Genomic DNA, 72,089 nt, shown 5'->3' with positions numbered 1-72,089 from the left:
AAATCACAGAACGCTCCTTTTCCTCTTCGCAGTTTTACATTAAAGAGGCTTATTTGACCAAAAGCTGTTTGGGACACTCTGACTATTAAATAATAGATAACAGAGTGCATGCCTAACAAGAAGAGGTTTCTTCAGAAGAAGAGATTATAATGTTCTCTCTCATAGTAATTTGAGTTTTTGACACAGTTTCAGATCATCACAGGATAAAGATAAATATGAGAGCAAATACGCCTCAATAAAAATTACAAGAGCAAATTGCATGTCCAGAGTACGGTAATGTTAAGTCACCTAAAAGGAGAGAAGTTTGCATTAAAATCTCAGAGAAAGTTATCAGCTAACAACTAATAAAACATGGAGTAATGGAATAATAAAATAGCAGGAAAATGAGAGTGTAAATAATCAGCTAATAGAATGGGGGGAAATCATGGTTGGTATTACCTTATCAGCAGAACCAGTAACTACTAATTCACCTTCCGCAGCAAATTTGACACTTGTAACCTAGAGAAAAAACAAAGAAAGTTATTCATCATCATCAATCGTCAAAGAGTTCAAACTAAGTAAAACAGGGGGAGATAGAAAATGGAACATTCAGGACAAAACAATATTTAAGGCAGACCTTCTTTGAATGACCACTGAGAGTAGATACTACTTGGCCTGAAGATCTATCAAAAACTACAGCATTCGAGTCAGCCCCAGCAGTGGCAATGAGATCCTAAGAGAAACATCCAAAAGAAGTTGCAAAATGTCTTTGTAAGAATAAAGTTTAAAAAACGAGGACAAAAGTAGATACAAAGAAAGCTAACAGCTCTAGAATAATTACCACCAATGCCATAGTACAAATTGAACAATGTTTAGCAGTTACAGATGGACAATCTATAAACTAGAACTGAATAATTTCAGATATCTATTACAGGTAAGAATTCAATTATAGTTTGATAAATTGGAGGCTTCCATACTTAATGTTCAAGCTATCATGGTAAATAAGCCAGCAGCTTGATGTTTATTATGGTAGCATCTTATATAGACAAGTGTCAGAAACTGATTAATTTTGTAAAAAGTATACAGTTCAGTAGAGCATTGCATTGTCGTGTACAATTTGATAACTTGTTCATATTCATATTAACAAAAAAGTGACAGAAAAAAACAGGACAAAAGTAGTTAAGTGTGAGAGCCAAAACTAAAATCCAGCAGCCCCATTAAGTGCAGAAGATAAATTTACGTTGGAATATCCTATTGGCTCTCTACAGTAAGTCAGTAATACAGTTAAGTTCCACTTAGTGCAACAAATAAGACAAAACATAATAATCACTCATTTGCTTTCAACTAACATCCAAAGCATACTGAAATTACAAAGAAAACAGGACATATAAATTAAAAAAACAATATGTTCCTAGAAGCTATTACACCAATGGCTCTTAATTCAGACAATAAGGCATGTCATGCATTGGAACATTCTTTTTTAGCTTAATTTTTATTTCCCCCAAGGAAAATCTGCAAAAAAAAGCAAAAGTCATCATCTTAAAATCATAAGATGGGCCAACAGCCCAACATCCACACATAATATATCTCTTTGGGGATCGTGTTGAGTATTGTCCAACAAAGAGTTTATCAATGTCAAAGAATATGAGCTTTTTTTTCCTAGAGCATATATCAGAACTTGACTTTTTTAATAGACTTGAACAAGATAGAAATGGATGAGGCATCACAATAGGATGGAAGCAAATTGTTGATAAGGAAATCCATCACAGAAAGATATAGATAAAAAGTGAACTTCCCATACCTTGGAGTACAAGATGTCCATCGACAAAATCCCAGGTTTGTTGGTTTTATGAAGAGGATTAACAGTGAGTTGAGTGTACCTCTCCACAGCATCAATAGGAGCCAATGCTGATGGTATCTGGTAGACCACACAAACACACACTCACATACATATCTATGAAAGAATATCACATAAATATCTATGGAATAACTCAAGAACATCAAAACAGAAGTTTCTGTGAAAATTTAGATTTAAGCCACTCCACATGACAAGAGTCGGAGCCGCAGAATACTAGATTAATCCAGGACTTACCTGTCGCTTTTTCCTTTGTTGTGAAAGGGCAGCATTACAATCTGTAAGCTCAGAAATGATACTATTCGAGATTCCTTGATGAACCCTTTTCCCATCAGGACCCATCTCACCATCCTCAATTGCTACAAGCATAATTGAAAAATGAACAAGACAACCCCGCACAAGCTCAAAAATAGAATGGACTTCAATCTCAAAAAACAAGAACCTCTTTTCCCATTGCTTAAAGCAGCAGCATTCACTGTATCTTGTGCAGCCACTGACATGGGTATTTGTCTTTCAGCTTGTGCCAATAACTCTCTTGCCTCATCTCTTTCTTTCTTCAGCCTTGAAATAACACGACATGCCGCATCATGCTGCAAGGATCAAAGTAAATGTTAGTAAAATTTACGTACCATGCCAACTTCATGAAGCTACAGGTTGACAAATCCACACCTGATACAACGCATGGCTCAGCTCTTGCCTGGCAGTATGTAATTGTTGCTCCAATGCAAAATTTGATAGCATCAAACCATCCCATTCCTAATGTAAATGAAATTAGAAGAAAAGAAGAAGTGTTAAAGTTCAAATTTGCATCTTAATGTCTAAGCTAATTTGTAAATAAAACTAATAGAGTATACTATCAAATAGGGAAAAAAGTGGGAATCGATTGAATAACAAGGCAACATTACATTCCAGTAGGCCAATTATTTCCTCTAACGAGCTGAAAGATATACATCAATGAATTTTTTTGAAGCAAATACTAGTACTTGCAAAGTGTCTCCGTCCAATATCAACAAATGCAACTCATGAGTAATTAAATGACAGCATTCTCATTGTAGCTTAATTAAACTTCTGTGCTTGTTTCGCTATTACTAAGTAAGAAGTTCAATGATTATAATAAGCAGCATATAAAGTATTTCATCTATGCAGGAACAATGCTGAATTTGTATAGGGAAAAGTACATTTTTCTTATATAGGATAAAGCCAGATACAGGATGTAACTAAAAACAAAACCATCAAAAGATTCAAAATGCAGTAAACACCATTTATCTCATTAACACAGATTTTTCTTCTCATGCGAGAACTTGCAACATGAGTCTCCCAAGTTCAAATTGATGAAATATATATCAAACATCCAATAGTTTTAGGGGACTATGAAAAAATGTTAAAGAAGTTCAGAAAGAGAAACACATACTATCTGAAACATTCCCAGCATCCCAGGGATACTAGCAGTTTGCATTGGCCTGGGCTTCACTATCTGGCACAAAATAATCAAGCTCAAAATATAAACATGATTGCTATAAGAAATAAACAACAACTGAAACAAAGGGAGCTAATGTCCATCCAAACTACTATTAGACATCCCACAATCATACCTTCCCAGTCTTCACGGGTACAATATCATCCATTGTCATAGGATCTCCAGTAATGGGACATTTACCAAAGTCCTGATCAAATAGAAACATAAGATAGAATTGAAAAGGACAAGAAGACATGAGTAATGGTGTCTTCCATCACTAATACATTTACTAACATACTTCACCAATAAAAAAGATTAAGACTTCAGGGGAACAAAAAATAGCAAAAGATCACCTGGATATATATAATCCTACAGCTCTTTTGGACTGACTTAGGACAATAATTCGAATCTTATCTCTTAAAAAACAAGCCTTCACTGAATGTTTCAAAAATTAGAAATATCCCCAGCAGAACCAGCACTGTGGAAGATTGAAGGAAAAGCTTATCCATGTTCAATGAAAGGATGATTCAATTCAAGTATTCCTTAAGGGGCTAAATGACTCGTATAGAACTTCACCGTCTTGTATACTAAAATGGATAACAATAATATTGTGAATTGAAGAATTGAAAGTCTAACTCAAAACAAACTTCTTAAAGTCCACTTAAAATAGTCATTCTATTACTCACTACAATGAGAGGTATCAGAAATCAAACATGCCAAAATTCCCTCCGAAAATTTCAAATATCCATCCTAGATAAGTTTTCCAGGTAACCAAGCACGCCATAATTAAACAAAATTGAAAATAGACAAAGGCCAGATGAAATCAATCAACAGCAGGTGTAAACAAGCATATTTAACATAGAAATGCTACAGAGTACTGAAAATAAAAGGAGAGGAAAACACAAACCGAGATGTGACGCTCAATTAAGCGCTTCTCGAAAAGGAGACCGGAGATTTTCGAGACAACAGGTTCCTCCGGCACCTCGCCAGAAACTGCGAAGAAAATATAGCGTGTAAAACACAAAACACAAGCAATTTAAATGTGGATGTTGGTTGCAAGAGTGTATATGGTAGATTTACTTGAACAATTCATGGTGTATGTTGATTTGGTCTATAAGCGCTAGGGTTTATGGTCCGGCGAGAGTAAAATAGTGAGAGGGAGAAGGCGAAGACACTAAAATCTCGATTCAGAGTATATAAGTTTGGAGGGGCGAAATTGATAATGCCAGAACGCTTATGCTAATGGCACGTCGAATGCGCTACCTGGCATACAAATTTAAAAATAAATAATTTCGAAATACTAGGGGTGAGAAAAAAACCGGAAACCGAATATCCGAACCGAACCAAACCGAAATTTTGAAATTCGGTTCGGTTTTTTCGGTTCGGTTCGGTTCGGTTCGGGCGAAGAAAAAACCGAAAAACCGAAAAACCGAATTATATATATATTCTATTAATTTAATATATTATATTATATATAATATATATATTCTTTTAATATATTCTACTATATAATATATATTATATGTATTATTAATTTTATATTATATATAAATATTCTATTAGTATATATAAAATAAAATAAAATACACATATATAAATATAAATTTATATTATATATTTTTTTTTCAGGTTTTTCGGTTTTTTTTTCGGGTTTTTTCGGTTTTGTTCGGGTTTATCGGTTTTTTAAGTTCGGTTTTCGGTTTTTCGGTTTCAGTTTTTCGGTTTTTCGGGTTCGGTTCGGTTTGGATTTTGAACTAAATTCGATTTTTCGGTTTTGGTTAGGTTTTGACAAAAAACCGAACCGAAACCCGAATGCACACCCCTACGAAATACTCTAAATTTCAATAGGTCTTAGTAATAAAATAGGTGGAAAAGTTTAGAATATAATTTGTCAAATAGCCAGGTATAAAAATAAAAATTTAATATAGTTCTAATAAAGTATAAGATCTATCTCAAACAAGTAAATCAACTTTCATATTATAAATAACTAGTTTTACCACCCGTGCTATGCACGGGCCATAAAACTTTCAGAGAATTTTAAGATAAATGAACAAAAAAAGAATTAGATGATAAAAATTGTATAATTATGCTTGTGACAAAGAATAAATGGCTAATAAAAAAACATTATAAAAAAGGTTTACATGATGTCTATAACTAAAGACTGAAGTTGTAAACTAACAGAAAAATGTATTAATATTGAGCATCCCTCAATACTTATAACTATTTTACATGTGCTCAATGTTCATATAATCATAAACTACTATTTCAAAGAATGTTATACATAAAATTTTTTAAAAAAATTAATACTCCCTTTGTCCACAGAAAATAGTACTATTATTTGTGGACGACACAAGTTCTAATGAGAAATTGATAAGGTAAGAGAGATGGAGAGAATAAGTAGGTAAATTATGAAGAGGGGAGAAAAAGTGAAAAAGTATGTGAGAGAAACTTTCCATTTTACGAAATGAGACTATTTTTTGTGGACATCCCAAAATAGCAAAATGAGACTATTTTTCGTGGACATATGGAGTATACGTTTCAAGTACACTACAGGAACTAAAAAGAACTGAACCTCAATCAAAGCAACTTTGGAACGATGGAACAAATCTTGTTTCTAGTGCATGCACAAGCATAAACAATACAAATAATCTGAAAAGGTAAGAAACATTTTACTGAATATAGTTTATACAATGTGGAGCCAAAAGATCTTTAAACTTCGACTATATGATTTGGATTAAATTCTATTTGGTTTAATAAAGCTTAAGATTTATATTTATGATTCAAATACACAACAAAAATTTTTTGGTAAAATATTACCAATCGTTTATAAAAGTTACAATAATTTCAACTATCAATTATTGAGTGTAGAAAACTACAATCTAATAATCAAACCAAGCAGTAATACGGAAATACATCAATCTTCATTCAAATCGATGATTCTAAAATGCTCTCATTGACAATAGATGATGTACGTTCATAAAAAACAACATTAACTATAGGACTTTGAAACGATCCACCCACATTAGCTACAAAATATAAATCAAAATTAGTAGAAAAATAATAAATAATATATAATTAAATTATTATTACTTTTCAAATTAAAAGAAATAGAAATAATTTACTAAAAAGTTAAAAATAATAATAAAAAAATTACATTAATAATTTAAAGAATATTAGTACAAAATTAAAACCTAAAAAGCCACCAAACAAATTAGCATAAAAAAAAAGTTATCATCTTTTTTGCCCCAACACAAAAATTAGTAGACACTTTAATTGGCTTATTTAAATATTCTAGTACATAAGAGCCGAAACAAATGAATGTTTTCTTTAACCGAACAGGAAACTTTAAGATGCTAGATGGTGTTTTTCTTTTCAGATTTTGAATGTGTTTGGATGATTGAAAAACAAAGGCATCAAAGTATTTATAGAAGATAGGAAGAGCATGCACTCCAAAAGTTTGGTGGAGGTTCCAAAAAGACATCATCATGAGAAAAACCTTCTAGATAACAAAAAATAAATAAACCACATATATACCACATTTTAATTACAACACTATTACTTGTAATTAATTATTTTAAAAAATAATACATCCAAATCTAAAAATTGCGTAATCTAATAATATAACTTTTAATCATTCTATATAGAAACTCAAAATAAATTAAGTCAATTATTTATTTCATGTATTTTTAAGCAGTAGAACTAACAAATAAACAACTAAACAAATACATACAAAGAATATATGAGTACTAAATTTTTAAATATAAATTTAGCGTACAATATAATAATCAAAAGCTATACAAAACTCTACAATTTCTCACGAAAGAGGGCACCGCCTTCTTCACCAAATTCACTTGTACATTCTAAACTCTTCAATTTCGGTATTTTTCTTCCAAATTTTTCGTCAAAGCTTTTCTCCTCCGTCTTTCTCTATCACGCGCTAAATTAAATTGCAAATATGATGTGCTTCTTATTTACTAATGAATTAATGTATCTCAAAATAACAATAAAATTTCCAATTAATAACATAATGTCATTGTAACTTATGTAAAATTAATTTGTAAAAATAATGCGTTTCTTAATTAATAAAGGATCAACATTTATAAAAATAACACCCAAAAAATTTGTTATATTCAATTCATTTGATATGAATGTAATTTTAAATGTAATAAGTATTAACTTTATAAAATATTTAAACTTTCTAACTATTGATTTAATAATATCCGAAAAAATATATACGCAAAGCATCACCAATATTCTGAAATTCTGCAAAATAATATACATAGACTATATTAATACAACAGGAATCTGCCCTACGGTATTTTCCATTTTCTCAAGATATGAATCTATAACACTTTCTCATAGTGGACAACTAAAACTATATAATGCCTGCAACCAAAGTAACTTAAAAAATTATATTAAACAGAAAATATAAACAAAATGATGATTCAATACTCATTGTGAATCAACAATTTTAATATCGATGAACAGAGAATTAGATTGTGAGATAACCTTGTCGAGGTCGACGACAACGCCAATTATATCTACAAAAATAAACACTGAGACAATGTTAATAAGCATATAATATTAATAACAATAGTAATAATAGAAATAATAATAATTATAATAGTAGTAATAATAATAATATTATTAAAAAATTTACCATAAAGTGCCTATCAAGCAACATTTTCGATCATACATACGTTCAATTATAACAAATAAACAAAAATCAACTCAATTATAACAAATACAACTCAAAGTCATAAAAAACATTAACTTATATAGTAAAAATAAATCAAAATCAACTCAATTATAACAAATACAAATGGTAAACATTTAAAAATATCATTAGACATACTTTATAAAAAAATGATCCCTAGTACTATTAGTTTTGATACCTAAACTTGGTTAATAGTATCTTATTTAATACAAACATTTTAGTTATGTAATTTTTTATCATGCCTTTATCAATCTTTTAATGTATCGTATAATTTTTATTATTTTATAAGTATTATTGTTTTAAAAAAATTTCAACCGTAATAAAACTTACAATAAATGCATGTCAAAAAATTATAGGTACCAATCAACAATTTTTAAAAACATTTTATCAAAACAAACAATAAGTGAAAGTAATTTAAACATATGATTAAATTAGATCATTGAAGTTTAAAACTTATTTGAGAAGCGAAGATAGAAATTTTGGATTACCAAATAGTCACATCTTAGCTCAGTACTTTATTCTTAAGAATTTATACGAACTTCATAAGTTTAGATTCATTTAAAATATCTATAATTTCATCAAATTCCATAATTTATTATATAAACTTAGTAGTATTATTTAATTAGTTGGAGCCTAATTAAAATATTAAATTGAAGACTAATTAAAATATTTTAAATATTTTAATTGAGTAAATGTAGGATGAAAATGGAAAAGATTAAATATTTGTGTTGTCGTTTACCTTATAAAGTAATTCAGAGAAAAAAGATTGCAATAATGAATAAATTTTAGTTTTAATCAAAATAGAATGACAAATTAAATTCTCTAGCATAATTCCAACTTTTATATAAATAAAAGGAAATTAATATATAAATATAATTACTTAATTATAAAAAATTATTTAAAAATTTTACTATATTAAAATTTAATAAATAGTCAAATTAAACCTAAATAATATATACTCCTATATAAAATAATACTCCCTACAAACCCTACATGATACAAAACCCGTCTCTCTCTCTCCCTCCCTGCCCCCTTCCCGCCTCACCCTGTTTTCCCCTCTCAATCGGCGGGAATCGCTTTTCGCCGCCGCCGCGCCCACCAGCCTGCTTCGCCGCCGCTACTTCCGCCCTGTCGCGTCGCTCCTCCACCGCTACTTCCTCGCCACTCCTCCGTGCTGCCTCGCCGCTCCACCACGCTTCCTCGCCGGATTTCTCTTTTCCTCTTTTTTTTTTCTTATTCTTCGACGGGTAAAGATCGGATCTGTGAATGAATCCTCCGCCGCCACACTTCTCCCTCTCCTTCCTCTTCTTCTCCGTCCGTCGGCTCACTCTCACGATGGTAGGAATACGTCCGTCGATCATCAGTGCCATGCGCCCACTGTCTGTCGTCTCCTCTCTTCACTCCACGGCGACCCGGCGCCGCCAGCCTTGGTGTCGCCGTCGTCCAGCAGACGCCTCCATCCTCTTCTTCATGCTTCATCTTTTGAAATTTCTGGTAAGTCCTCCATCTTCTCCGGTGTAGCGTCCATATTCATTGTCTTCAAGCAATGCTCTATGGAATTTTCGCTCTCGGATCTTCGGGAATTTTGGTCTGAGAATGAATAGGCTGCCGAGGGAATTGAAGGTTCAATTTTGGATTGGATTATATATAAAAATGGATTGGATTATATATAAAAATGACCTTTTGAATGAAGGTTCAATTTCTCTCCCTCATTTCCCCACTCCTGACACTTTTCTGTTTTTCTCTCCTTTTTCTTATTCTCCCACGGCTAAAGATCAAATCTTTGAATGAATCCGCCAGCCGCCGCCTTGCTGCCACTGCCCCATCTCCCTCATCCTGCCGCCCTCTTGTCTGAGCTGTCGCCGGATTCCAAGCACCATGCTATGCTGCAATCAAAATTCAGAAAATCAGTCCATAAAAATTCCAGATTCAATTAATGTTGTGTCTATATAAATGTCTTAAACTTCTCGTTGAAGCCAATTTTTTCTGCATCTCATTGGACCAATTTTTATCCAATAATATTTGCCTTTTTATTTGTCCAATAGATAGTTTTCCCGCTCAAAAGTGTGCCACATGGGCTCCCAAAAAATTGTCACTTTAGATATTGATAGATTAATTATATTGTGGTGCTGGTTACGTGTGTTATTTTTATTTTGAAGAACGAATTAATGACAATATCTAGATATGGTAAGATATTCAATTAAAATAAATAAATAAATATAATATATAAATCAAATGCCAAATTATCAATGAATTTAATAAATATTGCATTTATGATAGTATAGCCAATAATCTTTATCTACAACAAAGACTTTGTCAATGTTTGTATCTTCTTATTCTCACATTAGCCTTTAGTTTATCACAAATTTTCCTCAATTTTAGGTAGAAAATTCTCTTTTCACTAGTAAAATTACCTTGTTATTTAATCTATCTATTTATTCTATAGAGAGATATAGAGGATCCTATTAGCAATATCATTGATGAGGCTTTGTGACCCACCTCACTGGGTCATGTGGCCGATGATTTGCACACCCCGATCATATTATTCAACAGAACTCCGAATGTTGAGCAAAAAGATTGGAGATAACTTATCCAACTTCTTGAATCCCAAACTAGGAAATATACCAATTGAAGGAAATGTTGGATTTTTCTAATCATATCATGATGTAGTCCTTATTAGACATAACTTTGATTCTATAAACTATATGAATGTATTTACTTTTATATTTCTTAAAATAAAAATTTATATAAAATGTGTGGCTGACCAAAAAGTCAATATATCAACACACGCGTATTCATATCAAATATAAGGCAACTTTATCAATTGTCCTTCGTTCTTCCCTTTGATTAAGTGTAAATCTACTTCAACCTAATTGATTCGGGTTCTGTGGTATTAGGGGTGGCAAATCGTGCGTGTCGGGTCGTTATCGTGTCGACACGATAACGACACGAACACGATAACAACACACACGAACACGACCCGTTAAGAAAACCTCAAACACGAACACGAACACGACACGAAACCCTCAGACACGAACACGACACGAACCCATTAACGACACGAACCAATTCGGGTCAACATGACACGATAACAACACGTACACGAGATGACACGATAACGACTCGATAACAACACGACCTGATAATGGTTAAACCAATTAAAATATTATTTGTTAACGGATAACACGAACCCGACACGAACACGACACGGACACGTATTGTTAACGGATAACACGAACACGACACGAACACGACACGAAATTTTCGTGTCCTTAACGGGTCGACCCGATAAGGACACGAACCCAATAAGCTCTGACCCAAACCCATTATTTTCGTGCCGGTTCGTGTCGTGTTATCGTGTCGTGTTATCGTGTCGTGTCAAAAATTGCCAGCCCTATGTGGTATGCTCATTGTCGTCTTATTCTCACAATAAAGCTAACCAAATTGAAAAACAATTATCTCTCATTTTTCCATATGAAAATAAGAGTACAATGGACAAAAAAGAGAAGATGATTCTGTAGAAACTAGGTATTAGGGATAATTCTTGTATATTATTCACACTAATTTTGTACATTGGTAATATAGGCCTAGGAAGAACTATACAAGGTAAGCATAATTATGGTATAACCGTGTATAATATCTTCCTAATTGTGTGTGATTGATTTCTTCTAATCTTCTCCCTTGATTCCATATAATCTCTTCTTTGATTGTGCAGGATATTTGAAGATCTTCCAACACTCCCCCTCAAGTTAAGCGACGGGATTCCCGAAGTTTAACTTGCTCAACATTTCTTGAAAGATCTTGACTGATTCGGCTTTGGTCAGGATGTCTGCCAATTGATCCTCGGACTTCACATATGGGATTTCTACTATCTTCTCTTCAAGGTTTTCCTTTATGAAATGCCGATCAATCTCGACGTGTTTAGTTCTATCGTGTTGCACTAGATTCTCCGAAATACTGATTGCTGCCTTGTTGTCACAGAGTAATTTGCATGTTTTCTGTGATTCGAGGTTTAGCTCCCTTATTACTCTTCTGAGCCATAGAATCTCCGTGAGTCCACTCTTGATGCCTCGGAATTCAGCTTCTGCACTTGATAAAGCCACTACTTTTTGTTTCTTGCTCCTCCAAGTGACTAAATTTCCGCCCACGAATGTGAAGTATCCCCCAGTTGATCGTCTATCAACTGGGTTTCCGGCCCAGTCAGCATCTGTGTATCCATGGATGTCAAGATGTCCATTTTTTCAGAATAGTACCCCATGTCCGGCCGTTCCCTTGAGGTAGCGCACTACTCTAAGTGCTGCCTCCCAGTGCTCCTCCTGTGGATTATGCATAAACTGACTAAGTATCCCAACCGCGTATGCAATATCGGGTCGAGTATGAGATAGGTAGATGAGCTTGCCCACCAGCCTTTGGTACCTTCCTCGGTCAGTCGATGCAGCTCCTTTGATTATCTGAAGTCCATGATTCTACATAATTGGTGTATCTGTCGGTTTGCACTCTAGCATCCCCATTTCTGTCAAGAGGTCAAGGACATATTTCCGTTGACTAATGAAGATTCCTTTTCCAGATCTGAGAACCTCGATCCCAAGGAAATATTTAAGATCTCCTAGATTCTTCATTTCAAACTCTGTAGCCAAATGTCCCTTGAGATCGTTCATTTCTTCTGTATCATCCCCTGTAATAATCATATCATCCACGTAGATTATAAGGCAAGTGATCTTCTCTCCTCTCCGTTTGATGAATAAGGTGCGATCTGAGTTACTCTGCCTGTAGCCGTATCGCTTCATTACGTCCGTGAATCTCCCGAACCAGGCCCTCAGGGACTGCTTCAACCCATATAGAGTTTTTCTCAACTTGCACACTTTGTCCTGTCCAAATTCATCTGTGAAGCCAGGTGGAGCATCCATATAAATAGGATCCTTTAGTTCTCCATGAAGAAACGCATTGGTGACGTCATACTGATGGAGTGGCCAGTCTTTGTTTGCTGCGACAGACAGCAACACACGTACTGTGTTCATCTTTGCAACGGGGGAGAAAGTTTCAGAATAATCCACTCCCTGGGTCCGCGTATATCCTTTTGCTACCAACCGCGCCTTGTATCGTTCAATACTTCCATCTGGCCTTCGTTTGATCGTGAAGACCCATCTGCAGCCCACTGTATGTTTCCCATCGGGTAAAGAGCATACTTCCCAAGTGTCGTTCCGTCTCAGTGCTTTCATCTCGACTAACATAGCTTCCCTCCAGTGCTTGGTTCTGAAGGCTTCTTCAAAGGTTCTAGGAATGTCTTCTTCACACAGTGCTGCATGGAATGCCCGTGCCATTTTGGATAAGTTGGCTTTGGTGAAGTTGGCCACTGAGTATCTACTTTTCCTCTCTCTAGGCTCCGGGGAGTATCTTTTGGGCGGAACCCCTCTCGTACTTCTTGGAGGAATCACATACTGCCCGGTATCCTGATCAATAATAGTGTCTTCTTCTTCTTCTTCTTCTGTACCAAGTGAGTCAGAAATAGTATCTGAAGTTTCATGATTCGGACTAGATATTACCTCGGATTCCGTTACGGTTGGATCAGAGGAACGCGGCAGAAGCGTTGTCAGGGTCGTCTCTGCAGACGGGATCAGCTCAGGAATAGTGCCAGCTTGCCCTGTTAGGTCCGAATCGAAGTTACTTGGCACATACCACTGAAGGGAGTCATTTTCTCGGGTCTCCCCCTGTCTCACACTCTCCCCCTGAGTCCCAAGGTGGTAGTAGAATTCGGTTTCGAGGAAGTTACAGTTCATGGTGGTAATCACTCGTTTGGTTTTAGGATCATAACACCAATAGCCTTTCTGGTTAATCCCATACCCCATGAAAACACATTTAATGGCACATGGTGAAAATTTATTTCTTTCATGCTTGGAAACATGGACATATACAGAACATCCAAAAGTTTTAGGTGGTAAGGATAGGGCAGAGGGTATTTTGGTTAAGGTGGACAGGTGATCGAGAGGAGTTTTCCGGTTCAGGGTTTTTGTGGGAAGTCGGTTAAGGAGGTAGACGGAGGTGGCTACGGCTTCATGCCAAAAAGATGGGGGTACTTTCGAGTCAAATAGGATGATTCGGTTTTTCCGTTCTGCCACACCGTTTTGTTCTGGTGTGTGGGAGCAAGAGGTTTGGTGTACTATTTTCTTCAAAAAATTTTGTCATTGAAGTGTTTAAAAATTCCCCCCCATTATCTAAACGAAGGATTTTGACAGATGTCTGAAATTGAGTTTGAACCATTTTATAAAATAACACGAATTTATCGTATACTTCAGAATTGTGTTTCATGAAATAAACCCACATAGTTCTACTGCAATCATCAACAAATATCACAAAATATTTAAATCCAAAGCTCGTTCCTATAGGCGCTGGGCCACACACATCAGAATGAACTAGAGAAAAAACAGTCTCAACACGAGTATCACTAGGTTTAAATGAGTTCCGGTGGCTCTTGGCCAAAACGCAGGCTTCACAAGAAAAGTTTTTTGGAACAAAAAGTTTAGGGAATAAGGATTTTAAATAACCCGGAGAGGTATGTCCCATCCGTCGGTGCCAGAGCCAAGTATCTTGATTAGTGGTACCGTGAGCAAGCATCGCCGCACCATCTCGTCGAGCGATCTCATCCACAAAGTAGAGCCCGTGACGTTCAGTGCCACGTCCAATAATCTTCCCCGTCCGGATATCCTGTAACATACAGAAGTTTGGATGCATCAGGAGTGAACAGTTTAAATTCTTAGTCACGTGACTTATCGACATCAACTTTTGAGACAGTTTAGGCACATAGAGGCAATTGAGAATATGCACATTAGGAAAAATTTCTATAGTTCCCGCCCCTTCCACTGGTGTTACCCCTCCATTTGCAGTCTTAATGTGCGACTTAGGTGTTTTATGGATTTCCACAAAATCATTCCTATCATAGGACATAGTGTCGGTTGCCCCACAGTAAAAAATCCACCCCCGTCTCGTTACTAATTTCACCATCTCGGGCTTCAAAAGCATATGAAAGATTTTCTAGGGGTGCAAAGGAGTTTCTGCAAATAATGGGGTCACTTATGCGATTATTAACATTCTGGGGTCTAATAACAGCATAATTTCTGGAATGGGGGTATATTTTGCATTTTCCTAAATTAGGGGGCTTAATACAAAAAACAAGGTTATGAGGGTTAGGGCTTGCAAACCCTAACCCTTTACCTCCAGTTTCCCCGCCGTCGAGCCTGAATGAGACGATCATCGCCTCGGCTGTTTTCCCTCCACCACCGCCGCTCTCGCTGCGTCCGCCACCGTCGGTTAGGAGACCTCCGGTATCGGATTTCCTTTCTTGGAAGGCTGATGCCTCTCGTCCCCCTTCTGTCTGGTTTCGGCCACCGCTGCTTTTTCCGATGGCTACCTTCTCCTTTCCATCCTTCTCCTCCTCCCACCACTCTGGATACCCTACTAATTGGAAGCAAGTTTCCTTTGTGTGTTTTTGCAATCCACAGTGGGAGCACCAAAGTTTGGATTTGTCCGGTCGGTTGTTTCCCCGGCGGTTGGTGGTGCTGCGTTGCGTCGATGGTTGTCCTCTGTTCTGTGGTGGACGGTACTCGTGCGCTCCGAACCCGAATCCGACCCCCGATGATATCTCATTCCCGACGGTGATGGAGGTCGAATCGGATGCCGGCGACATGATCTTGAGTCGAGCCGCCTCCCGTTTCACCCATCCATACGCTACGTCGGCTGAGGGGTAGGGATTCTCCTTGAGAATCTCGCGTCGGATCCAGTCGTATATCTCGTTTAATCCGGTAAGAAATTTGAACAACCTTAACTCGGCCTTGATATCTCGGTACAGTGCTATCCCTTTATCGCAGCAATCTACTGTTTTGTGTGGGCATCGATCAATGTCGATCCACAATCCATGGAGTTTGCTCCAGTATGCTTCCAATGTTGATTATCCTTGCATAATTCTGTTCGCCTTGTCTCGCAGGTCGTATATGAGATACGAATCTGCCGAACTTGCATAGGTTACGGCTAGTGTATCCCATAACGCTTTCGCCGTTTGGTGATGCGCAAAATCGGCAATGATATTGGTTTCCATATTGTCGATAATCCAAGAGAAGACTATCAAGTCTATCTCCTCCCAATCGGTATACCCTTTCTCCCCCGGCTGTGGTGGAGGTGGGACACCAGATATATGGCGGTAGACTCCTTGGCCGCCTATGGATACCTTTCATTAAACGTGCCCACAGTGGGTAGTTTGGGCCGTTTAGTTTGAAGGCTACGGTAACACTCTTGCTTGATCTGATTTTCTCGGCTACTGGTTCGGTGATTTCTGGTTTGTCTTCTGCCATTTTGGCTGGTTATTCTTCTCGCCTTTTAGGTCGAGGAAGGTATAGTTTTCTGGGCTATGATGAAGGTTTCCTGAGCCCCTGCTCGGATGCCATGTAGAAACTAGGTATTAGGGATAATTCTTGTATATTATTCACACTAACTTTGTACATTGGTAATATAGGCCTAGGAAGAACTATACAAGGTAAGCATAATTATGGTATAACCATGTACAATATCTTCCTAATTGTGTGTGATTGATTTCCCCTAATCTTCTCCCTTGATTCCTTATAATCTCTTCTTTGATTGTGCAGGATATTTGAAGATCTTCCAACAGAGAAAAACTACCATCAACAATTAAAGATCACTATATGATGTACAGTTTTCAGTATTGGTGGTATAATTTATATTAGCATATGTGGCTAGATTTCTTCGTTGCTCCACATGTAATAAGGTGTGAATTATAGAATAAGTGTGTGAACTAGTATTTAGTTTAATACTAGTACATATTTTGATTCTATTATATCGAACAGAATTTTATTTGCCTTTTTTTGGTATAATTAGCTCTCAAAGTTCTAATGCATTTTTAGGACATCCTTGATGCATCCCGAAGATCCCATTTTTGAGCTGCCACGTCAGCTTTTGTAATTTCAGCCCCAACATCTGCAATGCAAGTAGCTTCATTTTCAGCCGCAACTCAATTTCACAACTATTATTAAAACTAAAATCCCAATTATTTGAAAATAGAAAATTGCATCAATTTAAATTTAAAAACTACAATTTTAAAAATAAAATCTCAATTTTTTCTCGAGTTCATCATTCATCTTGTCCAGGTGAGCGCGCTCAAACAAATAGAAAGTGTCCATAACAATTGCATCGTCTTTGCAACAGAATACAATACTTTTTAGATAATCCCAGTTTCTGAATCACGAGGATCACACCCCATTGCAGATGTATAGGCCATGAACGTTGCTTGAAGGCTTGGATCCATTTCCAACAAATTCTAAGATTTAACAAAAATTTTGGAAGTGTGAAAAAAGGGAGTGAGGTGTGAAAATGAGAAAGAAAAGTGGGTAATTAAAGAGGAAAATAGTATATACTCATTTCATTGCGCCATAGTTGAGACGTTTATTTTCACCACGAAGTTTAAGAGAAAAATGTTTGTTGTGTTAAATGGAGGGAAAGAAAAGTAAGACATGTGAAAATGTAGAGAAAATATAATATAAAGTGAATAAACTAGAAATAATAAAGAGGGAGAATGAAGTAGGAAAGGAAAAAAGTAAGTTCATTATTACCATATAGGGAAACGACTCAACTGTGAATTTTCCCAAATAGAAAATGACTCAACTATGGTGGAATGGAGGGAGTATTAAATTAACAAAAAAGGAAATTTTGCGTGGCCGCCATGGCAGCTTTAATGCATCGCGCGACCGCCGGCGAATCAGTCAGACAAGGGGCGGAAGCCTAACAATCGTATGGGGAGAAGAGCAACAAATGCAGCCGCGTGGAGCAGGCGCCCGAGGCGTGACTGCATTGTGAATGTTCTCAGCTTAAATTTTGGACATAAAGTAGTAAGCAAGAAGTTCGAGATTTGATAATGAGAAATTCTCTAGTAAACTCGTTTATTAGAAATTAGACGCTACAAACGAGATGTAGCGTAGTTGGCAGCGCGGAGCTGTGGTGACTTTCGGTAATAATCCACAAACCCGGTCGAACAGAATTAATCCGATTCCATTAAAGTTGGGCTCAGAACACCTATTGTAAAAAAAAGTGAGGCGCTGATGTTAGTTCTTAATTCTTATGCAGTAACAACGCCTTACTTCAACTAGCATTAATTGATTAATTCTTTGAACAAAATTGATATTTTTAGAGTGGAAATTTACATAAATTCGATTGGAAAAGTAAACCAATGCTGATAAAATTCTCATACCAAAATTGTTGGAAACAATATCCTTTTTTTACTTTATGAGTTTTTATTTTTCAATCATTTGCATTTATTTTGTAAGTGTACGTAGTAGTACTTCACAATTCAAACATTCAAAATAATGGTTCTAGCTTAAATAAATAACCGTTCGCATCTTGGAATTGATACTAACATTACAATTAACTTGCAATGTTTATATTAACAAAAAATGGAGTAAATTACATCATTAAAATTTAAAAAAAGTACCAAGTTGAAAAAATCATGTATATAAGGTACAAGTTATTAAAGCGCAAATTCTTTTGCATATGAAAGCCTCAGCCCAAGCAGTTGAGCAGAAATTTATTGTTTTGGTTCTGGTCGACTGAATAATTATGATATAGGAGTAATTCGCCTATCTATGTCTTCAACTTAGTAGATAAGTGTAGGCGTTAATCTCGTTTTCACCAAAAAAAATTTGGCTTCTCTGATTGCAAGTTTCGGCCAAATATGGTAGGATCCTTTGAAGTTTCTATAACATTTGTTTTCCTTTTCGGTATGATTTTTGTTTTTAAAATTCCGATTCGTGAATTTTTCTCATGTCTTGAAAGACGATGGAGGCAAAGACCGAGTCGGTTCTTGACGCGCCTGTGGTTGCGCCGCCAGGAACGGTGAGAGATATGTCTGAAGCGGAGAGCTTGAACCTAGGCGTGGAGGAGCTGTTCGTAAAAGTTGACCAGGTGCAGCTTATCAGAGCTTATTTTAGGGAAAATCGGGTTTATGGGGCACTTTACACTAAAGATTACGTAAATGTACCCATTTTGTTATCTATTCCAAAAATGGGAAAAACGCCAACCACATTGGCGTTTCTATTAGTAAAAACGCCAACCTCATTGGCGTTTATCTTCGCGTCGTATTGGAGGTGTATTTTCGCCAAATACAGCGACGGGAAAAAACGCCAATGAAGTTGGCGTGTATACCAGGTAAAACGCCAATGTAGTTGGCGTGTTTAATTAATAAAAACGCCACTGAGGTTGGCGTGTTATGCTTAAAAACGCCAATTTGAGCGGCGTGTTTCTGTTGAACCATATCCTTATCAGATCTCCCCCAACATCGCGACCCTAAACACTTTCCCTCCCCAAAACGCGAAAACCCTTCCCAAACGCATAAAAACCTTTCGCTCGGGTCGACCCGGTGGTGGATTTAAGCGTGGATATTTTGAATTTGGCTAATTCTTTCAACCATTAGTCCTTCTAATCGGTTAGTATATCAAATTTTAGACTCATTCTTCTAAACATTAGTCTTCCAATATTTGATTGATTGTTGTGATAATATATATTGTAGTGTAATTAATATAATAGTTTGACCAATTATTATGGGTACACTAATATTTTGATGGATTATTATGATAGTATATATTTTAATGGAAATATTTTGACCAATTGTTATGCTATTATATGTTATAGTATATTTTATGGATTGTTATGATAATACATATTGTAGTGTATTTAATAGAATTATTTTGTCAATTTTTTGGCTGACTCTACATAATGATGAATGTAAAAATAATACATATTTATTTGTGTTTTACATTATTGCAGATAGTATGACGTGGTGTGTCAATTTATATTGGGGTGGAAAGATAATTCCCGGAGCAGTTATTTCGTATGATCCGCCTTTTGCTAAAGGATTCATTATGTTGGATGAAACAATTTCGTACGATGACCTTGTGGAAAAAATTTGTGAAAGGATGGGGATAAGCATATATGAAAACAATATTCAAATAATATGGAAACGTACTATATGCTTTGGATCCGGAGTCACGTTTATAGGTGTTCAACTAGAAGAAGTATGCATGCAACTAATGTTTAGTGAGAGTATGGTTATTGGAGGTGTAATTGAATTATATGTTGAGTATTCGGCAATTACTCAACATCATAGTCATCATGTCATAAGTTATGATGCTGGTACGTCAACGAGAGCCCAAGAACCATATTTTGCTGCAACACAAGATTTTGATGTTGGTACGTCTACGAGAGCCGAAGAACCATATTTAGCTGCAACACAAGATTTTGAAGCTGGAGGCGTGCATTTAGGGGATCGTGACAATTGTGATGTGGTGGAGGACATAATAGGTCCTGATAAAGCCGACTTTCTTGATCCACAATCACCTTATAATTCTGAAGATTCCGACACGGTTAGTACAGACTCAGATGGTGATCCGTCGGATGATGAACAATTTGTTGCTTCAAGACCATCCATTCCACTTGGAGAAACAGCAGTTGGAGAAACATCAGTTGGTGGAAGGGCAGTTGGAGGAAGAGTAGTTCCACAGTTCCCACAGCCTGGAATCAACTACTTTCGCACCTTACCAGGTCCATATGATAGTTTTGATCCCAAAAACTTTGAGCGTGATGATCCCAGTGTGCATTATTGGAGTGAAAAGGATCCTACCAATGTCGGTTTGCATACTAAATTTAGAACGAAGTTGGAATTGAAGGCAGCTGTGACTCATTGGCATTTGGAAAAAATCCGACAATATACAGTTGTTGAAAGTAAAGGAAAGAGATGGCATGCAGTTTGTAAGTGGCCACAGGGAAATCCGAAAGATAAGTCCTTACCGCCATGTTTGTGGGAGTGCCGAGCAACACTGAGGAAGCATGATGAACACTGGCAAATTAGAGTGTTCAGCACTGCTCATACTTGCATGGGGGATCGTAACTATAATGGCCACGCTAATCTTTCGTCGGGTATGATAGCGTTGAGTGTTCGCCATCAGATAGAAAACGATCCTTGCTACAAGGTAAAAGCAATTGTGGCGGATATTGAAAATAGATTTCATGTCAAAGTTAGTTACAAGAAAGCATGGTATGCTCGGAGGACAGCGATTGAGCTTGTATACGGTGGATGGGAGTGGTCGTTCAAAGTTTTACCAGCTTATTTGAATGAAGTGCAAAGACAAAATCCTGGCACAATTGTGGAATGGATGCACGATGACATAATAAGCAATGGTATGAACAAGGTATTCAAGTACGTATTCTGGGCTTTTGGACCAGCTGTGGAGGCTTTTCAACTATGCAAACCAGTTTTAACGGTTGATGGAACTCATCTACGTGGACGATGTCGAGGTAAAATTCTTATTGCCGTTGGATTTGATGCTAATAAGAAATGTTTGCCTGTTGCATATGCCATTGTTGATGAGGAAACCAAAGAAAGTTGGAATTGGTTTATGGAACGCATTAGACTTCATGTAGCAAAGCATGAAATATGTGTCATATCTGATAGGCATGTGGGAATCATAGATGCAATGAATTCTCCCATATGGAAAGAAGAACCCAATGTGGGTCATCACAGATTTTGCTTGGTACATGTTAGAAAGAATGTTTTGCAGAATCACAAAGGTATCATGGTCAAAAGACTTGTTTGGAAAATTGGTATTGCTACCAAGAAGCGCAAGTTTAAGATCAGACGTCGTTTACTTCGAAACGTCAACAACGAGGCTTTGCAGTACCTTGATGCCGTGGAGTTAGAAAAATGGAATCTGGCGTATGACAAACACAAAAGATGGGGTGAGGTTTCCACTAATATGGTGGAATCTTACAACAATGTGTTGAGAGGCGCAAGACAACTCCCAATTAAAGCTTGCATTGATATGATATTCTGGAGGACAATAGAATGGTTCAATGACCGGTCAATTGCATCAACACAGTGTGCCACACCACTTACCCCGTGGGCGCATGAAAAGGTGTGCAAAAATGATGCAAAAGGTCAATTGCATAATGTGAGAGCACCCAACACAATTGCAGGGCATTATGTGGTTCGAACAAAGCGTCGAATTGGTGGAAAGGGCGCTAATAAGTGGAAGGTAAAGTACTTGGACTCGCACTGCAAATGTCAAAAGTGGCAGATGTGGAGACTTCCATTCACAAAAACGCCAATATCTCTTTATTTGCCTGTTTTCATTTTCATTTCTACTAGGAAATAATAATTCAGACATCCAAATACTTAATCATAAAGACTTAAAATCAATGAGTTCAAATCAAATGAAAAAACATCAATATCAAATTACAGTAATATCAAGAGTTCAAATTAGTTCAATCGTCACGACGTTTCCGCATAAACAGACGCCGTATCCCCTTCCCAATAGTAGATGTAGATCTAGGGATCCTTGAGGGAGGAGTATCTTGAACAACAGCGTTCTCAAGATCCTCCTGCACAGACGACCGCGGTGGAGAAGCGGGGACATCACTGAGGCCAATATCTTCTCCGGTACCACCGGTATGGCTAATAGAATGACGGCCTCGAAGTGCAGAGCTCGGTGGAGGTGGGTCCTCAAAATCGTCATCGGAGTCGTGTACGAACTGAGATGACGACTCTCCGCGGACGGTTTTCTGCTTGGTTCGTCGTTTTGCCTTTTGCCTTATGGGTACGTCCACGTCCATTGCAGAGCGCTGCGAAGGAGGGTAGTCCATCAGCTGAGGCTCCCCGGATATCTGCAGTCCTTCTTCAACCATCCTCGAAATGGTTTCCATATCCGGACAGAAATGTCCTGTCGCAGCTCGGCCACTTAGATAGTGACGTATTTTGTGAAGCGTCTCCACCTACAATTTTTCAAAGTTAAGTACATATCATAATATGAATTTGAATAAGTAATCAGGGTTTAGTTAAGTATAAATAATGTACCGTAAAGTTATGAGAAGATGCGGTTTCGTGGAATCCCTCTTCAGCATGCACGCCGGGTTTGGTTAAATACACCACAGTGATCTGGCGAAACCAATTCATATATTCTTCCGTTGCAACAGGCTCAGTACTGTCCTCCAGATCAGTCCATATCGTAAAGTGTTTGTTGTCCCACTCCTGTATATAATTGGCGTGCCATTGAACCCAATTCCGACCAGCTTTTCCACGGCGATCCTGTTTCAAAAAATCAGAACCGTGGAACCGGGGGAGATCCGGGATATACGGTTGGACAATCCCGAATTGGCGCAACACTCGGTGTGGCAGGTGTGGCTCAGCCAGATTCCAACAAATAAGCGTTGTGATCGACATCCATATAGGACGACCGGCATCACAATTTTCCGGCAACTCCCGGTGGAGATAAGGCCTCCAAATAAACTACATGTGATACAAATTTTTCAAAATAATTTCCATAAAAACAAAAAACAAAAAACCAAAAACATTTTATAAATATATGAAGTACCTGATTAGGATGCATCATGGAGAACTGATCTCGGAAATTTTCAACACAATGTCCGGGTGCTTTTACATATGACGCCGGGCCATTCCATCTAAAAAATTTAAATTATGAGCGAAGAACACGAAAATTGATGAACATTAAGTTTAAAAACGCAATTAATGAACAACTTACGCGCTTGCACATGGTAGATAGTCTGTATGCACGGGATCTAGCATCCTCGGTCTAATATTTGGGATTCTCTCCCAAGCCCAAAGTTGTAATAGAGTTAAGGCTCCCCCTACATCCGTCCTCTGACCAACGGCCGCTTCACACAAATTGTGGTACAAGCAAGCAAGCGTCGCCCCACCCCAGCTATATGTAGAACACCGTTCTATATCCATGAAAAAGTGTAGGTAGAAGAACGGAATTTTATTTCCGGTGGCGTTGGGGATCATCAGACCACCAAGTAATAGCAGACAATAGATACGAGCCCGCTGAGCATATATGTAGTGTTCGTGGTCATTAGACAGCTCAATCCTCAATTGGCGCGATAAGCTCGTCTGCTTAAAAGCCATTTCCTTCAACTCGGATGCTTCCGGTATGAATCCTAGAAAATCCATACACATGTCCGTCCAATATCCCGCGTCCGTCGGGGGGATGTAAGTTGTCAGAGCCTCTCCATCAACTTTCAGGCCCCATAAGACCTCCACGTCTTCCAGTGTCACAGTCGCTTCACCGACTGGAAAGTGAAACGTGTGAGTCTCTGGCCTCCAACGTTCAATCAGAGCTGTGATAAGATGGTGGTCAATTTCTTTTGGTTTACCACACCTTAACATACCCCCAAACCCCATCTGGTCCACTATTGTCAAGACATGTTGCTGGATGGGAACATCCCAAATTTTTCCTTCAAATCGTCGGCAGCGTACATCTTCGGATGGAACTCCTGCCCATATGTTGTTAGAGACGTGTTGTCTCTGAAAATATAATACAGATGGATCCGCAGGACCACATGCAAGCCGACGACGAGAGGTTGAAGATGATGCCATAATTTACCTACATAATTCAAATTCAACAATAACCAACCATAACATTTAATCCAATTTCATAAACCAAATTCAACAATAACCAACCATAAACCATTTCAATAATTAGATACAATTTAATCCAATATCACAAAATTGAACACCAACATCAAATAAGCAAGTTACACAACATTGCACATTCAAAATCATAAACCAATTCACCTACACAAAATTAACAATTTCAATTAACAATTCGCCCAACCTACCAATTTCAATTTTGCCTAACCTAAACAAATTTAACAATCTAAACTAATCAACCAAAACCCACATAAATCAAAACAATTTGCCCAATTTTTTAGCTATAAAAACCCTAGGGTTTAGGCTTATAATCAAATTTATACACAAATTAACTTAAACCCAACACAATCCAACATAATAATCAACAATAATATCATTCAACCAATCCAAAATGCATAATATTTCTACTCAATTCACAACCCATTACAAACCCTAGCTATCCACCAATTACTATAATTATGTAAAAGGTAAGCATACTAACCGAATAAAATAGATGAATTTGGGGGAGAATAGCACCGATTGATGAATGTAGGCCGAAATCACGGAGAGAAGGCGCGCAGCTGGAGAAATCGCGAAGGCTGTGTGTTGTGAGGTTTTCGCGATTTGGGGGAGGAACGCCTGGTATATCAGTCTGATTAAACACGCCACTCAGAATGGCGTTTTTCATGATTAAGTAAATACGCCACTCCGGTTGGCGTCTTTTACAAAACGTCAATATGTTCGGCGTTTCAACAAAGAAAACACGCCATTTACAAATGCGTTTTTTTATTTATACACGCCAACCAAGTTGGCGTGTTTAATCGTAATTACAATCCGAGAGCATACACCCAAAATACGGCACAAGTATAAAACGCCATCATCGTTGGCGTATTTACCTTAAAACACGCCAATGACGTTGGCGTATTTACTAATAAAAACGCCAATGTGGTTGGCGTTTTTCCCATTTGTGGAATAGATAACAAAATGGGTACATTTACGTAATATTTAGTGTAAACTCCCCCATAAACCCGATTTTCCCCTTATTTTAGTACAATTTTCATTACTTTGTATTTTTTCTGACTGCGTCATATTTCTGATATCATTTTCAATGGATTTCGCTGGAATTACTCGTGACCAGTTGTTGTCGCCTTGTTCTGACCATGTCGCAATCTGAATGCTGAATTCTGATTGAACATTGGATTTTAAGATGAACCTTATTGTCAATTTACAGTTCTGAGCTAAAAGGTTTAGTTGGAAGAAAAATTTGTACAATTATCTCAAAAATGGGTGGTGGAAGAATAAAGACTTACATTTGGGAGAAGGAATGCGTGATGATTATTTGTGTAGTTATGTAATCTAGAGCGCGTAACACTACGGCCGAAGCCGAAGCCGTATATACTAACTAGTTGTTTGAAGTGGTATAAAGTATGCATTTTTACACATTATGCATTGTCTAAGAAGACCTGGTTGTTTTCGAGATCTTTTACAGTGTTCTTAGTAATAATGACCGTGTATTGTTAATTTGTTAGTTGTATCAAATAAGGGAGTGGATTTCCGAGACCAAAAAAAGGTTTTGATGACTTTATATATAATGAAGTTTGTATACACTATGCACTTGCAGCTTGAGCAGAAATTCAATGAGGTTCAACAATTCTACTCCACTTCAAATGCAAAGCACCTGGACACTCGGGTTGGTTATTTATTGAAGGAAAAAGAAAGGGACAAGTTTTCTGCGTGCAGCTTTAAGAAGAAGCAGCAAGATATAGCAAGTAGGGAAGCAGTTGCTGCTCAGAGAATGCAAGAGCTTATGCGCCAATTTGGGACGATATTGCGACAGGTAGCTCTATTGTTTCTTCTAGTTTGGTTTCCTTTTATAGCTGAACAATTTCCATTCATGTTAGCTTTTAGATTGACGTAACATTAAATTGGTTGGTTCGACATATCCGTTGTCTGACTCTGGTCCCCTCTTAAAGCCCTAGAAATTAGGGGAATGAGCTTATGAACTTAGAGAATAGTCTCGATGAAATAACTCCAGTGTAGGATTAAATAAAATAATGTTGTTGGTGAGGGAAGTCTATTTCAAGGAATCAAGGGTGCAGTTGAATCATCTACCACCACAGGATGATAGTGAAATAGCATAGTACTGGCTGTCTCACAATGTTAACCCTCTTTAGTTCCAACTGTGCTGTGATTGTATTTCTTATTTTTAGTTTGCTGCTTAGTTATTGTTGCTGCATTTTTTCAATTTCAGTTAACTCAACACCAGTGGGCGGGGCCATTCTTGCAGCCTGTGGATGTAGTAGGTCTTGGTTTGCACGACTATATGAGGTTAAGCTGAATTTTCTCTATTTCATGACCCCCTCCCCCCCCAAAAAAAAAATTACTATACAAATAAAATAAGCATTAGATAATAGTAGTAAAAATAATGACAAAAAAGAAAAAGAAAAAACCAACCCAAATATAAAAACCATCTGCTGCCTGTCATGCTTTCATTCTTGCTGAAAATACCAAATGTTTCTGGAGAAATTTGAAGATCTGTTGATCAATATGTTCGTCGCTGAATAGGTATGATGTTTAAAAATATGATACATGGGAGATTTTGTTCAGCATACTTTCATTTCGTAACTTGTTTCGCCCTCTTCAATGAGCAGGCAGTTTCCTGTCCCTTTCGATCTTCCAGTTTCTTCTTACATTTCTATAACTTCTTCCAAATGACTCTAGGTTATTGAGAAGCCCATGGATTTCAGCACTATCAAATGCAGAATGGAGGCCAAAGATGGTACTGGGTATAAAAATGTTCGAGAAGTATGCGCTGACGTGAGGCTGATATTGAAGAATGCAATGAAGTATAACAAAGAAAGAGACGATGTTCATGTTATGGCCAAAACTTTGTTGGATAAATTTGAGACGAAATGGTTGCAACTTCTGCCAAAAGTTGATGAAGAGGTTGTACTTTATTCCTTGAAAAGTTCATAAGTTATTGTGATGCTTACTTTAAAAGTGCCTATATTCTAACAAAAAAGAACAACTTCAGTAGCTTTTTTGACATATATATTGTCTGTTTAAAGGAAGAAAGGCGGAGAGAAGAAGAAGCTGATATGCAACTAGATGTACAGCTTGCACAAGAGGCTGCTTATGCCAAAATGACTAGAGAATTATGTTTTGATGCAAGTGAAAAAGAACCTTAAAGTTTATATATGAGTTTCCCTTCTTCAAACCAAATGAAGGTAATAAAGGAAAGGGAAGCAAATAATTTCTTACTTGCTGTTTCATCTATTTTAGTCTCTTCTTTCTACCTAAGATAGCCTCATGGAAATAGTCTGAAAGCATTTATTAACCATTCCAGCTGGATGAGGTTGATGCACAACTTGAGGAACTCAGAGATTCGGTACTTCAAAAATGCAGGTTTGTTTTGTCCCAACACATAGAACTTCTTGATTTATATCGTATGTATTTGCTCTGTTTGATAATATCTTGACTACAACACTTTTTATATCTACACATGCCCTTATTATTTGAAGTTAATATAGGGTGTCCCACGAGTTGGTTTGACACACGGAAATCAATTTGACAGGTTAATAGTTCTTTAAAATATAGTAAATTTACTTTTTGTGAAAATCATCACTTGGATTTCCCATCTATTTATAATCTTGTTTAGGGAGGGGAAAATAGTGGGATTGAATTGAACCCAAGGTGTGGGTGTCCCCAAAGTGACATAAATTTGGCAATATAGTGTTTTATACTTTTATTTTATGGATTCTTTTGCTGTGTATACTTGGTTTTAGGATCAAAGTCATAAACTAGGGTGCTTGGTTGTTGTGATCTCACCTTCTCAAAGAACCTAGCAACTGCACCATAATTGTGGTAGATAAAATGAAAACTTTTGTGCACACCTAAGAGAGAATTTGTAACAGCGATGGAGGTCGTCCGCTGATATCACTTTTTGGGTTGGTTGCATCCAAAGGTACACGATCTCATTCCGGATAATATCAGCTTTAGTGTTTCAAAAGGCTCTTTCCAACGACCCGCGAGGTTTAAGCTTTGAGGTCGTCTGGGGAGTAAGCTTGAGGAGTAAATCATAACAAAAACATAAAAATAATGTCAAGTACTATAATTAAACACTTAAAAACTTAATAAAATAAACACATGGAGACACAAAAATTATAAATAGTTATAAGTGTTTATAAGTTGAGTCACCAGAGAGGTAGAGGACAGAGTGAGAGAGAGGGAGGCGGGTGAGAGGAGCGGCACTGTAGGATTAAGCATTTGGATTTCAGACTGGATTATTTCCGAATTTGAAGTCTGAACTGATCTGAAAATTCAATTTTGCAAGAATATAAATCCAAAATTATCCGAAATATCTGAATCCAAAAACCCAAAATAAATTTTTATATGTTTATATTATGTTAGAAATGTTTAAAGAAAGTACTTGTATAAAATATTTTATCTGAATAAAATACTATTTGCAAATTTGGACACTTAATAACGAGCATCAGTTCAGTTTGCATTATTACCATTTAAGGCAGCTGGGATGTGTTTGCATCAGTTCAGTTATATGGTAGTGTAATACTTGAACCATTTTGAGTTCATTTTATTGGTAAATATACGTCGCCTGTCATTGTCTAAACATATCTGTTATGCATAAATTCTTGTTTTGTTTTAGAAAGATGACAACCGAAGAAAAGAAACGACTTGGGAGTGCTATCACTCGTCTATCTCCTGAGGACATCAATAAGGCTGTAGACATAATTGCCCAGAACGACCCCACGTTTCAAGCAGCTGGAGAAACTGTGGAAGTTGACATTGACGCGCAGGTCTCCCAACATCGTCCGATCATATCATAATTCTCTTATCTACACCCTTCCTTACATGTAAGATCCATAAGTAACACAAAATACTTCCTGACTTCGATATTCTTTTTGCAGAGTGAATCCACCTTGTGGAAATTGAAATTTTTCGTGAAAGCCACGTTACCGCTGCAGATGAAGAGTTCAACCAGCACCAGAGGGAACAACAACGGCGACAACAACCAGAACTGCAATAACAAACGAAAGCGAGATGTACCCGAAAGCCTAGCTAAAACTGCACAGAAAAAGAGCAAAAAGCCCCCAAACTGAGGATGACCCAGAAGTTGTATGTAAATGATGAATTATCATTGTATAGATGCCTGAAGAAATGTCTGAAATTGTCTTTGTAGTTGTTTCGTACTAGATAACGAATTGTTTTTTCTTTGGTGGCCTGCAAAAGGCATGAGAAAAAGAGTGTAGTAGATAGGGTTCTATGTCATAAACTTATTACTATGACTTTTGGTACCAATATTAAATTATTACTTTCTCTCTCTAAGCTCTCTTTCCTTTTTAATTCATCACACAAGAGTATGCAATTTTTTAATTTTAATTTTTTTTTGAGATGAGACTCATTTTTCCCTAATAATATTTTAATAATTTTTTCTTTCTATCTAAAAAATTATACTCAGAAGTGCATACTCTTATGAGACGGACAGTATTTTAAACAACTCACTACACTGCTCCTTTGTGGATGCGAATACTGTACTATTTGTTGTTAATTTGAAATATGGATACTGATTCAACAAATCACACCAATTTTGGACGTATATGGGTTTTTCTTTTCCCATCAACTTCGAAAATGAGTCAATAAATATATCGAAATTGTCTCAAGTGAAATCTTCTTAAATCTTTTTTCCAAATATTCGTCTGACTTTGTCGACGTCTTTATAGCAACGAATCTCTTTTTAAACGTATAATATACATATAGAGAAAGATACACTACTCAGTCGTATCTTTAACTTAAAAAAATAGTTTGAAAGTAAGGAGATAGTTGAGACAGACGATACAAGCAAGATGAGCCATGAAATACAGCAAAAATTCACCTGTGAAATCTGTATAGAACCAGCAATGCTGAGCCAGAAATTTGGCCACTGACACCGATTCTGTTCACAAAATTTGTTTCATGGTACGTTGTATGCTTTTCGTCTCTTATTATTTTTCTACTTTTTTTCGTTTGCTTTCCCATTTATATAAAACCGTACATTATTAGTCGCTATTGTCATGAAATAGTAAACACACCCTTATTTGAGCAGTTTAAGTTAAACAAGTCATCTAATTATAAATTTGATGTCGAATTTTGTGATTGATTAGTGCATAGGCAGATACGTCAAATCAATGATTGATGAGAACATAAGTAGCATAAAGTGCCCAAAGCTGGATTGTGTAAAAACCCTAACTCCTCTGGAATGCCGGCCGATAATCCCATCAGCACTCTTCGTGAAGTGGCCCGATGCTCTCTGCAGATCATATGTTTCAGCTTACGCAAGCTGCTCCTGCCCTTATCGGAACTGCTCTGAGTTGATCCTTAACGAGTGCAACGAGGAGACCACGAAATGTGCGTGCCCTCGATGCAAGCGACTCTCTGCTACAAGTGTAGGGTTCCATGACACGCCGGGTTTAGGTGCAACGAGAGATCCCAAGAAAGGGATAGAAACGACGTTCGGTTCGATCGTTTGGTTAAAAAAATGAAGTGGACAAGATGCCCTAGATTTGGCCAGTCGATAGAGCGTGTTGGTGGTTGTGCCCTTGTTGTGTGCAGGTATATATCACAATCTATTTTGTGATTTTTGTCTATTTCGCTATAATAACATTTTAATTATTGCTAGAATTAAATTCTCTTTTTTAATCCTGTCGAAATGGTATCTTCCTTTTCTTTTATTATATACAGGCATAATTATACTTCCCTCGTCCTACATCAGGAGTCACTTTTGGTGTGGGCATGAGTTTTAAGAAATGTACTCCCTCCATCCCATTAAAGATGACTCACTTTCCTTTTTGATTTGTCCCAACCAAGATACCCTTATCTCTACTTTATTCTCTTTGTGTCTCTCTATCTTACTTTACTCTCTTCACTTAACACTCAAAATAAAGCTGCATAAAATCCCGTGCTGCCCAAGTAAGAGGTCATCTTCCTTGGGACGAAGTGAGTAAAAAATAGTAGATTGAAAAAGTTAGTGGAACATGTGGTTCACTTTTTAATATTGATTTTATAATAGAATGCGAGTGAAGTGAGATAATGAAATGTGAGACATACTTACCATTTATGGTGAAAATGAAATGCCACTCTTATTGTGGGATGGACTGAAATGACAAAATGTGACTCTTATTGTGGGACGGAGAGAGTAACTTATATGAATACACGCGTCGACCTTTAAATGGTTTAGGGTATTTTCGTTTTATAAAAGTTAAGAAAAGTGAAAAAGACCTCATAGTAATACTGGACCTATGCTAAATCCTTTAATTTCTTATACTCTCTGTGTCCCAAGGTAGATGTCACACTTTGATGATAACACAAGATTTTAGGAGATACTTATTTTATGTGTTAAGTGGAGAGAAAAATATATATACTTCATCCATCCTTTAAAAACAGAAACTATTTCCATTTTGGCCCATTATTTAAAAATAAGAACTTTCTATTTTAGGAAAATTTTCTCTTCTATAAAATGAGACCATTCTCAACTAACAATACTTTCTTTCTGTCTCTCTTACTTTACCAATTATACATTAAAATTTATGTCATTTCAAAAATTCCTATTTTTTAATGAAGAAGGAATTATATATTAATATGAGACAGAACGTTTTCCAAAATAAAAATATGATATCTTTTATGAGATAAATTAAAAGGGAAAATGTGATATTTATCTTAGAACAGAGGGAGTATTATATAATTATATTTTGTTTCTGGTGCCATGCAGATGTAGCACAAAATATTGCCATCATTGTGGTTCACAAGGAGGTTGTTCACGTTATGCTGATGATGATGCTACATTTTGTCCATTAATTGTGACAATGTTTCCAATATGTATTGCATGATTGATATTTATGTTCTTTGCGGCAATTCTTTTGTATTTGGTGATAGAACTCTATAGAGCTCTATCCTAAAATCTATTTATGTAAGATATTGTTGTTAGACTCCTATTTATTATTTATGTTTCAATTGTCAACACACTCTTTCATTTCAAAAAAAATCTTCAAGATGAACTTTAGGTTTTTACCCTATTGAACTATCAAATACTACAAATTTCCTGTCGAAAGGTTCGACGATCTATTGAGTCCAATCAACTACATGGTTCCATGATATCAAAGAATGATTTAAAAAATGGATATCATCGGATTCAACTAAGGTGGAGTGGGAAATGCTGTTTGGATTGTCAAACGCGTCGTGCACATTTATGCGTCTTATGAACTAAATTTGTAGACCATTTATTGGTAAGTTTGTGATCATTTATTTTGATGAATTATAGTGTATAGTTGTTTACTTGTGCAACATTTGGAGCACGTGAGACATATTTTTTTATGTATTGCGTGAGCATAAACTTTATGCTAACGCAAAGAAATATCACTTCTTGATTGAGAAGTTTATTGATGAGGTTCATGGAGGCGGCTTGCAGGTCATTTTGGGAAGCGCGGATAAGAGCGTATCCATACTTTCTGTCCACTTTTACTAGCCTCGGATGGAACATGATGTGGCCAAGTTTGTGAATATTTGAGATAGCACGAGAATTAATGCATAATTGATAAAATAAGAGAGATGAGAAAAATGTAATAATAATGGGAGGAGATCCTCTGCTGTTCCACAAACACAGCATATAATGCTGTGCTATTAAACGCACATCACACTTAATGAAACGCAAGATTAGTTCTTTTCCTTTTCTTTGTATAATATTCTTATTTTGTTTTATAACTATGATTTTTTATTTAAATACTACTAAAATACTCTAAGAAAAGAAAACAAACTCATGATTAACACAGTTCCAATTTATAAATATTCAATGAAAAGCAAATACATTCATGATTAGCATATCAATAATTTCTTGTGCATGTATGTTTATATCTTTTAAGTATTTTGTTTAATATTTAATATTATTAGTTTCTTGTCTATAACAAAATAAAATTACGAAAAAAAATAAAAAATTGGATTGTGTTAATCATGAGTGTGTTTTCTTTTCTTAGAGTATTTTAGTAATATTTAAATAAAAAATCATAGTTATAAAACAAAATAAGAATATTATAAAAAGAAAAGGAAAAGAACTAATCTTGCGTTTCATTAAGTGTGATGTGCGTTTAATAGCACAGCATGATATGCTGTGTTTGTGGAACAGCAGAGGATCTCCTCCCAATAATAATAGGGATGAAATCACAGCAGGAGGTGCTGTGCCAAATGCTACGTCGTTTCATGCCTTTTGTTTCTTTTATTTGACTTTCTTTGTGTTCCCAAGACGTTAGATATACTTCCAATTTGAGCTTTATAGGAGTTATTGTATTTTAATTTTTTTATTCGATATTTCATGCGCATATTAAATGCTAGAAGGCCATAAAGGAATTTTATATAGTATTGTGCGTATATTTTATTGATATAAAAATTAGCAAAAGTTAAAAGATAAAACATCATTAAACTATAATATTAAAATTGTTTTAAATTTTTTAATTCAAGAAAGAAGAAACTGTTATTTCTAATTTTAAATAATTTTTATTGTGATTAATTTTTATAATTTGGGTTTAGTAGTAGCTATTAAATACATATATTTTTTCATGCCATTTTTATATGATAGAGATATGCATTTAATTAGACCATTATTATGATATGCATTTAATATGAAAAACTAACTTCTTAAAGAAGTTTTGGGTTTAATACCATTTAGATAGAAATTCGATTTGCATTTTTTAAATCTAAACTGTTAATTCATACCTTCTTAAATTTTATTATTGTATACTTTCTTAATTTACATTATAAAAATATGATATGGGTAAATATCTCATATCATATAGATGTCTTGGAAATCTTTTAGGGGTCTTAAATACCGCGAGAGAATAGATTTGAAATCTTTTTAAATATTTTTTCCAAATATTAATACAAGTAAGTTTTTGCTAGATTTGTTAATATTTTTAATACTTTGTGTAGCTCTGATACGAAGCCGAATTCTTGGAGAGTAGTATATCTTTTTAAACGTATATTCTTAAGGACAGGTTGTATGTAAAATCATGACAATTAAAGTTTACGGAAAAATCAATCTATTTTGAAAATTCATGACTTTAAATGCAATTTGCCTATATTCCTAATATATATATAGAGAAAGATACATAGTCGTATCTTTAACTTTTAAAAATAGTTTGAAAGTTGAGAAAGACGATACAAGCATGATGAGAGGGCGATATTTCACATGTGAAATCTGTACAGAACCAACAAAGTTGAGCAAAAAATTTGGCCACCACAATATCTGTTTTATGGTACGTTGTATTCTTTAGTCTCTCATTATTATTTTTTCTATGCTTTCAATCTATAAACCCTACATTAAAATTAGACAATTGATTAGGGTTGGGCTCATTGTTATATTACGTTTCTTTTTCACAGAGAATATAAGTTTTAAGTGTTTAACATTAGGGTATATCATTCTGGATAGATAGCTAATATCACAAATTGTAGTCAAATTTTGGATTTTCCCAAGAATTTAATAGGGCTTTGATCATGTGAGAAATTGAATTTAATTGGCCTTAACCTAATCTAATTGAAGAAGATGAAGAAATTTGGACAAACATGAGCATTGAACAGGATTGCAAGTATGCATGAAATACAACTATTCAAAATGTCATTATTGCTTTTCCCATTCAAAACACGATTGAAGTTAATGATTTTTAAGGAGAATCAGAAATTCATATTAGCAACCAATGATCCTAAAACTAACGACGGTTAGTTTCTTGTTTATTTTGAATAATCAATATCTAAGGCCTCTGAAATTAGAAACTTGCAGTAATGAGGATAAAATTATACAGTCCTATCTGAAGGTTCATTGATGAGAACATAAGTGCATCTAATTATTAATTTCATGTCAATACAACTTAATTTGTGATTGATTAGTGCATAGGCAGATACATCAAATCAATGATTGATGAGAACATAAGTAGCATAAAGTGCCCAAAGCTGGATTGTGGAAAAACCCTAACTCCTCTGGAATGCCGGCCGATAATCCCATCAGCACTCTTCGTGAAGTGGTCCGATGCTGTCACGACCGCCCTTTAGGGTTAATAAATACGAGTAATCGTAATTAAAAGAATTTAATAAACAGACGAAGAGAACTAGGGTTTCAATAAAAAGTTTGACCAACAATTAATATTTAAAGAAAACGACCAAGAAGAAGAAAAACCAAAATGTGGAAATAAAATGGTAAATAGTCAAGCAAAACAATAAGGTGTCAAAACGTGGGAAAGCAAAACAATCTATTCGATTACTATCGTTCCTAAATTTCTCCCTCCTCCTCTTCGGTCTCACCAATGCTCTCCATATTCGGGTTCCCTTCTTCCTCGAGGGGTTCCTCCTCTTCCTCCTCGTCTTCTTCTTCGGCGCGTACGGGTGAAGGGACTGTCGTGAGTATCCTCTTGACCTCCCTTTCTATTCTTAAAGGGGCCGAAGTGCGCATCCCGAGCCTTGTTCTTTTGGGCACGCGTGAGACGTGTGGCTCCTTGTCGTAACGATACTTCTTTATGAGAGTTGGTCCGGCGGAAAAATCTGCGGAGGTGGGGAAAGTGGTGGTCCATCGGTTGCAATCACTAAGGCCGGAAGTAGTACTTCTAGAAGGCTGAGCAAGTCCCCTCACGGTGTGTACTCGGGGGGACTATACCATGTGAACGATTCTGCCGCCTGGGCGACCCACTGGCTCCAAGGGGACGGTAGGGTGTGGATGAGCCGTGCGATTCCCGTATGATGGGTGGCTCCCCCAAACGCGTAGGCGTCCATCCATCGATTGTAAAACTCAGCGACGTAACTCATGAGATAGATCTCTCCATCCCATTCGTATTCTTTGTACCTCTCAACGGGGAGGTTCCTATTTTTGGCGTAACGATTACGCATCTGAGCAAAATACGATCTGACCATCTACATAGAAGGAAATCTCAACATCAACTCAAAGATAGGATCTGTATCTTAGGGCATCTAGTCCACTTCATCTTAGGGCATCTAGTCCACTTCATCTAGTCTCAACTAACGGTCGGATCAAAATACAGATCTTCCTTATTCCTTCCTATCTTTGAGTTGATGTTGAGATTTCCTTCTATGTAGATGGTCGGATCGTATTTTGCTCAGATGCGTAATCGTTACGCCAAAAATAGGAACCTCCCCGTTGAGAGGTACAGAGAATACGAATGGGATGGAGAGATCTATCTCATGAGTTACGTCGCTGAGTTTTACAATCGATGGATGGACGCCTACGCGTTTGGGGGAGCCACCCATCATGCGGGAATCGCACGGCTCATCCACACCCTACCGCCCCTTGGAGCCAGTGGGTCGCCCAGGCGGCAGAATCGTTCACATGGTATAGTCCGCCCGAGTACACACCGTGAGGGGACTTGCTCAGCCTTCTAGAAGTACTACTTCCGGCCTTAGTGATTGCAACCGATGGACCACCACGTTCCCCACCTCCGCAGATTTTTCCGCCGGACCAACTCTCATAAAGAAGTATCGTTACGACAAGGAGCCACACGTCTCACGCGTGCCCAAAATAACAAGGCTCGGGATGCGCACTTCGGCCCCTTTAAGAATAGAAAGGGAGGTCAAGAGGATACTCACGACAGTCCCTTCACCCGTACGCGCCGAAGAAGAAGACGAGGAGGAAGAAGAGGAACCCCTCGAGGAAGAAGGGAACCCGAATATGGAGAGTATTGGTGAGACCGAAGAGGAGGAGGGAGAAATTTAGGAACGATAGTAATGGAATAGATTGTTTTGCTTTCCCCATGTTTTGACACCTTATTGTTTTGTTTGACTATTTATCATTTTATTTCAACATTTTGGTTTTTCTTCTTCTTGGTCGTTTTCTTTAAATATTAATTGTTGGTCAAACTTTTTATTGAAACCCTAGTTCTCTTCGTCTGTTTATTAAATTCTTTTAATCACGATCGCCCCGAATTTTTTAACCCTAAAGGACGGTCGTGACAGATGCTCTCTGCAGATCATATGTTACAGCTTACGAAAGCCACTCCTGCCCTTATCAGAACTGCTCTGAGCTGATCCTTAACGAGGAGACCACGAAATGTGCGTGCCCTCGATGCAAGCGGCTCATCTGCTACAAGTGTAGGGTTCCATGGCACATTGGGTTTAGGTGCGGTGAGAGATCTCAAGAAAGGAATGTAAACGACGCTTGGTTCGATCTTTTGGTTAAAAAAATGAAGTGGACTAGATGCCCTAGATGTGGCCATTCGATAGAGCGCGTTGGTGGCCGTCGCTTTGTTATGTGCAGGTATTTATAACTATCTACTTCCACCATCCCCTATTAATTGGCACCGAGTTTCATTTTTTATAAAAGTTTAAAATGTGAAAAGCACCTCGTGCATATATAATTATACTGGACCAATGCTAAACCCTATAATTTCTTAGTATATGTAGTACTATATCGTAATTGCATTTTGTTTTTCTTGTGCCATGTAGATGTCACACAATATATTGTCATCAATGTGGTTCCGAAAGATGTTATAATTCACGTGGTTATACAGAAGGATGTTATTTACATGGTGATGCTATTGGTACATGGCGTCCAGTAATTGCTAAATTGTTTCCAATATTTCTTCCACTATTCACGATTATATTCTGTGCGTCAATCATTATATACTCCTTATATTTGTGACGTTTTATCTTAAAATCAAAATTAATTGTTGATAGGAGACGATGTGGTTTTTATCTTAAAATCAAAATTAATTGTTGGACTTTTTTTTATAATGATGGATTAAACTAATCCAAATTTATGCTCAGATATATTATTGCATCATTCATTTGTTTTTCAGTTTCAATTTAGATATACTTTTGGATTTACTAATTTGACTCCGAAATTGTCTTTCTACATCAATATATGATATGATTATGTATTTATGTTTCGATTACCAGCATTTTGTGTAGCCATAGAGGCAGAGTAAATAATAAATTCCATGGTTTAGGAAGATTATTTGTTATGGATAAAACTTTGTGTGAAATGGTATACAATTCAAATCACTTTTAACCATTTCTAAATAAGTAAAAACTAAATGTTGGCAGATAAACAGAATTCTTGGTAGGTAGTTAGAAACTATACATGACTAGTTTGCAACTCACCTAATCCGATCTAAAGGAGAAACATATAAATCTATATATAGATTTATTGGGGTGCGTAGGTGACACCAGTCTTAAAGTGACAACTTGACAACAACGTAGCATGCAATCTGCGATACATAGGCAATCAACTCGGCACATGGTTCCAAGTAATCTGCGATACGAAATCAGAGCACTATGGTGACACCATAGTTAAAATGACAATCTAAGCAAGCAAATTGCTATACATAGGCAAGCAATTTGTGATACATAAGCAAACAACTACGCATATGGTTCCAAGCAATCTGACATACGAAATTAGAGATAATTAAACAATCTGCGATACATAAGCAAGCAAGCCGGTCCTCATTGATGGTACGTTGTCATTTTAAATATGATTGTCATTTTAATACAATCCTAGATTTATATGTATAAACTCTAACCGTCTCATTATTCAAGGGACATATTCGTTTTTAAGCAATCCAATATAACATGACACATTACCTTTTTAAGGCATTTTTATTACTTACACAACTTTAAATATGCGGCAAATTGCTGTGAATTTTAGTCAAATTCTGAAATGTCTTCGCAACTTTGAAAAGCAGCAGTAAAAAATCATGATTTTTTTTTATCAATTTTCCCAATTGGACTAATTGGGTGAAATTAAATCTAATGTGACATCCAAAATATTCAATGAAGACAACATTACTCGTGAATTTTATTATTTTTCTTAACACACTTAGCAAATAATTCAATTTCATCATTAATTTGAAACATGTTAGCAACAATCACAACATATTACAAATAGAAACTAGATTTTTTTGTCATGGAAAAATTGGGGAAATTGTTAAAATATATTTTTACGACTAATTTTTCAAAGTTGCGAACATATACTAAATATGACAAAAATACATGGTTTCCGGCATAATAATCACACCACATTTGAACTTTTCTAAATATCCATGTTCAAAAGAAATCAGTCATAAATAATGAGATGGAGGGAGTACTATATATACTAAGAAAGCGTCGGAGCCTAGCTTGTTTCCTGCATTGCCGGGTTGGTTCTTGATCGGCTGGAGTTGGAAGTGCCTCTGCTGATGGCCTTCTTGGTTTAGTAGGACTGTATTTCTTAAGTAGCCTATCCTTGTTTTCTTTCCACCATCCTTCTGCCTGCTGCTCTGCAAATCTTCGATAATGAAACATGTCAGCACAACAACTTCACTCTTCTCAGAATGTTTCTTCTTTTGCATGTTTATACCAGAAATTTAACCATGAATCCAATGATCAGCAGCCGCATGCATGTATACGTATTGACAAAAACTTTGGATAAAGGCCATAACTAATGTATGCAGATTGACTAATTCTTACAACTTTAATGATGCTAATGGGACTTGGCATGGAGATTTTTTTCCAGGAGGCAAATGAATCCATCAAGAACTTTATTGCTCAATGATGTTTTGCGTTTCCTTTTCCTATTCAGCTAGCATGGATAATCATCACAGTTTGTAAATTCCTCTTGGATATATATCTCACTCTGATTCAACTGTACTAGTGTAGCAAAAGAAAGAGCAATGGTGCGGGTGCTGGTGCTGTAACTAATGTGCCGGCACTGCACTGAGTGGTACGTGATAAGAATGAAAACTATCTCAGCTTCCATCATTTCGTATTACATATATTCTATGTGCATTATACAAACAGGAAATATGTTACAATTCCTTCAAGCTTCATAAAATCCATATCCAACTTTACATATGAAATACAAGTATATCAGGGTCCATGAGATTACTCAAGGATTGCAAGTGAAAATATAAATTTGAAAAATCAATCCTGCTGAGAAATCAGCAGAGTGGAAGATAGGTGAGAGTTGGATTCATCACAAAGGTCTAAGCTTATTCAACTTTTCTTGGATGTAACAGACTCACACATGGGGCATGGTGATAGTTAGAGCATGCCATTTTTTTTTTAATATGGAAGAGTCTAATACTGACATACCTGAATCTAACCCCTTTGAAGATCTTGGTCCCATTTGCAAGTTGGATGATTGTTACATAGACACCTGGTTCAAATTGTTCGATAACTTCCTTCTGTCCCTCCATTTGAGCGACTTCCGGGGTCCCTGAGCTGGACTGATGGGTAGCTTTTGCATAAGAAACAGCTAATCAATCCATGGGTCTGTGACATGTCCTGAACCGCTGTATTCTCAAGGTGATTTTGATATGCTGGAAATGTAGAGTTGTCATCAGATACTTGCATACGAACTGTTTCCAGAAGAAGCTCAATTTCAGAGTGCAAGAATCAATAACACCCCTCTGAGTATACCGGAGTAGAAGAGTGTGGCGGACTTGGTCTTCTCGAGTACGGGGAAGCAGACTGATATTGAGGCTGAGGCTGTGAAGATGATGGTAGAGTAACCGGCCTTAGAGCATATTGGAGAGCACTGAGTGAACTTGGGAAAGCAACGTCCCTCAGCTGCACAAGAGATGGAACTTGCGATTCACGAACAATGGAATAGGTATCAGCCTTCAGTCCACCACCTCCTGACTTGATCTCGAGGTATTTAACTGGCGCCATAGCTGGGGGGAGCAGAACTCGTGAGGTTTTTGTCTCTTGGTCTATTCGAGAACTAGTAGTAGATGTTTTGCGATAGACAATTGATGAAATGCCCATTTCCGCTGCCTTTTTAAGTTTCATGTAGCAAGAGTCACATACTCGGTGAGGTTTCCCAGGTGTAGGAGCAAGAGCGGCTTTTATTGCCTTCTTTGTACTGCAGTTATGGCAATGCACCATTCCACAGTTATAACAGTTATGCCGTTTTTTAGTAAAACCAAAAGCCTGCCTGCATACTGACTGATCTACTCCAGATACCCACTTGTGGATGCATATACTCGTCGTATAATTTGATCCACATGAGAGATTTTTGTGCTTTAAGTGCTTCCACCAATGTGGGAACATTACGATCTTCAGTGTCACCATGTCCTAGTCTGCCATTGGCTCCTCTCCCCCAAGCAAATACGTCGCCTCTTAAAGTGAGGACTAAACAAGGAGCCTTTCCATCGGATTGCGGGTTTCCTAGCTGACCATATGCATTATTTCCCATACTGAAGACATGAGCTGATGTTGTGAGGCTGTTATGGCCACATGCCAGCTGCATCATGTCAAAATCAATAAGGGCGGAGACACAAGTTGGGAAAAGATAGGCATCCTTGTTTCCATGACCCAATCGATATTTATCCCCATCGCCCCAGGTGAATAACTTCCTAGACGAAACATTTGCTCCTGACTGATTACTAACTTCTATTATTGCAGGCAGCGGTATGCCATACGCCACAGGAGACAGCAACAGTTTTAAGTCCATTTAACGAGCTGACCTCTTTTAGGACAGTTATATGTTATATTTTTAGTTTAAATTGCCAACAGAAGGCCTTCTAAAAGTCCAGAAACTCTTTTGGGAATCCAGTGGCTAACATCATTTCCATGACCAAGATGCCCTGCATTGTGGGCACCATCACCAGATGAAGAGATAGCACCTGTATGAAACTCTCCACAAGCAATGTAATCTATATTTGTAACAGCCAAAAATTCTATTAGCCGAGGACGACTAACGTCCTTTTCGATGCCGTGACCCAGCCTACCCCCGTATTCTTCGCCCCAAGTGAAAACCTCACCTTGTCTTGTAACAAGAGCAATATGCCGATCACCACAAGCAATCTGTTGCACCTCAAGTACTATATTTGTTTCCAATGGTTTCGGAGTCAGTACATCAACCTTTATTGGAATAGGTTTCCCAATTACATTTTTGTCCCCTCCATCAGACCAGATCTCTGATACGAGTCCCCCGATAACAACTCCGATGCTCGAGGACACCGCAAGACAGGAGCAGGAGACAGAGTCCGGGGCAACTCCAACGATAAGCATTCGAGAGCAGAAGGAGTCGGCGCCGGTGAGAACATTGAGGCCGCGAGACAAGATAAAGCCGCCGAGCAAGTTCCGAAGTTGAAGGTCGAGAAGTTTTATTTTGTTTAGTTAAGTCAGCTTTCGTTTTTTTTGAATATTTTGGTTTATGTTGAACTCTATTTAAATTATTGTTGAGTCGGGCCTTAATTATAAGCCCCGTTCGGGTTTTCTTTGCGGTTCTTTCCCGAATGCCTAAGTTAGGTCGAACCGCCCTAGGGTCCGTAGTATAAATGGGATATTTCATTACGATTGCCGCTGATGAATGAAATATTTTTCCCCTAAACAAATCGTGTGCTCCAAGAAATTTTATATTTTCTCTCTTGCTGCAAAGTGGAAAACGTCCACAGATTCAGCAAACTTCGAGAACAATTCTTCGAGGTTGTCGAGGAGTTGATCGCTATCCCTGGCGAGAAGAAGGACTGAATCGTTGCGGAGAACGTCCGTAACATCTGGTGCTTTCATCCCGTAACTCATCATCAACAGCGAACAAGATATCTGATGGCGTCAGATTTTCCGGGGGCTGAAACATCGTCGGCGCTGCATTTAGGTCCAGCGCGACAGCGGAATACAGGCGAGATCGGGGGTAGGCCCCAGTTAACGGACCCGATCACGCGAGGGTTTGAACAACTGAACGCACGATTCGACAAGATGGATCGCCGGGTCGACAACTTGGAACGACTGCCGGCAACCCATGTGGACGGCCACAATACTGATTTTGACGAGGCTGACCATGAGTGGGAAGAATACCGCAGGCACGATCGTGGTGTACGCGAGGGGTACGACCGCCCCTACCGCCAACAGGGCTGTGGTCGTGGAAGACCCTTTCGGGGGGGTCGCGGTGACCGTTTTGGAGATGGTTTTAATCAAGGCCGTGGGAGTAGGACGCGCCAGAGGCCGGGAGATGCGGGGTACAGACCGGGTCGCCGTCGGGATAATTGGGACCCACCTTCCCAGAGGCAGTATGATTGGGACGACGATTGGGACGACGATCGGGCGGGAACTTGCTGGGATCCACCACAACGACGTGACCGTTTTAACCGCCAGGGGTCTGATCATTCTAACACCGTGAAGATGGATGCACCACATTTTGATGGCTCGGATGCGTCCAATTGGATCTCCCGGGTGCAGTATTATTTTGATCATAAGCGCATTCCGGAGGCTGAACGTTTACACTATGTTGTCATGTTGTTTGACCCACCTGCGTCGGAGTGGGTATTTAATTATCGGGATACCAATGGTTTCGCTACTTGGCCAGAGTTCTTGGACGACGTGAGACACAGATTTGACCCGCAGAGCTTCAGGAACTACACGGGTCTGATTGCCAAATTGGTTCAGACGTCCACCGTGGCTGATTATCACGCGACGTTCGAACGCTATCTCAATCGGGTGACCGATTTATCTGAATCAGCTTTGATTCCAATTTTTATTCAAGGGCTCAAGCAACCCTTACAGGAGAAGGTCGAATTGCAACACCCTGACTCGTTAGCGGAGGCGATGGCCTTGGCGCTACGCCTAGCTGCAACGCAGGACGAACGACCTCAGCAGTATTTTGCGTACCCTCGCCGTCAATGGTCAGGCAGGGAGCATCGGCCTACCATAGCCCCTGTTTCAAACCCGAGCCCAGCGACCCAGCCACATGACTCGCAGAGTCGCGACTTGGATAAATCCCGCGCATATCCGATTAGGGTGTCGAATGCTGAAAAGGCGGATAGAGCTCGCCGAGGACTTTGTTATCATTGCCCGGAAAAATGGGTAACGGGCCATATTTGCAAGGTGAAGTTGCTATGCTATATGGACGAGGAAATTGAAGATCCGCAGGCTGAAAATGCAGAAGAGCAGTGTCCCGAGGATGAGATAATCACTGCAGATTTGTCGCACCTTCACGCCTTGGATGGCCGAGGGAGCTCGAAACCATTTATTGTACAGGGGACATTGGGAGACACCACAGTGAGGGTATTGATTGACACGGGAGCTACACTCGACTTCCTCCATCCGAGAATTGCGGAGGGTCTCCAGTTGGAGCTAACACCGATTCGGCCGTTCCGTGTACTTGTAGGTAACGGTGCTTCCTTGCTTTGTACTCATATATCGCGTGGCACGAAATTAACTCTGCAGGGCACCTTATTTTTGGTGGATCTTCATATTCTCGCCCACCATGGACCGGATGTTATTTTGGGGATGAATTGGTTGGAGTCCCTTGGGAAAATTTCTGCGGATTTTGTCAAGAAAACATTGGAATTCACTAAGGCGGGTCAGGCGGTATTTTTACAAGGAATGATGCCCAAACCGAAACAGATTTCCCTGCATTCGTTATGTATGTTGACGACGCAGGCAGCCGACCATGAGTTTTATGAAATTGTGCCCGTCGACCGCAACGTGGAGGCCAATGATTCCATCGCACCGGAGTCCTTTCCTCTTGACCTTCCGGCCGAAATTTTGGAGGTCTTGACAGCGCACCGAGCGGTCTTTGAGCAGCCACGCGGCATGCCCCCCCTACGACCTTTTGACCACAGGATTCATCTTTTGCCCGGCACAAAGCCAGTTAATGTTCGGCCTTACAGGTACCCCTATTTTCAAAAGGCTGAAATTGAGACGCAGGTGCGCGATATGTTGGAGCAGGGCATTATTCGACACAGTCACAGTCCTTTTTCATCCCCGGTGCTGTTGATCCGTAAGAAAGATGGCACATTTCGCTTTTGCATTGATTACCGTGCTCTCAATAAGGCCACAGTACCGGATCACTTCCCTATACCTACGGCGGATGAATTATTTGATGAATTGGGTAGGGCAAGATATTTTACAAAGTTGGATCTTCGCTCGGGTTACCATCAAATTCGAATGAGTGAAGACGACATCTTTAAGACAGCTTTCAGAACTCATGACGGCCATTTCGAGTTCCTCGTGATGCCGTTCGGCCTCACGAATGCCCCTTCCACTTTCCAGGCGGCGATGAATGCAATTTTCCAGCCGCTACTTCGAAAGTGTGTCATCGTTTTCTTCGATGATATCTTGATTTACAGCCCGACACTTGAGCTACACGGCCGGCACTTAGAGGCCGTTCTAGAGCTTCTCAACACAAATAATTTTTTTGTCAAACTCTCAAAGTGTTCATTTTGTAGTGTGACGGTGGAATACTTGGGGCATATTATTGCCGAAGGCCAGCTCAAGGCGGACCCCGCGAAATTGAGCGCGATGACCGCGTGGCCTACGCTAAGAACGGTGAAGCAATTACGGGGTTTCTTGGGATTGACTGGCTACTATCGCCGGTTTGTTGCACATTATGCTATGATAGCGGCGCCTCTCACTGATTTGTTGAAAAAGGAGGCGTTTTTGTGGTCACCCGAGGCCGAGACTGCATTTACAGCGCTGAAGACGGCAATGACCTCGGCACCAGTCTTACAACTTCCAAATTTTGAATTGCCTTTTTGTGTGGAAACGGACGCATGCGATGTGGGAATTGGCGCGGTACTAATGCAGCTCGATCATCCTATTGCTTTCTTTAGCAAGAAATTGGGCTCTCGTAGGAGGATAGCATCGACATATCATAAGGAACTCTATGCCATCGTGGAGGCGGTACAAAAGTGGCGTCAATATTTATTGGGGCGTCAGTTCATTATTAGAACCGATCAGAGAAGCCTAAAGGAATTACTGCAGCAGGTGGTTCAGACCCCAGATCAACAGCTCTACGTCAGAAAGCTTATGGGATACAAGTTTGTGATCGAATATAAACGTGGAATCACAAATAAAGCGGCTGACGCGTTGTCCCGCCAACACGATTCAGCAGAATTACAGCTCAAAGGATCGTCCAGTGAGACCTCAAGCGTCGTGGCAGCTTCAATCCCACTGCCCGTGGCTGAGGAGCAGTTGCTGGTGGCTGTTTCCAAGCCCATACCAGATGTAATGCGGGAGCTCCGAGAGGAGACTGCGTCATTGCCAGATTTGGTGGAATTGGCGGCTAAGATCAGAGCGGGAGACGCACCACCCCATTTGGCGTGGGCGGACGGTTTGATATATTATCATCGCAGGGTGCTCGTGAGCGCGGATTCCAAGACAAAACGAAGATTATTGAAGGAGCATCACTGCTCGCCGATTGCGGGGCACCCGGGACACGAGAGAACCTTCCGTTTGTTGGCGGCGGGATTTTATTGGCCAAAGATGCGCAAGGATGTAGTGACTTTTGTGAACGAATGTGTGGTGTGTCAGTCCACGAAATACTCCACTCGGAAGCCAGTCGGATTGTTACAGCCACTGCCAATTCCATCACAAGTTTGGGAAGACGTATCGATGGATTTCATCACCGGGCTTCCCCAATCCCGCGGATATACCTCTATTATGGTGGTGGTGGACAGGCTATCAAAATATGCCCACTTTGCGCCCCTACCCACCAGATTCGACGCACTGCGAGTCGCTCAACTTTTTGTGAATACGGTGGTCCGACACCACGGCTTCCCTAAGACCCTAGTTTCGGATAGAGATTCGGTTTTCCTTAATGCTACTTGGGCTGAAATGATGCGTTTGAGTGGCACCACACTTCATTTTTCTACAGCCTATCATCCACAGTCGGACGGTCAGACGGAGGTTCGCAATAGGGGTTTGGAGCAATATCTGCGGGCTTTTACAGCAGACAAGCCCTCGAAGTGGGCAAATTTTTTACCATGGGCTGAGCTAGCCTTAAATTGTTTTCATCATTCAGCGTTGGGCACGTCTCCTTTTCGCGCCTTGTATGGGAGAGACCCACCGTCATTAGTAGCATCCCCACCGTCGGCGAGGACACCTCCTAACGTGGCAGACATTATCAGACAGAGGGGGGAGTTATTGGTGACCCTGCGTCAGAATCTCTTGCGGGCACAGCAGCGGATGGCTGATGGAGCTAACCGCCACCGCCGACACGTCGAGTTTGAGGTCGGGGATGTGGTTTGGCTGAAGCTGCAGCCTTACCGGCAGTATTCGGTGGCGAAGCCGTTATCTGCAAAGCTAGCCCCGAGGTACTATGGCCCTTTCGAAATTCTGGAGAGAGTGGGGCCGGTAGCTTACAAATTGCGGCTGCCGGAGGGTAGCAAAATTCATAATGTATTTCATGTGGGCCTGTTGCGGGAATTTGTAGCTGGGGATGGTGATGTGGATGGAGTTACACTTCCACCTGAGTTTGTGGGAAGTAGGCCGGTGGTACGGCCAGTAGTAATATTAGATGAACGAGTCAGTTGGCGTGATGGAAAGCCGGAAAAACAGGGCCTGGTCAGGTGGGAGGATGACGATTCTACACCTACTTGGGAGCCTATGGAGGAGATGGGTCGTCGGTTTCCAGAAATTCACCTTGTGGGCAAGGCGATTCCTAACGGAGGGGGGGTTGATACGAGTCCCCCGATAACAACTCCGATGCTCGAGGACACCGCAAGACAGGAGCAGGAGACAGAGTCCGGGGCAACTCCAACGATAAGCATTCGAGAGCAGAAGGAGTCGGCGCCGGTGAGAACATTGAGGCCGCGAGACAAGATAAAGCCGCCGAGCAAGTTCCGAAGTTGAAGGTCGAGAAGTTTTATTTTGTTTAGTTAAGTCAGCTTTCGTTTTTTTTGAATATTTTGGTTTATGTTGAACTCTATTTAAATTATTGTTGAGTCGGGCCTTAATTATAAGCCCCGTTCGGGTTTTCTTTGCGGTTCTTTCCCGAATGCCTAAGTTAGGTCGAACAGCCCTAGGGTCCGTAGTATAAATGGGATATTTCATTACGATTGCCGCTGATGAATGAAATATTTTTCCCCTAAACAAATCGTGTGCTCCAAGAAATTTTATATTTTCTCTCTTGCTGCAAAGTGGAAAACGTCCACAGATTCAGCAAACTTCGAGAACAATTCTTCGAGGTTGTCGAGGAGTTGATCGCTATCCCTGGCGAGAAGAAGGATAACTGAATCGTTGCGGAGAACGTCCGTAACAATCTCTCCCCAAAGAAAAACATCACCAAGGCCCAGAACTTTGACTTGAGCAACTAGGACTACTCGAGACACTAATCAGGAAACCATCTGCACAACTTGTCCTTTGCATACTGTTACATTCAGACCCAACATGTGAGCTTGAAGAACTGACGCTACTATCACGAGAATCAGTGGACACTCTGAGCGGTGTACCTTCTAGTGCTCCGAATGTGCGATTATCTTGAGAGATATCACCCCCACCATGTAACTGAAAACACATGTGTGAATCAGAACAGGAACAACAGGACTGTAGTCAATGTTTAATCAAATTTATGTGGATCAGAATTTGAAGATTTATTTAAAAAAGATACTCCCTCCATCCCACAAGAATATGCACTTTTGGCTGGGCATTAGTTTTAATGCACAATTGGTAAAGTAAGAGAAGCGAAAAGAAAGTAATTAAAATATTGTTAGTGGAGAATGAGTCCCACGTCAATAGAGGGAAAATTTCCAAAACGAAAGTGCATATTCTTGTGGGACGGAGGGAGTATTAGGGTAGCAACTTTGTTAAATTCATGGAAGTTCATGTCAAAAAGTGGACATAATAATGCTCTCTAAAATAGATGGAAACAATGGTATAACTCTAGGGGATAATAGCTATAACGAAATTACATCATTAAAGTCGCTTTTTGTACGCCTACTGCGTGATTGGCCAGTTGATATTAAAGATTTCAGACCAGCATTCCAGATTTCAGCCTCAACTTTGTCCTTGCAGATCTGTAAAGGACGAGACGGAACTAGTGTGTTTTCTCAATGAAATATTCACTTCAATTATTGAAAACAAAAAAAAAGAAGAATTCTGACCAGATCAAGAGATCTCTCTCCGTTATGATGTATCAATGAAAATGACAAGTACTCCTTCTCTGGACGCAAAAATCTTTTGAAAACAGGCTATACAATACAGAGATACATGACAAACAAAAACAGCATTCTGAGTTCAACCAGTTTCTCCATGTGATAAATTATTTTGTTGAGGCAGTATAATCATAACTCATTATCAAGATATATACTCCCTGATCATGGTAATTCGGTAACTCACAGTTCTCTGTTCTTGAATAATCCGTGAAACAGAAGATAATGTTAGCTGCCTTTCTGATCCATGCAAGTACCAGATTAATGTTGCTTCATCCTGGAAACAATAAAACCCCTATCTTGTTACTCATACTTCCTGAGAAATCATTAAATATAAATAAACCAAAGCGAATTGGCTGGAACAATCTATCAGGCATGACGAAGTTGATGTCGGTGCCATCCATTTCGCTTCGCATAAACTTGAGCACTACGCGACCCCAAACCCTCCTCACTGCCTTCGACACCAAAAGAAATATATTCAATGGTGTAGCTAATTAAGCTATTATATATCTCACACAAGATTTATTTTGTGATAATGGAAATTTCCAGACTTATCATAATTGTCACATATATTTCAATGTTCATTGAATATTTTGAAGACGTGAAAATTTTATGTATAGTTATTTTTCAAGTCCACAAGTTAAAAGCTTACTATATAATAGCGATGCGATTGCTACATATTTAAAGAAAAGTATAGAAACTGGTTTTGTCTCTTTTATGCGCCGAAAGAGAACCACGGCTCACGTGGTGCTTTCTCATTGATTGTTATCTAAATTCAACACATCAACTAGTATATTAATTTTAATTTTTAGGTTATTAGTGGCGAGCAAAATTCGAAATATTAATTAATTGGATTCGAATTTTTGGATTTTTCGGATGACTTCGTAGATTAAACCGAAACATACCAAAATAAAGATGGGATAAAAATACTGCACAGCTGTAGCCATGATAATCTTACAAAAAAAACAGAAGGTTGTTAGTTTGTTACAAACCAAGTAAAGCTGAGTATGGGTTAATCCTAGCTAATTGGTTTTTGCTTTAGTGGCCTTCTTCTTTGGAGATCTCCTTTGCAATGAGTTCTTCATGCCAATGAAGAAGAGAAGAGCTCCAAGCAATGCCAAACCCTGGAGAAATTATATGTGCATATAACATCCACAGATAATTCAAATTTACTTGAAACTTATGAGGAAAATGGTTTTCAGATTCAAAGCACACCTGTGTAAACTTGACAAAGAGCTGATTAAACTCTTTCTTGTCAGCTTCGTAGTTGTAGAAATCGAACAGGATGGGAGTTGCGATTGCTTGATGTAGTAGCTATTACAAGAATTGAAACCCATTAGAATAAAGCTCACAAGGCCAGAAAATACGCATAGAGTGGATGATGAATACACGTACCAGGATCGCAGCTCCAAAAGTGCTGTCAAAGACGAATAGGAGGCAACCGAGAGATTTCATGATGATAGCACCCAATATCAAATGTTTCATCTGCAGTCATAGTTGTCCAAGTCAAATGCGACATGAACAATAAGGCTTTGCTACACTTAATTAAGTAGATAGAAGCTCCTTACATCTACATGAGGGAATTGGATTCCAGTTTGGGTTGTGACATGCTTGGAGAAAACGTCGTATTTCAGCTTCAAACTCTTTGCAGCCGGCCCACCATCAACTCCAAATTCGTTGAACCTGAAAGCATAGGACGCATAAGAAAAGTGCTTCACATATGTATAGCTACTAATCTAGCGCAACTGCAATGGCTAGACCAAAAGAGGGCTCGGAGGTCCAAATATTCAGCCCTTTTTGTAATACACTCAGCATACTGAAATGAAGTGTGTTTAGGATTGCTTATTAAAACTCCAATCATCTCATATGAAGAGAAGTTGACTTGTCGTTAATTGACTCAGAAGAACTTGATGAACACGTACGTAATAACCATGCCTTGTGCATTAGGACAAACACTGTTTTATGACAACAGAAATACCTCAAAGATTACATGATCACCACAGTTACATGCACACATAAAACATTCAAAAAAGAAATGCAAAATATTAAAACTTGATGATAGATTCAAGACTTACAATTCAAAGGCAACAGTCATATCATATCACAAACTTCAGTTATAATCCTTCAAGTGTGGACACCCAAGCTAAAAAGCAATCTGAGCCAATACAGGTAAATGTTGAAATGAATCAATGAATTGAATACACTAGTTCATTTTCTTTGTTCACACAGGAAAAATTAGATTATACGAGTTCCTATCCTGATCTCAAAAAAGTTGATTAAGAATTAAGATACTAAAAGTTTCCTGACTAAAGTGCCACGCATTCTTCAACAATATGTTCGCTAGTAGCAGAAAAATCTCTCCTGTTGTTAGGACAGAGAAACAAACATTATACTAGCAGCAGCAACACAAGTTTTCAGCAAACTATTACATCCATTTAATGATCCTGTGGCTGAAACATGCCATGAGATCCTAAACCACCAACAACATTGAGCCCAGTTCATGGTCTAGAGTAGTATTATTTTATACTCCCTCCGTCCCATAAAAATATGTGCACTTTCCATTTTCGTCCGTCCCACAAAAATACGTGTATTCCATTTTTGGAAAGTTATATTAATTTAATAATGTAGGTCCCACTATCCACTAACACTACTTTAACTATCATTCTCCGTCTCTCTCTTACTTTACCATACCTTTCTCTACCCCTCTCTTACTTTACTAATTTTGTCTTAATTCCCGTGTCATACCTATTACTCATTTTTCTATGGGACAGAGGGAGTACTATATTAGACATTTTGTTTGAATACAACATGGTGGACCACGGGTAGTTTTTTATGTAAATAAGTGTTATTATGAGAGTAAATTATAAGAAAGTGTGTTCAAATAACACAATTGTAGCAAACTTTTGATGGATGGATGGAGTAATATGTTTACCAATAAAGATTGAAGAACCAATGGCATGTGTAGGGAGTACTAAATTATGTTAGAAAAAGGATCATGTTAAAGGTAAAAAATGTGAACTAAGCATAGGGTAGAGGTAGACCTGCTATCACCGATCTATCTAATCTTCCATTGATAATGAAAAACAGTGGATCAATCAAAACAATGAAAAATAGAAAAGGCCAATAAAATAAGACATGAACCTGAATTGACTAACCAATCCTGTTAAGCATCCTGATGCTAGAGTAAACAATATTCTCTCATGATTCTACTCAAACTGAAACCCAAATATCAGTTTCATTTTAGCATGAATGGAGCTCAAACAAGTCCAATCTGCAAGTTAACAGTGCACCTCTAAGCAAGAAACAAGAAAAATCAAGTCTTTATACTCCAAACCTAAGTAGCGCACAATACTATTCAAATTTCAGAGTGGAAAATCAACAATTGTGACAAACAAGAGCAATATTAGAGTGTAGGAAGATAAGATACACAAAATCAGGAGCATAATGAAGAAGAGCAGATCTGAGTGAGAAACAGGTCTTACTCTTGATAGGCGGAGAGAGCGAAGAAAGAGACGAAAAGCAGTCTACTGAGGAAAGATACGAGCGCCATTGCAGCAGGTGACAGCTTCAGAAGTGGAGATACACCTCTATCTCTCTCCGACGAAATTGGAGTCTGGTTTCAGAGTCTAGATTTGAGCAATTCAAAGACACAGATTCAAACGTGGGAGCAAATGGACTGCTTTTTTTTATACCTTTGAGAAATAAAAGTTCCACAAAAATAAAGACTGAAAAGAAAAAGGAAATTTCGAAATATGAACGTTTTTTTATTCTTTGATATGAAAGTACTGTAAGAAATTTTAAAGAACACGATGAATTTGAACATAAATACTTTGACTTCAAAATTAAACATTAATATACTAGGCCAATTAGTGTGAAAATTTGTTTTGAGCAAACACGATGCTGCGACACAACTTTTATTTTTTTTTATTCCATATGTTTAAATTTTAGCCAAATGAATATTTTATATCCTGTTCATGTCTTAAAAATTGGTCTAGCAAAGTGCAAGATAAAGTTCAATGAAACTTGTTAGCATATTATGAGTATATAAATGGCGCAATTTAAAAATTACTTAGTAAGTAAAACAAAGTTAATTAGTGGGTCACATATGTTGGGAGTGTAAAATAAGGTTATAAAATTGGACTTTGTTTGACAGCTTGGCAGGTAGGATTTGCTAATTAACTTGACACTCTATATAGTACAGTAATAAATTGTCTTTGGTTACTAGTGTAACAAATAGTTGTTACAACCATTGATATGTAATTTTAGGTCTATCACAACAATATAAGTTTGCACTCAAATTCAATTAATTAACCCAAAAATTACAACTTCACTGCAAGATTACAGCTTCGTGTGTAGTTATTTTAGGTGTCGATCCACAGAGAAGGTAAAGATTAATTAACTTCAACATAAAGAAAACACATAAAAGAAGGTATTTTGATTTGAAGATTTTGATTTAAAAAATTATGCTAAAACAATTATAAGGAATAAAACGAGCAAGACGAACGAAATTGTTACTCCAAACAATTGTAGACAACAAGAGGATTTATCTTATAATTCGATTCTACCTCAAGATAAATGGGACAAACAAGAGCAAACGAAGGCGAAGGCACTAAACATGCTAAACACCAATGGTTAAAAAATAGCTAAACACATATTCATAAAACCAAGTTTCACAATTCTAAAATCCTACGGAAGCGCTAGATTTATAGAACCGTTTCAATTATGCTCAACATCCATTATCAATTTGTCATCTAAACGAATTCAAATGATAATTCAATACTACTTTTATCTATCTTATTTCAAGCTAAAGAGGCGTCAAAACAAGATTGTAAAACTATCACTAAAGATGCACCAAAAGAGATAGATTAATTCATAAGGCAAGTAGCAAAGACAATTATGAAATAGAAACGAACATAGGATAAATCACGAAATGTATTTATCTAACAACATGTTTGGAGCAACAATGAAGTTCTTAGCCTAACATGATCAAACTAGGAACAAAGCTAATGGAGATAAAATTCCTTGAAACCATGGAGCTTGAAGATGATGCAAATTTGACTTTGGAGAATTCTTATTTTTCCAACTTCTTCACCAACAAGACACGTAGCACTCCACACACAAAATTCTCACAAATATGTTTTCTGCCCAAATTCGTACACCACCCAACTATATAAACTTAATCTCCCAATTTGATGTTTTTCGATTTCTCCCCAGATTCCTCTCAATTTCTACTCTTGATTTCTCTCTCAATTCGTCCCAACAAAACCGTCCCCCTCTCCTCTAAACCGCCGGCCCCCTTTTCTTCTTTCAAGCCCAACTGCTACAGTAACTATCAATTTGCAGTTAAATTTGAAACACCCGACCGGGTGTATTTTGAAACTGAAAAATCACCCGGCAGGGTGACAGAAATTCGACCCTTGCTGGACTTTGCAATGCCTTCTCGACTTTACCCGGCCGGGTGGAATATTAACTCAACAAATTCACCCGGCCGGGTGATATCAATTCCTCCTCTTCTGGACTCCGTCTTCCTTACGAAACGCACCCGACCGGGTGTGTTTGTTGGTGCAAAACTCACCCGGGCAGGTTTCTGTCCACGCATAATATGGAGCAGAAATCAAGTCACTCTCTTGCTGCTGCACCTGCTGTGTGCTGCCAAGCACAGAAGCAGTTGCGCCTCTTCTTCTACACTTCACACACTTCATCTCAGGAGCTGCGCAGTCTGTCATGCACGAGTACTGCCTCTTCCCGTACACTACACTTTCTCCCAAAGCCATTTCCATTTTCAATGTGTTTCGTCTCCTGCAAATGTTCAAGAGTAATGCTGAAAACATTAATCTAATTATTGATATGATCATACAGGTCAATTAGTGATGAGTAAGCATCAGGAATAAATTGGGGTAAGCCAGATGGTGTAAATTACTTAAATATATCCACAGCCGAGGAAGCAACTTAAGTAATTTACATCCTAAATAATGATGAAAACACGATTTGATGTCGTAATTTACATATAAATGCCTAGTCTAAGGGGACAAAATGTAGGAAATATGCTTCGCATCAACCATCATACTTATTTAATTATATCATCAAATGGTTGTTGAGACTAGAAAACCCTTCTATATTAATTAAATCCATCTAACTTGTCAAACGAAGCTTTAGAATAATAGTAGTAATATGATGTGGGTAGTGTCTATAAATTATGATTTTAGAATATTTTAGAAACGAACAAAGTATTTATGGAATATACTATTATGATTTAAGTCATATTTAAAGTTTATTTTTAATATATTATGAATAAAGCACACAATACATTATTACGTGGACGAGACCTATAATAAATCAACAATTTCACATACCTAGACATACGTAAATATATACGTAGCAATTTATTTATCTTATCTTTACATCAACTCATGTTACTAGTTTGATGCATGATCGCCGAATTCTAATGTAACAACAATATATAGTTTATTTTTTTACTTGACATGAACTTCTTATTGCAAGCTGCCAAGCTCCAACTCTGAAAATACAAAGGGGGGAAAAATAATTAAACGAATAAAACATTTGATTATCATATTTTCAAAGTGCATATAACAAATAAGCAATAATTTGAACGTCAATCCTTCAATGAAAGTGGCTAATTATATTTCCATTTGGTCAATTCCGATTGGAGAAAATGCTCAGTGTTTGGCAAATAAACATCGACGCACCTACATATTTAAGCTTGGTCCAAGAGATAGAGTTACGAGTTACGATTTAATTGGACCGTCTATATTTTGGTACTTGCTTGGCTATTGATGTTATAAGTACAAAATAATCTATAATGCGACACTGAAATAGTTTTAATTTTATTGAATTTGTATAAAACTAATATTCTGTATTATAGTAGTATTAGATATACAAGTGCGAAGTATATTTTCAAAGAAAACATACTAGTACTAGTACTATTTTTGCAATTCAACTCACGGATTAAGTCATAGATTATAATTACAAAAACATTTAAAGTAAAGAATATGATCAAACCCATGTAATTGCACGCTAACTAGATGTAATGAGACAGATCATAGATCTTGATTTGGTCTTAATTTACTATGTAGATGCACGTTCTTACCGTTGTTTCAAATTCAATGATTGTTAACTCATCAATTAATGAATTAATTAATGTTGGCCTACGACCTAAACGTTAAGGCTACTACCTAGCTTGAAAATCGCCCATATAGTTATTACTTATTTCTCATAAGTCCAAACTTTGCAGAAGTAAATTTGATTTCAAAAAATAATTTATGTATTGTATTCAAAGAAATGTCTTAAATTTATAAAACTAGTTTTACCACCCGTGCTATGCACGGGCCATAAAACTTGTAATAAATTCTACGATAAATGAACTTAAAAAAAGTAGATGATAAATATTGTATGATTATGCTTGCAGACAGAGAATTCGTTGTTTGTAAAAAAACACATTGTAAATATCAAGACAAATACATAAGTGTCTATTTCCAATGAACAAATAATTGTTATGAATTTAAAACGCATATATGAGGGGAATAAATAAAATATAATACAGAATAAAGATGAGAAAATGATACATATATACATACATAATACGTAAGAGAATTGTAAAATAAGTTCATTAAAAAAACGCAATGTTCATAAATAGGAGCTTACGCAAACATAAAAAATCTAATAGTTCATAAGTTTTGAAAAACTTCTTTATAAACAATGTTAACAGAGAATCACCATTGCCTTCACTTTGTTCATCTTTACACACCAAAATCTTCAAACCCTGAAGTAGAAGATAAGAAGGATGCAGTTCACTAATGCGTTGTGACTGCCCTGACTTCTCTACAACAACAATATCTCTGTCACCTAAAGCTTCATCAAAATCCCCAACGACAAGCACAGCAACCTCAGAAACAGAAGGTAGGTTATAATTCTTCCATCCCTACCTGTCTTACCAAGCAACCTCAAACTTACATTGGGTCGATTTCATGTCCAATCGTTTCTTTGGCCATACGAAAAGACTTTACTAACGCATTTTCTTCATCCAACATATGTTGCAAATCACTAATAATCTCTAAATGAAGATTATTCACTGCATCCCTTTGCCTGTTAAATCAAAATTACTATATTTATTTTTTAACACAAAATAATAATAATTTAATGTGTTACAAAATGAAAACAATTTACCTCACAGACGTTATTCTATACTTGATCTCATTGTCCGTATCATAAACATATAACTGGGCAAACTTTGGTTCGCAACCATCTAATGGTAGTAAACTTCCAATTAAGTGGTAATTTTGCCCGTGTAAACGAAATACAGGGGGACCACCACCGGTGTTCACATTATTATCAACTTTACCTCCCATGGAGGTAAAACCAAACATCGAATTATATGAACGAATATTTTTCAAATAGTGACTACTTTTGGCGTCATTAGAGAACATTAATTGGTGCAAAACGTCGGGCGGAGAAGTCAATTTTGGAATCTCAATATTTCCATTCATACAGCAATCCGAATATCTTGGATTAGTGGCCTTATTTGGTTTGCCAAGATGTTCCTCATACCAAAATAGTGCCCCACAATGTGAACACATATATGAAGGATCATCAATATCCCAAAATTCAATAAAAACAAAATGTTAGTAAAGCATAAATAACAAACTGGTACAATTTTAAATATACAATCAATCAAATAAGAAATAACAAAAGTAACCAAGCTACGATTAAAAAATACCTCCAGTATCATCACCCGTGCTATGCACGGGTCTTATGATTTTCACTTACTGAATACAAATTCGAAATAATTAAATAGAAATAAAATGTAATATTATTATATACACTTCACAAAAAAAATGTACTTCTCTTATCCCACTCTGAGTGGAGCATTTCCTATTCGGCATGAGATTATATACATTTTTATTTTGTGAATTTATAGCGGAGAATAATGTAACACAGAGGATAAAGTGAAGATATGGATATTGCATTATCTTGAGTAAGACATCAAAAAGGAAAATATGTTGCTTACAGTATTAGGACAGAGGGAGTGTATATTAAAACTTTAGTATAGAACTAAAAAAATGTTTGAAGAATTTAAAAACAAAAAAAAATGCTAATTATAATATTTTTAAATTTCAAATAAAAAAATAAAAATCACACTTTAACAATATGTATACTTAATACGAAAAAATTAGTAATATAAAATACCTTCAATATTATGACCACCCAAGAGGCCAAGACTTCTCCCTAATAAACATGTAATTATCAACTGGGTTTTACAAATAGTTACTCTATATTTCATTATTTATATACAACCTAAGTATGGAACAAAAACAAATACAAAGTTAGTAAAATTTGATTAGAATAATATATTATGTACATCATAAATATTAAAAAAAATCTTTGTAGAGACGTTAACTGTAGGATATCACAACCAATATTTGGACCTTTAATAACCACATCCCAGTTGACGACTTTTTCGTTGTCTCTTATTTGAAGCCTCAATATAACTTAAGACGCATGGCTAGAGGCCATATGCATTTTCAATATTTGAAGAATACATACTGTCGATATCGACATATAGTTATGATAGGAGAATATAAAGTATAAATGATAGTACTTGAATTTATTTGTTATAATTAACTCGTTATTATCTAATACACATCAATTTTAAATTCATATATAAAAATATTTGAAAAATAATAAATTTCATCATAAAAATATATTTCCCCAGTCCCAATAAAATGATTGAATTTCCTTTTTTGGTTGTCCACACGGTTGATTGATTTTCATTTTTCACAAAAACAAACATTTACTCATTTTTTTTACTTTATTCCATTATTCATAATGCTCTCTTTTATGCATGATTATTAATTCTTATGAATATTCGTATTTTAAAAGTATAAGGAACATATCACATAAATTTATACTATAATATAATTGTTTAGTGTTTATTAAGAATTTATTATTTCAAAATATTTTTATTTATAATTTATGAATCATGATATATAGAGCACTTTTTCTCATTATTATTTGTTTTGATCATGTTTTTATTAATCTCTTTAGTACTTCACAACATACTATAACTTTATTTTATTATTTTTTGTATAGTATTGTTATTACTTTTTTAACTTGAAATAAATATAAAACTTAAAATAATACAACAAACTATACTAATTAATAATTATTATAAAATATTTGATCAATGCGAACGTATATGCAATTCAATGGTCAAATACCATCAACTAAAAAAAATTAGAATTATTCATTTTTAAATCTGTGAATTTACTCATCATCAGGGATTTCAATAATTAAAATTTACTCAAATTAGGAGATTCAAAAAATATAATTGGTAAATTAATTAACCTCAAATTAACTTGGCAGGGCCTAAAAAGAGAAATCAGCCCAACTCTTTAATCGCAGCCCAATTTTATTCCCTAACCCTGCAGAAAAGCCTCCATCTTCCTCCCTTCTCTCTTTCTCTGCTTACACACCAGCCCACAGAATTCTCTCTCTCCCCTCCTCAATTTTGTTATGTGCGCCGCTCCTCTGCACTCACCTCTATCGCTAACCGACCATAGCCCAAACACCTTCCTTCCTCTAAAAAAGGAAAAGAACTCATGTTCATATCCAATCTCCCAACTTCAAAATTCCTGAAATAAAAGGTTAGATACACTCTAAAAGTAGCAAAAGTGATCAAATTGGACGTTAATTAGAGATTGTAATTCCTCTTCGAACAGCCTCAGCCTTTCATTTCATATGGTTCTGCTTCGCTGTTGCCCTCTCCGTCAGCCTTGGATGTCATGGTAAGTTTGGGTTGTGTTTTTCATCTTATTCTGATGAAAAAAATTTATTTAATTTTCTTTTCAATAATTTCCTCAATTTCACTCCGCCTCTTCTCTCTCCCCTCTCTGCTGCCGCCCTCACCGCATCCTCTTCTCTCCCCGTTACCACCTCTCCGACGCCTCATCTATCGCGCGGCCACGCTCACGGTCGTGCTGTCTCGCTGCCCCACCGTCCTCCATCTTCGTTTTTTCTTTCACCCGCCTTGTATTGATTGTGTTGAGTTTCTGATTTTTCTTTAGTATTTATAGAGTTTTGAAATTTATTCGGAAAGCCTCATCTGCTTCAACACAACTTTTAAGAAGTAGGAGTAGTACTGATTTCATTAGATCTAGACTTTTTCTCTCTTTTTTTTTTATTTGTTCGCTTGAAATGGTATGCCTGCTCTCATTATTGATTATAATTTTAAATTAAATTATAATTAAATCATTTTAATTGTTGCAAGTTTTTGCCTAATATTTCATTTTTTTCTGATAAGATTGTCTTGTACACTTCCTACTTTTTGGACGGGCTATAGTTCATTTTAATTTCCCTTCTTGAGCCATTTATTTTTTCGAATACTGCACATTCCAGTTTTTTCGAATACTGCACATTGCAGAATACTCAATATAGATCTAGCTATATTTGCAGGCCTAAGGTATAGCGCATGGGCAGCGTTCTAAAGATTGCACTACAGCTGGATGACTAACATACTCCATTTTTATCACTTTCCCGCCAAAATGCTGCCAGGTGCCGGACCAAAAAACTCTCACTTTAGATATTGATAGATTACTTTATTTCTAGAAAAAGAAAAAGTGAGCCGCACGTATAGTTGTCTCTTTAAATGAAGTGTAGTGCATGTTGGTTGTTTTATGGAACCAAGGAGTAATCAAAGTAGTAATAACCAACCCAATAATTAAACTACTCCTACATTCCTATGTTATTTGTCTAATCCATTTTTCAGAATATACACATACCGTCATCATTATCTAATACTTAGGTCGATCTCAATAACATTAATTTCTCCAACCTAAATTTTAGTCACGAGAAAATTAATAGTACCCATTAAATTAATGACTTGCACTATCACTCCAAGTAGTCAATTGTTGGAAAAAAACGTAAAATAAAATATCGCAGTAGCACGGCCGCCTAAAAAGAAAATTAATTATACTTCTAGTTATAGATGTCCACACATTACATACAAGCTATAACTCATGAACTGAATAAACTAAAAACAGCTTACAATATGTATTAAACTTTGCATGTTTTCAGAAAAATATTAAAAACAACGAAAAGAGTTATAAACCTTATAATTATGCATTAATATTGTAAAAGATGTAAAATAAACATTAAATTAATTTATCAAATAGTAAAAATGAAATGAAATATTTAATAGTACATGATATTTTTCTAAATAAAAAGTGAGAAACATACTGATACTCATAGTACTACTAGTAGTATTTAAATCAAGCTATCCTAATAAAAGTGAATCTAAATCTAAAATTTTAGTACTACAAATTATTTTAAATAGAAATATATTGAATCAAATCAATCAAGTGGCAGTTTTTTGGACTGCCACCGGGCACTGTTTTTGGCGGGAAACTGACATTCATTTTCATTTCTTTTTTTTAATAATTTTTGCCGGCTTTATAGTAGAATTCTTTTAGATAATTTTTTTTAAGCTTGTGTTTTAGACCAGTTACTGCAAATTTTGGAGTTACACTTTTGGCAGAGGGCACGTGAATATGTGGGGCCAGTTGGAAAGTAAAAAAATCATATTTTATGTTGCAGACCTATTTTCACTTTCTTGACCTATTTTTCACCTATTTTCTAAACTATGACACATTATACATCACAATTACACTAATAATACAATATTTATATGAACCAACAATTACAATCGAGATTTATGCCTTTTTCTCTTCCAAACAACTCAACCTGAAATTAAAATTCATTTAGTCTTTGCACAATTTATATTAATTCATAATTTGCTCACAACTTTTATTTAAATAGATAATGCATGTAAACTTTGATTATCCTATGTGGCAGAGCTCATTTGCTGTATGATATTTATTTTTGTCTACATACCTACTTTGAAAATTGTTCTGTAATAAATGACTCTCTTAAAATTGGTGCTTAATCTCCCCTTTCCTATGCAACCTAATACATAAATGGAAAAATATATTTAAACAGGTTAGCAATATAATTAGTGAACTATTTTTATATAAATCGGTATTAAAATATGCTTATTGTTCTGTAAATTAAAAGCAGAACAAACAATAGGCATGAATTTTACTTTCTTTAATATTTTTTTTTAAAATTTCTAATTGATTTCTAAAATTGCAATTATTGGATACTATATGAATGATTAAAATCACAAGTTCATTTTTATTTTTGGAAACCAAATACTAATGTTTTGATGCATCTAAATATTGGACTTTATAACCTATTTTTCAGCATAGTGAAATGAAAGACTAATAATGCATCTAAGTCTTATGTTTATTGCTCAATAACCCTAAACCGTAATCAATTGAAAGGCCATGAAATCTATTTTAAATCTTCCTCTAAGACTACTACTAAAGTATGATTAATTATAAGAACTTTAAGTTTTAAACCTGGAATGCAGGCATGGATGATAGAATCAGAAGTAATTTGATTTGTAATATTAATGAAAGAATATAATATCTTTTGTATCTTCTTATTATTAGTTCATGTTGTTTGCTGATCATGAAATATAGTTGCTTCAGCTTCCACGCATGCCATGACACCTGTGGAAGATTGTAATAATTGTGTATCTTGGCTTTTTTATCTGACTGTTTTCTCTCTCTTTTTTGCTGCAGAGAGTGGTTCCTTTTCTAGGCAGAGAGTAGCTTTTTTTTTGCTGCAGAGAGTGGAAGTTGTTGTGTTCTAATAGGGTTTTAGGCTGGCTTTTATTTCACTGAGATGCTATGTAGAAGAATAGGTTAGAAATACAAATAATAAAATTGTCCAGAGTTATATGTTTATAACCTTATGAAATTAAATGAGCTTAACCTTACTAAAGTCATATTCTAATTTCGATCCTGTACATATATTATGCATAAAATGAGTGAGAAATATTTTAAAAACGTTTTTTAAAAGCATACAATCCAATATTATTAATTATAGAAAATAATATTTAAGATTTTTTTGTTTTGATATGTGGAAATACTCGCTCATCATTGTGTCTTATTGGAAAACTGCATTGGTTTTTTAAACAACATGCTTAGTATTTTTTCCTATAAATACCTTAGCAGCTCCACAAATCTATCTCAACACTCATTCGTATTCCACAAATCAGTAATATCAACAAGTGAAAATTCAGTTAACACCAGTTTCTCTTACAAAATCATCTCTTTTTAGTTCTTTGTTTCTGCTCTTGGCTATGTTTAGGTTACTTTTACATTTTTTGTTGTTGTAAATAGTCGTTTATTATGCAAGCACTTCTTAGCTGACTAAAGAACAGTTATTTTTACCTCATCTAACATTTTGTTTGCATTCTTTGATTCCTTAATCGTGCTGCCAGTTGTTGTGCCTCCATTCTTGATCTGCATTATCCTAAATTGAAGTTATTTTAGTAGTTTGTCAGCTCTTTTGAAGAGTTACTGATCCTCCTATATTTGTTTGTTAAAAACAGGAACTAGTAAATCAAGAATGACACCTTTCATAACCTTCCTCGACAATCTTCATCCCAGTTTCTCTAACTCGTGCACCAAGGTCAGATGTAATATCCGAGATTTTGTGGTTTTTGGTTCTTTAAATTAATGAATGTCTTATGTGTTGTGCTTGATATATGGTGTGGAAATATTAATTGCTTTACACTATTGTTGCGGATGGGGTGTTTTTACCTAGCATTAAAAGTGATTAACTAATTAAGCTAGAATTAAAATCCTAAATAACAAATTAAATTCCTCCCTCCCTAATTCTCTCGGCTTTTCAAAAAAAAAAAAAAACCCCTCCCCCTCTCCCCACTAATTTCTCAACCTCCCCCACTCCCTCTTAACCGATTCTTTTCCCCTTTTCCAATCTCTTTCCCTCTTCGGTCTCTCTCATTCTCTCGCTCGCTCTCTCTCTCGCAAAGTTACTCTCTCTCTGGTAAGTCTCCCTTCTTCTCCCTCTCGGTTTTTACCTTCCCTCTTACTCCCTCTCATTGATTCCTGATTTCATTAAGGTAGCAAACTCTCGCGTACCGTTTTGAAATCGGAGTAGGGAAGCTTTGACCTACGTTTCGAACTATTCGGAGAAAGGTAACCCCTAACCCTTGTTAATTTTCGAAACCTCATGCATATAGGACGTTTTGGAGGGTTTAGGTGCTGAATAGGTTGTGGGATGATGTGTCTGTGTGAAGCATGTCTTTGTTGGTAACTGACAGTGGGTTCCGACCCCTTTTTAACTAAGCAAACGATCTCCGTTGGGTACGAATTTTGAACTGTGTAAAGGTTAATGTGTCCTTTGTGTGGTGTGTAAATTTCAGCTTCATTGGATGTCGTATGATTTTATTATGATTTTTGCAAGTAAACTGCGCAGTTTCGCGAGTTGTATGTTTTTGGGAGATGTTTTCATGTGCAAGTGGCGTGTTTCTGAGTGATAGGTTTTTGTGATGAATGTGGGTGTGTTTGGCCAAGAGATGGCTCGGAGGAATCAGTGTTTGGTTCGAGAGTTTTCGTGTGTGTTGGCCGAGAGTTGTTGGGTTCAGCCTAGGGCAGATTTGTGGAGAGTCTGGAAGGGATGATCCCAGGTGTTTGGGTGTGTTTTGGGATGTAGAATGCGTGGTGTGTTTGTCGTATAGGGTTTGAGAATCGGGGGTCAGAGGAAAAGGGGTGTAAATTAGGCGCCGAGCAGACGGCCGAGGTGGTCGGCCGAGGTGCCGAGCCGGACGGCCGAGACGGTCGGTCGAGGTGCCGAGCCGGACGGCCGAGACGGTCGGCCGAGGTGCCGAACAGGCGGCCGAGACGGTCGGCCGAGGTGCCGAGCCGGACGGCCGAGATGGTCGGCCGAGGTGCCGAGCTGTGCCGAGACAGGTGCCGAGCTGAGCCGAGACAGGTGCCGAGCTGTGCCGAGACAGGTGCCGAGCTGTGCCGAGACAGGTGCCGAGCTGTGCCGAGACAAGTGCCGAGCTGTGCCGAGACAGGTGCCGAGCTGTGCCGAGACAGGCGGCCGAGGTGCCGAGCCAGGCGGCCGAGACGGTCGGCCGAGGTGCCGAGCCAGGCGGCCGAGGTGCCGAGCCAGGCGGCCGAGACGGTCGGCCGAGGTGCCGAGCCAGGCGGCCGAGACGGTCGGCCGAGGTGCCGAGCCAGGCGGCCGAGACACCGAGCCAGGCCGAGACGCCGATCCTTTTTCCGAGCTTTTTCCGAACCTTTCCGAGCCAAGTGAGCCGTTGCACAGTAAGGGTATGCCAGGACTTGGAGTGCTGTGTTCGTGTGTCGTGTGCGCGTTTTGGGTACGTCGTTTGCGTGCGGGGTGTGTTTCGAACGTGTGACTTTGTGTGTTTGTTTTGTAATATGTTGTTAGGTGTATGTACGTGTAACGTGCTAGATGTTGAAGTCGTCCACGTAGGAATCATGCATTGTCGTTTAAAGTCTCGTCTCTTCTGACTCTAATCATGATATTATTTATCTTTCAAAAGGGTGATCTTTTTCGAGGAAAGTGTGGTTGAAGGGAACTGTTTTAAAAGCTAAGCAATCGAGGTGGGCTTTTCTACCCTACTTTTATGTGGGTTATCTTTAAATACGGACTTTGTTCCGGAAATGTTTATGGAGGTGAACTGTTTGTCTTGCCAATTATTTCGTTTTGAAACCTATCTGAAGTGGTTTACCACATATGTTTAATCGAATTCGGGTCTGTTGGGCTGCGAACCCTCAGGCTAGTGTACACGAGACTGGGTGCCATCTGAGAGCAAGTTGGCCGGTCTAGATGACCTGGGGTGTGGCCACGCCCCTTGTCATGGTTTGGATCAGATAGTGTATGATTGAGGGAATAAGGGTGGCAATATCGGAAAATGACTGCGCAGTCGAATTTATGAAATGTATTTTGTGTACTTGGGTTATTTTCATTATACTCAAAACCCCAATGTTACACTGTTATGGCATGACAAACTATGTTTTTGGCGTGTGTCCACTGAGTGCATAAGTACTCAGCCCTGCATGTTGTTTTCTTAATGTGCAGGTTGAGCGACGATGGGGATGACGGATGTTGAGCAGCCAAAGCTGAAATAGTATTTTTATTTGGTCTTTTGGATGGTGTCGTGTCGTCATACATGGCAGCATCTGTCTTTTGGTCTTTCCGCTGCTTGTAATCCGATACAATGTTTTCCTTTAAACTCTGAATACTTTAACTTTTGTAATGTCGTCTTAAGTACAATGTTTAAAAGTGAACTTCCTTTATTAAATGTTTTGGGTCAAATATTCTTGTTACCCCCCTTTCTTCCCCGCTTCTTTATCCCCCCCCCTAGTCGCGGTCCACCGTACTTCCTATCCTTAGGAAATGCGGGCGTGACAGAGTGGTATCAGAGCCTAGGTTTTCTCTTTCTGCTCTGGACCCAAAAAAAAAAAAAAAAAAAAAAAAAAAAAAATTCTTTTTCTGACTGGAGTAAGTTTTCAAAAGTGTCATTGGCTCAACATCCGACTCATCGCACTCAACCTGAAATGAGGTAATGAAAATTTCGAAATTTTGGAAAGTATATGGAAGTGGAGGAAATTGTGATTTTGGTGTTGAAAATGATTTTTATGTAAAGTTTAAGTAAATGTTGAGACATGTGGAAGGGTACAACGTGATGTGGAAAAGTTGGAAATTATTTGAGTTATGAACTGTTATGGTGTTATGAACTGTTGATGTATGATGAACTTATATGAAAGCATGTGGCTGATGTGTGATGATATGATGACGTGAATGTTGATGTGAGCTTTTATGTGAGTATGTGTTGGCCTTTTGAATGTTTGAACTTAGACGTGATAGAATTTCACTAGTGCTTCTTGGACCTATGATAGATAAGAGCTTTTGGCCTTTGAACACCAGCGGGTTTGGGTTAGAACAGCGATACGTGCATACACTCTCTCTCTCTCTTCTTCGGTTATGTACTCTGTTTTTATACGCGAGGCGGTTGTTTCTGTTTTTTTTCTATAGATGGCGCGTATGTTCCGAACCCCGCGACGGAGTGATCGCGATAGACTTAGGGCACAGAGGGTGCTCAGAGATTATAGAGTGTACCGGAAGAAGGATCATGTACCGTTGATCGAGTTCGTGGCACACTTCGACACCCTCTGGAGGGCAGCTCAGGAGTTCGGAGTGACAGAGCATGACGGCATTGAGAAGCTAATAGATTTGCTTCCCGATAGCTGGAAGGAGTGGGCCGAAAGAACGGCGAGGAGGTACACGTGGCATGAGCCCGCTACCGATGACATGGTGGGTGACATGGCTGGCTTTCGGAAAGCCGTGTATTGTGCACTGGTGGACTCTCGAGAGGAGCAGCCCCCACAGGAGGTGGAAGAGAGGGTCGTGTATCAGGACAAGTATGTGAGCATGTACGAGGGTGAACAAGGGTATGAAGATGTTTATGAGGAGGCTCTGCCAGGGAACTCCGAGGAGGACGACGACGAAGACCCGGAGGAAGGGCCTATGGATGAGGATGATAGAGTCGTAGTCTAGAATTAGAATAGTTCGTTGTCTTTTCAGTTTTTGCTTTCTGTACGATCTGCTCTTGGGAACAATGTTGGCCTTCTTTCTTTTAATGAGAATTTTGATTTTGATTTATATCCTATGTGTTGCATCTTATACTACATGAAGGTTTTATAAGAAAATTTTGAGAAAGTGGTAATTTTGGATGAGAATTGTAGTAACACTTTTTGGATATTGAATCAGAATGCCGCCAAGACGTGCACGCCAACCACGACAAGAACCCCACGTGGAGGCACCACCTCCACCACCACCGCCACCACCACCTCCACCCCCCGCCTCAACAAGAAAGATTCATAGTTACGTTCTCAAGGCAGAATCCCCCAAAATTTGACGGACAAGGAGACCCATCCAAAGCGGAAGAGTGGATACGCGGCCTCGAGCGTATCTTCAGGGTCATGGAGTGCACAGATAGGGAGCGCATTGCTGGTGCTACCTTTCAACTGTTAGGTGCTGCCGATTACTGGTGGGAGACTCGGCAGAGAACTATGGATCCTGCACGCCTGGAGGCGCTAACATGGGAGGAGTTTAAAGTAGAGATCGATAACAAGTATGTCCCAAAGACGTACAGACGGGCCAAGGTGGTAGAGTTCCACACACTAAGCCAAGGCCGAATGACTGTAACCGAGTATGACCGAGCCCTCGCGCAGATGGCACGATATGCGCCCGAGTTGATGGACACCGATGAGAAATGGGCGGTGAAGTTCCGGGCCGGGCTCAGAGATGAGATAAAGGCCGCATTGGCCTGTCGAGGAGAACTCTCCTACTCGGAGATCTTGACTTGTGCACTGGACGTGGAAGATGCACTCCCTAAGCCAAGAGTTGTGGCAACAACAAACGCGACACCTCTACAAGCTCAGCCGGGCCACCAAGAGAAGAGGAGGTGGGATGGTGACCAGGCTCAGTATGGTGGTAAGAGGCCACAACACATGAGGAACCCACCCTACAATGGCGGGAGACAGAATACTTTCCAACCGAGGGCAAACTTTCCGCCGAGGAACCCTCAATGTGGAAGGTGCTTCAAGTACCACGCCGGGGAGTGTCGAGACCCTAGGTGCTTCAACTGTGGTGGGAGTGGCCACTACATCCGAAATTGCCCAAACAAGCACATGGGAACGGGAACGAGACAGAACCAGCTAGGTTTCCGTCCACAATCCCAGGCACTACCTGCACCTCCACCGCAACAACGCCGCCAAGGATTACCATCGCAAGCAAGGGCCTACGCCTTGAAGGGGAAACAGCCGGCAAACGGGAAAGAAACCTTTGAGCAAGGAAACTTGGCAGGTATGGGCACACTTCTCAATATGCCTATAGTTGTCTTGTTTGATACGGGTGCGTCGCATTCCTTTATATCAACGTCTTGTGTGGATACTTTGGAATTACCTACTGTTAAGACCGAACCCACTATGAGTGTGACCTCACCGGTAGGCGGGGCTATAGATATATCCCGATCTTGTGCATGTGTGAACTTTGGAATAGGTGAACTCAGTTTAGTGGCTTATAATTTGCAAGTAATGACGATGGGTAGCGTAGACATAATCTTGGGTATGGATTGGTTAGCGGAGAACCACGTTACCCTTCATTGTAGAGAAAGGAAAATTTCGTTTGAAACCCCCGGAAAAGAGCCGATGAAGTTTCACGGAGTCCCAATGAGCCGACGCAAGTCCATTATCTCTGCGCTGCAAGCCACTACAATGATGAGGAAGGGATGTCCAGCGTACCTTGTTTATTTGAATGGGGAGGAGAAGAAAGACAGGAAGATAGAAGATGTGGCGATAGTGAGTGAATATCCCGATGTCTTCCCCGATGCATTGCCGGGACCCCCACCCGACAGGCAAGTAGAATTCACGATCGATCTGGAGCCCGGATCGGCACCAATATCAAAAGCACCTTATAGAATGGCGCCGAAAGAGTTGGAGGAGCTTAAGGTGCAACTGCAAGAGCTACTGGAATTGGGATTCATTAGACCTAGCGTGTCACCATGGGGAGCACCAGTGTTGTTCGTAAAGAAGAAGGATGGAACGATGAGGATGTGCATCGACTACCGGGAGCTAAACAAACTAACGCTGAAGAACAAGTATCCACTACCAAGGATAGACGACTTGTTTGACCAACTTCGAGGGGCAGGAGTCTTCTCTAAGATGGATTTGAGGTCTGGGTACCATCAGCTGAGGGTTCGGCGAGAAGATGTACCCAAGACAGCTTTTCGAACAAGATATGGTCATTATGAGTTCGTTGTAATGCCTTTTGGACTGACGAACGCCCCGGCAGTGTTCATGGACCTTATGAACCGCGTGTTCCATCCATTTCTGGATCGGTTTGTCCTGGTTTTCATCGATGACGTGCTTGTTTACTCAAAGAACGAGGAGGAGCACAAAGAGCACTTGAGAACCGTCCTAGCAACTCTAAGGGACGAGAAACTATATGCCAAGTTCAGTAAATGCGAGTTTTGGCTCAAGGAAGTAAATTTTCTTGGACATGTAGTAACTTCAGATGGAATTCGTGTAGATCCGGCCAAGGTAGAAGCGGTGCAGGAGTGGAAGTCACCTTCTACACAAAACGAAATCCGAAGCTTTTTAGGACTGGCGGGCTATTATCGAAGATTCATCGAGGGATTCTCGAAGATAGCAAGGCCAATGACGCAACAACTGAAAAAGGGAGTCAAGATGATTTGGACGCCAGAATGTGAGGCGAGCTTTCAGTTGTTGAAGGAGAAATTGACCACCGCACCAATCCTAGCTGTGCCGGAGCCAGAGACTGACTATGCGGTATATACGGATGCGTCGAAGGTGGGACTGGGATGTGTGCTTATGCAGAAGGGGAAAGTGATTGCATATGCATCGAGACAATTGAAGCCCCATGAACTGAATTATCCGACGCATGACTTGGAACTGGCAGCTGTGGTACATGCTTTGAAGATCTGGAGACATCATCTTTATGGAGTCCGTTGTGAGATATACACGGACCATAAGAGTCTAAAGTACTTCTTTGAGCAAAAGGAGTTGAACATGCGCCAACGTAGGTGGCTCGAGTTGGTAAAGGACTACGATTGTGGTATAAATTACCATCCGGGAAAAGCAAACGTAGTGGCCGATGCTCTTAGTAGGAAGTCTCAATCTCAGCTGGCCACCTTTCTTACTATCGAAGAGAGTATAATCCAAGAGTTCAGTAAGATGCGCTTGGAAGTGGTGAGAATGCCCGAGACTGTGGAAGGGATAGTAGCCACGTTGGTGATGGAACCCGACTTAAGAGCCAGAATTGTAGAAGCTCAACGGCGAGATACGTTACTAGAAAAGATTCGCTCAGAAGTGAGGACGGGTGAACTCGGAAATTTTCGTGAGGCAGCGGATAATGGTCTCACATACAAGGGAAGGTTGTGTGTGCCTAAGGATGAAGGCCTGAGGATGGAAATCATGAGAGAAGCACATGAAACCCCATACGCTGCTCATCCAGGGAGCACCAAAATGTATCAAGACTTGAAAAGACAGTTTTGGTGGAACGGTATGAAAAAGCATGTTGCGGCATTTGTGGAGAGATGCCTAGCATGTCAACAAGTAAAGGCGCTACACCAACGGCCCTATGGGAAATTGCAACCCCTCGAGATTCCAGAATGGAAGTGGGAACATATTGCAATGGACTTTGTGATAGGACTGCCAAAATCCCAGCGAGGGGAACACGGTGATTTGGGTGATTATAGATCGCCTCACCAAATCTGCCCATTTTGTGCCGGTTCGTGCCACTTATGGATCCGATCAGTTGGCTAAGGTATATGTACGGGAAATTATACGCTTGCATGGAGTCCCAGCGACAATCACATCTGATCGTGATGCTAAATTCACTTCTAGATTTTGGACAAGCCTGCAGCGCGAGTTGGGGACTAAGTTGAATTTCAGTACAGCGTTCCACCCGCAAACCGACGGGCAGTCGGAGAGAACGATACAAGCATTGGAGGACATGCTACGAGCCGTGGTGCTAGATCGAGGCGTAGGTTGGGAAGAAGTGTTGCCCTTGGTAGAGTTCGCTTACAATAATAGTTACCAGGCGACTATCAAGATGGCCCCATATGAGGCCTTGTATGGAAAGAAGTGTAGATCGCCACTTTATTGGGATGAAGTGGGTGAGAGAAGAATTCTCGGACCAGACTCTGTGGAAGAAATGATAGAGATTGTCCGACAAATCCGTGGGAGGATCAAGGAGGCACAAGATCGACA

General features: G+C 38.3%; 3 protein-coding genes, 1 long non-coding RNA gene and 1 pseudogene across 10 annotated transcripts in view; 2 read left to right on the top strand and 3 right to left on the bottom strand.

The window, feature by feature from the left end:
* LOC121805511 (pre-mRNA-processing factor 19 homolog 1-like) overlaps window positions 1-4,525 on the bottom strand; it is a 6,928-nt gene extending 2,403 nt beyond the window's left edge. The window contains exons 1-10 of the mRNA XM_042205395.1: window positions 4,371-4,525; window positions 4,198-4,283; window positions 3,427-3,498; window positions 3,246-3,308; window positions 2,504-2,590; window positions 2,277-2,424; window positions 2,072-2,193; window positions 1,781-1,897; window positions 617-712; window positions 439-498 (exon numbers count right to left, since the gene is read on the bottom strand). Coding sequence (XP_042061329.1) covers window positions 439-498; window positions 617-712; window positions 1,781-1,897; window positions 2,072-2,193; window positions 2,277-2,424; window positions 2,504-2,590; window positions 3,246-3,308; window positions 3,427-3,498; window positions 4,198-4,283; window positions 4,371-4,383 — 864 coding nt within the window. The 5' untranslated portion in view covers window positions 4,384-4,525. The remainder of the gene's footprint in view (window positions 1-438; window positions 499-616; window positions 713-1,780; window positions 1,898-2,071; window positions 2,194-2,276; window positions 2,425-2,503; window positions 2,591-3,245; window positions 3,309-3,426; window positions 3,499-4,197; window positions 4,284-4,370) is intronic.
* Window positions 4,526-18,840: 14,315 nt separating this feature from the next.
* LOC121803701 (transcription factor GTE6-like) lies at window positions 18,841-29,598 on the top strand. Its single transcript, XM_042203332.1, has 9 exons — window positions 18,841-18,966; window positions 26,103-26,318; window positions 26,733-26,809; window positions 27,047-27,053; window positions 27,203-27,427; window positions 27,550-27,648; window positions 27,828-27,886; window positions 29,145-29,295; window positions 29,407-29,598. The coding sequence occupies exons 1-9, from the start codon at window positions 18,841-18,843 to the stop codon at window positions 29,596-29,598; spliced, it is 1,152 nt and encodes a 383-aa protein (XP_042059266.1).
* A 9,887-nt stretch (window positions 29,599-39,485) lies between these two features.
* LOC121803700 lies at window positions 39,486-49,775 on the bottom strand (annotated as a pseudogene).
* A 498-nt stretch (window positions 49,776-50,273) lies between these two features.
* On the bottom strand, window positions 50,274-53,059 carry LOC121802726. 2 transcript variants are annotated; one of them, XM_042202420.1, is made up of 5 exons: window positions 52,854-53,059; window positions 50,940-51,054; window positions 50,767-50,856; window positions 50,587-50,685; window positions 50,274-50,495 (listed from the first exon to the last, which is right to left on the bottom strand). In XM_042202420.1, the coding sequence occupies exons 1-5, from the start codon at window positions 52,919-52,921 to the stop codon at window positions 50,394-50,396; spliced, it is 474 nt and encodes a 157-aa protein (XP_042058354.1). In that variant the 5' UTR covers window positions 52,922-53,059; the 3' UTR covers window positions 50,274-50,393. The 2 variants fall into 2 exon arrangements, with proteins under 2 accessions (XP_042058354.1, XP_042058355.1); XM_042202421.1 differs by lacking the exon at window positions 52,854-53,059 and adding an exon at window positions 51,447-51,932.
* A 6,643-nt stretch (window positions 53,060-59,702) lies between these two features.
* LOC121803535 lies at window positions 59,703-66,412 on the top strand. Of its 6 annotated transcripts, XR_006051053.1 has the most exons (5): window positions 59,707-60,173; window positions 60,841-60,939; window positions 63,030-63,151; window positions 63,845-63,924; window positions 66,373-66,407. It is a non-coding gene; the product is annotated as an uncharacterized LOC121803535 (long non-coding RNA). The 6 variants fall into 6 exon arrangements; XR_006051050.1 differs by lacking the exon at window positions 63,030-63,151 and having other exon boundaries at window positions 59,703-60,173; window positions 63,845-64,454; window positions 66,373-66,409; XR_006051051.1 differs by lacking the exons at window positions 63,030-63,151; window positions 66,373-66,407 and adding an exon at window positions 65,834-65,886 and having other exon boundaries at window positions 59,703-60,173; window positions 63,845-64,454.
* Window positions 66,413-72,089: the final 5,677 nt, after the last annotated feature.

Source organism: Salvia splendens, chromosome 5 (assembly GCF_004379255.2).
Source record: "Salvia splendens isolate huo1 chromosome 5, SspV2, whole genome shotgun sequence".
NCBI classification, from domain to species: domain Eukaryota; kingdom Viridiplantae; phylum Streptophyta; class Magnoliopsida; order Lamiales; family Lamiaceae; genus Salvia; species Salvia splendens.
The sequence above is the reverse complement of the archived record's forward strand: the minus strand, read 5'-3'. Positions and strand labels throughout refer to the sequence as shown.

What these genes read in the sequence shown, in the direction of transcription:
- LOC121803701 (XM_042203332.1), top strand. Translation starts at nt 18,841, where the DNA reads ATGGAGGCAAAGACCGAGTCGGTTCTTGACGCGCCTGTGGTTGCGCCG. An exon ending in TCGGTACTTCAAAAATGCAG is followed by an intron (nt 27,887 to 29,144) that starts GTTTGTTTTGTC and finishes GTTTTGTTTTAG; the next exon opens with AAAGATGACAACCGAAGAAA. An exon ending in AAGTTGACATTGACGCGCAG is followed by an intron (nt 29,296 to 29,406) that starts GTCTCCCAACAT and finishes TTCTTTTTGCAG; the next exon opens with AGTGAATCCACCTTGTGGAA.
- LOC121802726 (XM_042202420.1), bottom strand. Translation starts at nt 52,921, where the DNA reads ATGGCGCTCGTATCTTTCCTCAGTAGACTGCTTTTCGTCTCTTTCTTC. An exon ending in GCTCTCTCCGCCTATCAAGA is followed by an intron (nt 51,055 to 52,853) that starts GTAAGACCTGTT and finishes CTATGCTTTCAG; the next exon opens with GTTCAACGAATTTGGAGTTG. An exon ending in TCTTTGTCAAGTTTACACAG is followed by an intron (nt 50,496 to 50,586) that starts GTGTGCTTTGAA and finishes TAATTTCTCCAG; the next exon opens with GGTTTGGCATTGCTTGGAGC.